Consider the following 72,089-nt stretch of genomic DNA (forward strand, 5'->3'; position numbering starts at 1 on the left):
TTGCATCCTGGCCAATTAACTTCTACTGTTGATCTGGTTCTGCTTCATTGATGTTACAGAGACTGGAAGGTTCAAGTTATAAGGAAATGCTGAATAGGCTGGGAGTTTTTTCCACGAAGCATAGGAGGCTGAGGTGTGAGCTTATGAAGGTTATAAAACCATGAGGGGCACAGATAAGGTGAATAGATAAGGTCTTTTCTCCAGTTTAGTTAAGTCCAAAACTAGAGGGAATAGGTTTAAAGTGATAGGGGTAGGATTCAAAAGGAAGCTGAGGGGGAACTTTTTCCACAGAGTTTAGTGCACATATAGAACGAGCTGCCAAATTAACTGATAGAGGGTACAATTACAATTTAAAAACATTTGTACAGGTATACGGATAGGAAAGATTGAGAGATGTGGACCAAACACACACAAATGAGACTAGTTCAGTTTAACAAACCTGCCTGGCATAGACACGTGGGCCAAAGGGTCCTTTTCCATGTTGTATGACTATGACCACTTTACCAGTCAATGGTCAAACTGTTGCTCTGTAATCCATCCACTCAACTCATGGTTTCATAGCCTAAGGACAGCGATGAATGAAGCAGAAAAACACTGAGTCTCAGTGAACTCAATGTCTATTATTTCCAAAACAATACAAAACAAAGTTAACAACCAAAAACAGAAATTGCCGAAACTGTTTTCTCACCACTGATGCAGCCAGACCTACTAAGTTTCTCCATCAATTTCTGCATTTGATTCAGATCTCCAGTTCTTTGTTCTATTTTAAACCTAAATGGCGAACAACATTATTAAAACAGTTCAATATAACTCTAGAGAAAGCCATGGTCAAGCTTTGCAGTGCCATGGGCAGAGCACAGCCAATTCTGTCACTGGATCCAGACAATCAAAAAGGTTGATCCCTGATATCAGGGGTCTCAAGATATCAAGAGAGCAACAGATTCCTATATTTCAGCTCAGAAAGAAGTAACCTGTAAAAGGTGATCACAGAGCTATACTAAACAGCAAAACAAAAAGGCAAAGGTATACCTAGAATGTTTAAACTGTGGAAGACAGACAAATTAACATGTTCAACCTAGTAAAAGGTAGCTTTTTCAAACACCTGGAGGTTCTTCCTTATGCAGAGTGATCAATGTATGGAATGGACTCAGTGGAGTTGAAACATCTTAGATACTCTGAAAACAATTGGATATAAACAGGGTACTGTTGGATTTTTGCTACATACATAAACAAATAAGCCAAATCCATTTCCTCCAGTTGTCCCCAGCCTTACAGATACCAGTCTTCAGCCAATTTCCATGTGATATCAGGAGACCGTTGCTGACGCTAGACACTGAAAAGGCTAAGGGCTCTGACAATATTCCAACAATAGTACTGAAGATTGCATTCCAAAACTTGCCACTTGCCTAGCCAAATTGTTCCAATCACAACTCTGGCATCTACCAACAATGTGAACGATTGCCCAAGAATGTCCTGTACATAAAAAGTGGGGCAAATCCAACCTGGCCTGTTACTTCCCCATCAGTCTTCTCTTATCAAAGCAATGGCAGGTGTCATCAACAATCCTATCAAGCAGCACCTGCTCAGCAACGCCCAGTTTGGGTTCCACCAGGGCCACTCAGCTCCTGACCGCATTACAGACTTGATTCAAACATGGACAAAAAGAGCTGTAGTCCAAAGGTGTGGTGAGAGTGACTGTCCCTGACATCAAAGCTGCATTCAACCGAGTGCGGCAAAGAGCCCTGGTAACACTGAAATCAATGGGAATCTGGGGGCAAACTGTCCAGTGGTTAGTCATACCTGGCACATAGGAAAATGATTGAGGTTGTTGAAGGTCACTCATCTCAGCTCCAAGACATCTCTACAAGAGTTCCTCAGGGTAGTGTCTGGGCCCAACCATTTTTAGCTGCTTCAATGTCCTTCCCTCCATCATAAAGTCAGAAGTGGAGATGCTGGCCAATGATTGCACAATGTTCAGTACCTTTCACAACTCCTCGGATACTGAAGCAGTCCATGTCCAAATGCAACAAGATTGGGATAATATCTGGGCTTGGGTTGAAAAGTGGCAAGTAACATTCATGCCACAAAAAATGCCAGGCAATGACCATCTCCAATAACAGACCAATCTAACCAGTGCCCTTTGACATTCAACGGGGTTACCATCACTGAATCCCCCACTGTCGCCATCGTATGTGTTATCATTGAACAGAAGCTCAACTGGACTCGCCACATAAACATAGTAGCTACAACAGCAGGTCAGGGGCCAGGAATACTGCAGCAAGTAACACCTCCTGACTCCCCAGAACCTGTCTAGCAGGTACAAGGCTCAAGTCAGGAGTGTAACAGAATATTTCTCACTTGCCTGGATGAGTGCAGCCCCAACAACACAAGAAGCTTGACACCATCCAGGACAAAGCAGCCCACTTGATTGGCACTACATCCACAAGCATCCATTCCCTCCACCACCGACACTCAGTAGCAGCAGTGTGTACCATCTACAAAATGCACTGCAGAAATTCACCAAAGATCCTTGGACAGTACCTTCCAAATCCATGACCACTTCCATCCAGAAGAATAAAGGCAGTAGATATACATGAACACCATCTTCAAGTTTCCCTCCAAGCCACTCACCATCCTGACTTGGAAGTACATCATTGTTTCTTCACTGTCGCTGGGTCAAAATTCCAGAATTTCCTTCCTAATGGCATTGCGGGTCAACCCACAGCAGGTGAACTGCAGCAGTTCAAGAAGGCCACTCACCACCACCTTCTCAAGGGCAACAAATCCTGGCCAGCCAGCGATGCCCACATCCCACAAATGAATTTTAAAAATTGATAATTATGATCATGAGCTTGTGAAAAGTCATTTGACAACTGCTTCCTGGCCTTCACTGGAAGCCAAGTTATGAAAGCAAGTAGATAGTTACCTGATAGACATATCCACCACAACCCCCCACCCCACCAGGACAGAGAAAATTTATTAACATAATTCCAGTTTTAAGAATAGGGATTCTGCACATGGAAAACAGGTCCTTGCTGAAGGCTTATAACCAGCTTTTGGATTAAGAGCATAACTGCTTTTTGATAGAAAGGCAAAATGATCTGTTCTTCTTTAAAAAGGCAATTAATGTTGCCCAAAAAGCCCAATCCTCACCAATTCACTACAAACATCTGCACCTCATGCATCCTTTACTTGAGTACATAGACACAAGTGTGTGCTAGTGTTTCAGCTGAAAGAGTTATTCAGAATTCCTCACTTGCTCCGTTCTGAACCAGCATTAGATTCAATTATGTGCAAGTCTCTAGATTTGTACTTACATGTGTTAGTTTTTGACTCCACCTCAACTTGCACCATGTGCTACTTTTTAAAAAAAATGTCTGAGAATTATCATTCATCGTCCTTCTCTTGTTTATTCAGTTCTAGGAATCTCTGGGTCAAACCCAAGAACAATGTGAGAAACGTTAATCTATCTTCCTCACCGAAGCTACTGTGTAATGCCAGCAGCTCTGATCTTATTTAAGATTTCCAAAATGTTTTGCTTTTATTATTCAAACTACTTGAAACCGATCAAAAATCAAATATTGCAAGTTTTTAACAACATTGAGCCCATCCATATAAACAATGGTATAGATAACATCTAATTATAGATATTAGCTTCTTTTAAACAATGAAGGATAATGCAAACATATTGAACAACAGAATACTGAGCTACGGCATTTAGGGTTAGTGATGAAATGGACGATAAGATTCTTGATTTTTCTTATAAACAGATCTATTACATGAACAAATCACAAGTGTCAAACTGCAAGGAGGCCAGGCATAGCACTATTACATGAGGTTTTCCTCTTATTAATGCAGTGCTTGAGGATACATTACTTGGTTTACAAGGAATTCAGGATCCCAAACTGAAAGATAATACATTTCAATGTTGAGAGAGATAAGCTACAATATCACTTGAGCTTTTGAATTTCACAAACAGTTCATTTATACAACCGGCAATATTCTTAACGAAAAGGGCTGCTTCAATACATTTAATGGTGAATTAAAGCTGAGAGCATAGTTTACAGCAAAGCTACTGAATGTTAAAAAAAAGGAATGGATACAAATGGGAAAATTTGGCAAAGAAGAATTGAATTATGTGAATAAACGTAAGTTTGGCAGTAGGATGAAAGCCACATTCATCCAACCAACATACAGCTGGCAATTAAAATAGTGAGTGAATTTTGAAACAAGCCTGTTAATTAGTTGCATGCTTCTGGAACATTTCAACAATAGTCTGTTGTTTTTTACTGTTTCTCAGTTCCTCGACAGGAATCAATGCTGCAGAGTTGGCATCCATACAACTAAGTGGCCCTTGACGGAGGGATCTTTGATTTTTAACTTGGTGTACTGTCCAGCTTTTACTTTTCTGACTGCTTATAGTGAAAGATCCCGAGCACTCTCTTTGCTTGTTGCCTAGTGCCGAGTAGCTAGACTGTGATGTCTGCAACTTTCCAGAAGGTCGTTCCTTCTTTCGTATCCTTTTCTCACAATTTAAAGATGATTTGCTGGTCCGAAGCAGATACTCATCAGGTGATCCTCTCTTTCTGTTAACAATGAGCATCTCCCGGTCAAGTTTCCTCTGTATGCGGATTGCCAGCAATCTGTCCTGCTCTTCCATTCTAAGTTTTTCAGCTTGACTTTTCTCCCAGTCTGAGAGTAGTTCTTCATGGATGATTCCTTGGGAGGGTTCAATGCTTTCACAGGTTTCATTAGGACAGACCTTTCTCTTTTTAACAGTAGAGCAAGTTTCTCCTTCTACTTCAGAGGAATTCCATGTCTTTCTTTTCACAACTGCTTTTAATTTAATGGGAGCTTGACTCTCAACCTGGCACTTTGTCCCGTGATTTGGACTTGAATTTGGTTTTAATTCAAGATTGTCATCATAGCACATTGTTTCACAGTCTGTATTACCTAAATCATAACAGCTTGCACTAGTGCGTGCATGATCAAGTTTGTTACCTAAATTTGGCAGAGCTGCAAAATCTAACTGATCACTTTCACCATTGCTATTGATAGAATTAATCTTCAATTCTGCAAGTAGTACATTTTCCTTGTAGCTTTCTCTGCCCTTCCATTCACCACTGCAAACTCCCACCAACTCACTTTCATCACCCTCTGGACTGTGCTCACCATTACACTCATCTTCCTGCTGATAATCTCTAACGGCTGCAGTGAGAACTTTTCCAATACATCGGGCAAATGCTGGTTGGGCTGAACTGCAGATTGGCTCCTGCTCCTCTTCATAATGAAGTACAGAAATACTTGAAATTGAGTCACTATTTGAAATTCTGTCATCTGTATCCGTAGATTCGCTCTCCTGAATAAAAACATACAAAAACTTCAAAGGTTTGCAGAGAATTCAAAAGTGTTAGAGTATACAGAGTACATCACCTGAATGCAATCATACAAAAGAGACTTTGTTACTTAAATGAATTCACTCACAGATTTTGTTTCTATATTTAATCTGAAGATTATCACAAATCATAACTTTGTTAAAGAAATCATAGTCAAGTTACCACTGGGATACAGAGTTGAAGGCAACCAAGTACTGGCATATGACTTTGTTCCCTCTAATTTTTTTTGTTCTTCTGCATTTACCCATGTGACACACTGTCATCCAAAACCCGAAGCCAACAGTTACACACTAATTGCTGTACAGTCACACAGATTAGAGACAACACTGGTTGCCATTGTTTACACACACCTACATTTCTCTTTCTGGTTTGAATTTGGGAATTCAACCTTCTCTGTTGTGCAAACAACTCTGCTATCCTCTAATGGGCCGTTGCCTAACCATGTACAAACAAAGCTGCATTATCTTAAAGTTTTTAATTTTGTTTCAATGTTTCACTTGCATTTCTAGAAATGGGACTCCTCAAATGCACTCCAGACCCATAAATTACTTTTGACTAAAAGCTGAACCGGACAAGCCTGTAAATACTGCAGTTTCTAAGAGGCTGGGAATTCAGAGATACATAATTCACCTTCTTAATGCTTGTCCATCATCTATAACGTACCTGTCAGAAGTATGAAGGAATATTCTCCACTTCCCTGGATAAAAATAACTCCAACAATTGCCAAATCTCAACACCCTTTAAGAAAACAGCCCATTTGATTAGTCTCTATCCACTGTCTTCAACATACTTTTAGGGAGATACAGGATTTTGACCCCACAATTTTGACGAGAGTGTGATATAATCCCAAGCCAGGTTGGTGTACGGCTTGGAGGGAAACTTGTTGGTTATATTCCCACGCATCTGCTGCCCTCATTTGCCCAGTGGCAAGTGTTGTTGAAGGAGGCTTGGTGAACTTGAGTCTTGTATATGGTTGACTCTACTGTGACTGTGTGTTGATAGAGGAGGAAGGGAACATTTAAGATAGATGAGATGCCAATCAACCAGTCTGTGTCCTGGATACTGTCAAGTTCTTTGAATGTTGTTGAAGAAACATTGATCCAGAGAAGTGTCATCATACAGTATGTCATTACACTCCTTCCTGACTTGCGTCAAGATGAAGGACAAACTTTGGGCAATCAAGACTACTGCAACTCAGCACAGAATTCCCAGCTTCTGATTTGCTGTTGTAGCTACAGCATTTACATGGCAAAAAGATGCTAATTTCTGGGCAATGATTAACTCCCAGGATGTTGAAAGAGAGAGATTCAACAACAGTAAAGTCATTGAATGTCACAGGGAGATGGTCAAGATTTTTCGTTGTTGGAGATGGCTTTGCTTGTTCCTTGTGTGGCGCAAACATTTCTCGTCCAAACCAGGATGTTGTCCAAGTCTTGCCACATATGGAAATAGACAGTTCAAGTCTCGGAGGAGTAATGAACAGGGTTGAAAATTGTGTAGCCATCAGCAAACATCCCCAGTTCTGGCCTTATGATGAAGGATATGTCATCGATAAAGCAGCTGAGGACAGTTGAGCCTAGGATATTACCCCGAGTAGCAGCTATGGTGATGTCCTTGGGCTGAGACGATTGACCTCCACCAGACACTAGTTTACAATTCTAGATTTTAATCTACCATGGTGAAATTTGAATCCATGCCCACAGAACAGTCGTGTGGCCCTCTAGATTACTAATCCAGCTGCATTACCACCTCCCCCTCCATTGTTAGGTAGATGCCAGTGTTGTCGTTGTACTGAAACAGCTTGCCAGGGCACTGCTAGTTCTGGAGCACAAGTCTTCCAGGCTACTGCTGGGATGTTATCAGGATATGCAGACTTTGTTGTATCCATTCTCAGAAACCAAAAAAGGCAATAGCGTCAGACTTGAATTTTTGATAGAAAACTACTGCAATTTTAAATTCTGCATTCAACATGGGAGTTTGTTCTTTTAAATTGCTATGTAATTTTTGCATGCAAGATAAATGTTAAATTTCTGCAGAAACACTTACTATAACAGAGGCATCACTTCTCGATCTAGTGCTTTCAGCTTTTCGATACTTCTCAGAAGTTGGAGATAAGTACCTAAAAGAAAAATAAATGAAATAATATTTCTACTAACTCCAGCTGACACTGTAAAACTACTAGCTATTAAAATGGCAGCTATGTATACATAGAGCAGAATCAAAATCAATGTAAACATTCCGTCTGACTGCAGAAAGTATTGTTATCAAAACAAGATCCCTTGCAACAAAATTAAAGGCCTTGGAGAGAGTGCATTCAAGACTTTCTGGAACTGTACTACAGATGATGGGGAAAACAGAAAATGCTGGAAATTCTCAGCTGGTCAGGCAGTATGTGGAAAGAGAAACAGTTAACATTTCAAGATGATGGCCTTGCATCTGATAATAGGTCATCAAGAAATGGTTACTGTATTTCCCTCCATATAGATGCAGCCTACTCTTTTGGGTTTTTTTTTTATTTTTCAATTTTAGATTTACAGCATCCAAAATATTTTTCTATTATACTAGGGTTAAGGGCAGAAAGGAAAGTTCTGCATTTATACAGAGCCTTCCACAACCACAGTATGGCCCAAAGTCAGTCACAGCCAGGGGAGTTGTTGAATTGTCATCACTGGTATGTACAAATTGGCTATTTTTATAACAAGCTCCTGCAAACAGCAAGCAGATTACAACTAGATAATTTGCTTTTTGATGCTGTTTGTGGGGACAATCAACAACCAGGACACCATGGATAATTCCTCCTTCTGGTCACGGAAAGAGTACTTCCAGAACTTTTACATGCACCTGAAGGGATACACAGAGTTTTTCCAGCTTAACATTATGTTTGAAAGATAGCATCTCTGAATAATCGAGTACACGGAACTGGACTTGAACCCAAACCATCCAACTCACAATGAAAGGGTGCCACCAAGTGGAGAGACAGGCTGCAGTTGTTCTCCTTTATTACAAATGGTGTAATGAGTCCAACTGAGTGTAAACGAGGATAAACTGTCTCCAGGAGGCTAAAAGGATAGCTACAGGGTGCAAATTTAAGGTGAATGACAAAGGAACCAGAGGTGACATACAAACAGTTGTAAAATCAAAGCAAGTTATGATGATCAGGAATGCACTGTCCATAAGAATGACAGGAAAAGATAAAATAACACCTTTCAAAAGGGAATAGAATAAATTATTGCAGTAAAATAAGTTATAGATTTATGGGGAAAAAACAGGGCTGTGGAACTGAAAGTCCTACCAAGGAGTGGGACAAAGATGCCAGAGAAGTAGGCCATTCAGCCCATCAAGTCTGCTTTGCCATTCAATGAGATCACAGGTCATCTGATAACCCTGAACGCCACTTTCCTGCCTTTTTATACTAACCCTGAATTTCATTAACCATTAAGAATCTCTCAGCCTTCAATATACTAATGACTCAGTTCTGTAATAAAGAATTCTACAGATTTGCTAACCTCAGAAGAAATTCTTCCTCACCTCTCTCTTAATTGAGCAGCACTTAATCTTGAGATTATATCCTCTTGTGCTAGACTCTCCCACAAGCGGAAACCAAAGTCAACTTTCTGTTCTATATCATATGATCTTGCATTTATACAGCACCTTGAAGACAAGCCAACATCCAAGGCATTACAGAGAAGCGAAATCTCAAAAAAAGACAAGTCAAAGGAAATATTAGAAGGATCAAATTGGAGGGTCTAATGAAAGAGATGGAAGTGAGGAGGCAAAGGGATTAAGAAAGGATTTCACAGCCGAGCCTAAAAAGCACAGCTGCCAATGGTAGATCAAAGTGTGTGGTCGATGTCCAGCAACTTTCATTTTGCAGGACCTTTTAACACAGTAAACCATCCCAAAGTGTGCACAGGAACATCATATGACATTTGACATCAAGTCGTACAAGAAAGTATAAGGGCAGATGACCAAACTCAGTTAAAACAGTAGGTTTTAAAAGACATCTTATAGGGGGAAGCTGGTAGACTGGCAGGAAGGTTTAGGAAAGGAATTCCAGAGTTTCGGATTTATTTTTAAGCCATTCAAGTCAAAGCAACCAATAGTGGAACAATTAAAACTCAATTTGAAAGTGCACAAAGATCTGAGGCTTGCAGGACTTTTGGAGATTAGAGATTGGAAGAGATGACACTATGAAGGAATTTGAACATAGAGTCATGACTTATTCAGATATACAGCACGGCAACAGACCCTTCGGTCCAAATCGTCCATGCCGACCAGATATCCTTTATAAATCTAGTCCCATTTGCTAGCATTTGGCCATATCCCTCTAAACCCTTCCTATTCATATACCCATCCAGGTGCGCTTTAAATGTTCTAACGGTACCAACCTCCACCACTTCCTCTGGCAGATCATTCCACACAGAGGGTGGTGTGTGCATGAAAAAGTTACCCCTTAGGTCCAGAAGTACTTGATATCAAATAGCAGAGGCAGTAGCTGTGAAGGTTCACTCCTGGGTCAGATAGCAGTGTAGGTTTCTTTCTCTGTTGATTCATGTCCCACCATGTGGTCATTGCCTTTACCTCCTTTCCTCCTTTTTTTAAAGTGCTGTTGTTTTAACTCCCCCCGCCCCCAAAAGTTCCAAAACAATGCAACAGTTTATAGAAGAGTAATTACAGCTCTTTTCATCAGAACTGGTTCTATTAACCCCATCAAGAACATCTGGTCTTGCTTCTTCCTGTTTCTCTCACCCAACCCCCTACCCAAAACTTTGTTCACTTCAGTCACTTCTGAGACACTTCTCAACGCAACCAGAACAGGTGTAAAATCTATGTGGGACCTTTCACAGCACTGTCAGGAGCCCATCAAACACAATATCAGACTGAGGCTGCACATCCCCTCCTCCAATCCAATTTTTCACTACTTCAACTATTGATATGTTTATGAATGATACTTTTCCTGTTTCTATTTCATGAGAATCTTGACTTTTTTTTTTTAAAAAGTACAAAAAAAGTGGAGATCACGAAGAAACAAAGAACCAAACTGAAAAGTCAGCAGGAAAGAACACTTACAGCTTCACTCAAGATATTAATAGCTCCTGCAATTCCTGGTATTATTCACAACTGTGTTCTTATTTAGCTTTGCTTAAAAAAGAAACAAGAGCTATCAAGACAAAAAGATTATACATAACAATCATCACAAAGGGGCAGTCATCTTAAAAAATACAAGTGCTTACCAAACTTTAGAAGACACTAAACGAGTAACTTTGGATTTACAGACGACAGAAACAAACTAAGTAAATTATGGAAGCATAAATCAAAGTTTTAGAACAATACAGCTCAAATTTCTAGGCTACAACATCTTTTCTAATGCAAACTAAAAGAGCTGCGGATGCTGTAAATCAGGAACAAAAACAAGTTGCTGGAAAAACCCAGCAGGTCCGGCAGCATCTGCGAAGGAGAAAAAAAAGAGTCAACGCCCCATGTGGATAAGCATTTTAAAGTGGATATCCAGGCGATGACTGCAGTGTAGGTAAGCATCGGGATTACTGGGGACTTGATGGAAATCTCAGTTCTGGGTCCTACAGAACACTATTATGACAGGCCTACTTCAATAACTGTCAGAGGCTGATGGTATCAGTGGTGCAGGTGTGAAGTTTGTGGTGGGGATGGGTGGTATTGGCCTTGCCACAGTTGAACTGGAAATTGACATTATCTAGGATCAAATATTCGACAAGCAGTCTGTCAATCCAGAGTTTTCTCATTCACAATCAAGCCTACTCTTGCTTTAAGGCACAGGAATGAATAAACAATGATCACTTTAATGATCCACAAGTAGCTGGGTTAGTAATGCCCTTTGTAATTGCACTTACTGCTGTATATTTCCCGTAGGGCTGGAACTATGTGGAATCAATTTGTTTCCCCTGGTGACAGATGAAGAATTACTTTTTAAGGAAGTGCGTCTTGTATGACTAGTCAAGCTTTCTGGATGAGTCTTGTATGTTGAATTCTGCAGAGAAAACAGACATCTATAAAATGAAATACATTACAAAAATACTTGCACATTGCATTTTATTGTCCAAGTGTGGGAATAAATACCCTAATTATTTAAAGTTCACTATACTTGCATCCATTTAAAGTCATTAACCTATTGCAGAGTTAGACTTTCAGCTGGCCACATTTTTAGAATATAAAACACATGTCTGTTTCCATGTTGCTTGGGTTTACGTATTCAGAACCAAGGCAAACACTTCTGCAGTTCGCTAATGAAATTTACAACTAGTTCTTAGTTTATCATTTGAGACAATTATATACTCATAAAATAAGACCATCTCAAAGTCAACCCTGCAAGAGATATAGCTGCACCTCTTTGAAGGAACTTTGAATCCAAAACTGAATACAATAATTGATACTAGAATTCAAGAATCGTCTATTTTCACCACTAAGAGAGAGAGCATTTACTGGGAGTTAAATAAAAGACAGACTAGTGCCTGGAATCAAACAACTAAATGCAAACCCTGCAGCAACTAATGTTAAGACAATGTGGCCTGACTAAAGCACATCAGCAACCTGGGGGAATTACTTTGATTGAAAACTGCTACCAATCTTTTGAAAAGCGAGAAGTCATTGGCCAGAGTCCAAGATATGACAATTTGAGGTCACAGGCACCATCTTGGAATGTGATATTGGCAGGCTATAACCAGCATCAGTTTTCAGTGAGAAATCAGGAAGAGATCTTTACAGCCAATAGTCAGCTGTCAACATTGAGTCAAGTCAGATTAGCTGAGGGATTTCTTTTTTGCTTGTCGTTATGGCAAATAAACCAGTTCAGATGTCATAATCAATAGAGGAAGCAAGTTGCGCCTTTACTATGTGTTGAAAGACAATGAAAAGACCATATTTTTCATGGTTTTCATTTTTATTAAAATATCTTATGTAATTAAAACCAGTTACCCATAACTTGCATCAATTTTGTAGCGAATAACACTTTCCAGATGGAGGAGGAGAAGGAGGATTTCACCCACAAGATCTCAATTTACAAGTGTGGACACAGCTTGCTGTGAGTGGAAATTAGTCATCTTCAGTTGTGTCAGCAGTGGCTTAACCAAGTTAGGGGGTTGAGTTCAAGGTCCACTCCAGAAATTCAAGTACAAGAAGAATGATACTAAAAAAACTGTTTTGCAAATGAAAACCAGCAGCTTGATCTGCTTTCCCAGTGGGACAGAAAATCTTATTGCATTCTCTCAATGGCAGGGAAGTTAGATCCAGTTTCCGAGTCAATGTTTATTCCTCAACCTAACTGACCAAATCATAACATGTCCATTAGCACATTTCTATTTCCAAACACTGTACGCAAATTGGTCACCATATCAGCTATTTGCACAGAATATCTTCATTAGCTCTTAGACTCTTTGTAAAATTCTGTGGATGTGAATTACGCACAACGTAAATCAACATTCTTCCTCTACTTTCAACTGCCTTTTAAAAATTCCTGTGAAACCTACTCCCACTATCTCAAGTCACATGTTTGAGAGCAAAGACTTCTGAGAGTAAAGAATAAAATACCAAGTCATTGTTTTGTCAATTATTTTAAATCTATGACCTCTGATTACCACACAGTTGTCAGAGGAAACCAATTTTGCCCTATTTACTCTTAAAGGGATTAGAAAGTAATCAATATATCATGAGGAATACAAAGGGATAGAAGTAATGCAACCATACAAAGCCCTGATTAGTATTAGCAGTGCTGGGCATCAAACATTAGGAATTATACATTGGTCTTGGGATGAGTGCAGTTTATACTTAGGACAGTTATACCCGGACTCCAAAAATTAAACATAAGAACCTAAGAACCAGGAGGAACAGTAGGCAATTCACTCTCTTGAGCCTGCTCTGCCATCATAGTTGATCTTATCTTGGCCTCAACTCCACTTCCTGTCTGTTCCCAAAAATCCTTCAATACCTTACTAGTTAAAAAAAAATCTGTCTATCGCCTCCTTAAGTTTATTCAGCGTTCTGGTGTCCACTGCACTATGGTGTAGCGAATCCTACAGATTCACTACACTAAGTAGCAATTCCTCCTCGTCTCTTTTAAATCTGTCACAGTTTAGCCTAAAACTATGATCTGTCAGCCTAGATTTACCCATAAGGGGAAACATCTGCAATGTCTACTTTGTCGATTCCCTTTAGTAACTTGTATACTTCAGTTAGATCTCTCCTTCTAAACTCTAGCAAGTATAGGCCTAAACTACTCAAACTCTCCACATAAGAGAAGCCTTTCATCTTTGGAATTGATCTAGTGAACCTTTCTGACCTGCCTCCAATGCAATTACATACTTTCTCAAGTAAGGGGATCAAAACTGTATGAAATACTCCAGATGCAGCCTCAGCAATAACACTTCCCTGCTTTTCTACTCTACTCCTTCAGCAATAAATACCAAAATTCCATTCCTCCTCCTATTACAGTGGTTCAGTGGTTAGCACTGCTGCCTCACAGTGCCAGGGACCCAAGTTTGAGTCCACCCTCGTGCATCTATCTGTGTGAATTTGCACATTCTCCCCATGTCTGCGTGCTGTTTCCTCCCACAGTCCAAAGACTTGCAAGTTAGGTGGATTTGCCATGCTAAATTATCCATAGTGTTCTGCAATGTGTAGGTTAGGTGTGCAGCCATGGGAAATGTAGGGTTATAGGGAAAGGGTAGGGGGATGGATCTGGGTGGGATGCTCTTCTGGAGGGTCAGTGTGGACTTGTTGGGCCAAATGGCCTGTTTCCACACTGTAGGGATTCTATGGATTCTGTTCTCTGGATTCGATACTTGCTGTACCTGCACACTAGCTCTCTGCAATTCATGGATAAGGACACCCAGATCCCTCTGCAAAGCATTTTTAAGTTTCTCACCATTTGGACAGATAAGATGAATTTTTATTCTTCAGACCAAAATGGATAACCTCTCACTTATCCACATTAAACTCTATCTGCCAAATTTTGGCCCAATCACCTAACCTATCCATTTACATTTGTAAATTTGGTATTTCTTTATTGCATCTTCTTTCCCCACATTTTAGTGCCAACTGCAAATCTAGCTATAGGCCATTTACAAAACTAGGATTCTACTCCTTTGATCAAATCACTCTTAACTAAAATTCAGCGTTTTCAAGATATTCAGGAGATAGATTGGGAGAAGCTTGTTTCATTGTGACAATCTAGTACTAGGGAACATTCTCCAAGAATTAGTGCCAGACCTTTAAGGAGTGAAGTCCAAAACAACTTCTTGAGGCAAAGAGTGAAAAAAATTTTGAAACCCTTTTCTACAAATGGTAATCAATGCAAGCCCAAAGGTTTATTTTAAATTTGAAATTGCTAGATTTTTGTTTGCCAAATTTTAAGGAATATGATGCAAATGCAGGTACATGGAGGTAGGTCACAGATCAGTCTTTGTCGTACTGATTGGCAGAACAGACACAAGAGTCTAACTGGCCTACTCCTCCTCTGGTGTTCCTTCATGGAATCCCCTTAATTTTGAATATGCTTATTAGTTCTCCCTTTAACCATTCCTGCTCTGGCAATAATCTCAACTTCTCAATCTCCCAACATTATCGAAGTTCCTCATCATTGGCATCATGTCAATTTCCTCAGCACACTTTCCAAGACCTCTGTAACCTTCTGAAAGTAGTCTCCAGAATGTTGCTTACTCATTCAGTTGAGACCTAAAAAATGATTTACACATGTTTGTAATATTTGCTCACGGAATGCTGATATCACTGGCAAAGTTAGTGTTTATAGTCCTCCATAATTGTTCTCAAGTAGGTGGTGATAAGCCACTTTCTTGATTCACTGGTCCATGTGGCATAGGTATAGAAGGGATGTTAGGTAGGCAATTTAAGGATGTTGGCACAGTAAAACTGAAGCAATCTCAAAGTTGTTTGTCATTAAAAGCAGTTGAGGTCAAAACATTGAATGTTTTCAAGAAGTGATACATATAGTTCTCAGGCCAAAGGAATCAATGGGTATGGTGAAAGGAACCAGGAATAGGATACTAAGTTGGATGATCAGCAATGATCATATTGAATGGTGTAGCAGGCTCCAACAGCCAAATGGTCTATTCCTGCTTTTTTCTATGCTCAAAATGGAAAGAGATTTGGTAATGGTAGCAGTGGTAATTATATGCTGATGCCCTTCTTCACGTAGTAGAGATGCAAGTTTAGGAGGCATTGTTGAAGCTGCGTTGGTGAGGTGTCAGACATCCTGCATATGACAGAAATGACAGCTATGGTGCGACTCTGTTGAGGTACTGAACATTTAATGTGTGAATAAGGAATCAATTAAGTGTAATTGGGACTACCTATGTTTTAAATTTGATCACCTTACACACAGAGCTAAGTACTCCTTATGCTTTAAACACCTTAACTTATGCTTCCAACTTCAAAAAGGTCTGTAATCATGCATTAAAGACCACTCTGCTCTTGCATTCCCCTCAAAATTTAAGATTAAACAAGGTTTTATTTCCTCTGTGTTGTTTCTCCCAAAGTATAGTGTAAAATTTGTCCACTTAACCATCTATGTCCCTGATAAGTTTCCTTCTATCCTGCACATCAGATATATTGCCAAGTTTTGTACCACCCACAAACTTCACAATCATGCACACCCACTCCCTCACACCCAAGTCCAGGTCATTTAGATATGTCAAGATTTTCTGTAATGATGTACTCCAGGTTACAGTATGTGAAGTCCATCATTAGCAAACATATAGCTAAGAAAATAGTTGATGTAGTAACCTAGAGCTCAGGTAGTGGTTACCCCTTCCCCAGAACACATGTTTTTGTAAGATATTTTAGAAATATTCTTAATCAGTGATTTTTACGTAAATGGACTGAAACCAAGCCTGCAACTCAAAAAAATTGAAAACTCCATTGCTTAATGTGAAACAGATGGTGCAAGACAATCCAAGTTGTATTTATGCACCATCAAAAAAATGTAAGAAAATACCACCATTAACGCAGGAAATATTCAACAATGCATCAAATTTCAGGAAAGGAACAGACACCACAGTGCAGTAAAAGATATTAGGATAAGTGAGCAACAGTTTGATTGAAGAGGCAGATTTTGATGGCAAGGAGGGAAGTGGAGTAGCAGAGTTATTTTTAAAAAGGATCCTCTACAGTACAAGGTCTAGGCAGCTAAAGACAAAGCTGGCCCAGAAGATTATACGAAAGAGCTGAGAGGGAAAAGGGGAATTCAGAAAGGGGTTGGAAAGCCTCAGAGATTTTAGGGACAGAGAGGACACAGAGTGATTTAACCATGAAGATGAGTAATGACAACTGAAGCTTTTTGTGGTCAGAACTGCAGATGGGTAACACAGTTTGACAAACTAAAGAATGGTTACATTTTGGAAGCAGTCCTTTTGATGCAAAGAATATGCAAGTAGAAACTCAGTTTGGTGTTAATACAACTACGAATAATGCAATTTCACCTGAAATTGTGATCAGAAAATATTGGAACCACCAGGCACATATGGGTTTGTGGCTGGGCCTGAAGATCTTGGTTTTGGTGTTTGCAGAGTTTAGTCATCCAAAACTGTCTTTCAAGACATTTTTAATAAAAAAAAAATTCATTCATGGTACATGGGCATGATTGGCAAGGCAAGCATTTATTTAATGGTAAGATACTGACAGTAATAATGTTACTAGACTAGTAAACCAAAGGTCCAGGGAAAAACTCTGGGGACATGGGTTCAAATCCCACCACAGAAGCTGGTGAATTTAAATTCAATTAATAACTCTGGAATAGAAAGCTAGTCTGATTGATGGCAACCATGAAACAGTGATTGTCACAAAAATTTATCCAATTCACTAATATCCATAAGTGAAGAAGGAAATCTGCAACCCTTCTTCAGTGTGGCATACATGTGATGCCAGACCCACAGTCACATGACCAATCTTATACTGAGGCGGCGATGGCAGAGTGGTATTATGGCCAGACTGTTATTTCAGAGACCCCAGATAATGTTCTGGGCACCTGGATTCAAATCCCACCATGGCAGATGGTGGAATTTGAATTCAATAGAAATCTGGAATTAAAAGTCTAATGATGACCATGAATGCATTGTCGATTGTCACAAAAAAATCCCATCTAGTTCATTAATGTCCTTAGGGAGGGAAACTGCCATCCTTTCCTGGTCTGGCCTACAAGTGACTCCAGACCCACAGCAATTTGGTTGATGCTTAACTGCCCTCTGGAATATTAGGTATGGGCAATAAATGCTGACCCAGCCCGTGATGCCCTCATCCCATGAACGATTAAGGAAAAAAACAACCCTCTGCAACCACCTCATAAGCTACTCAGTTACAGGCTTTGCCAGTAATGCCCACATCCTATGAAAGAACAAAATCTATTGCCCATTCCAAGTTGTCTTGAGAAGGTTTTTGTTGGCTGCCTCCTTGACTGACTGGTGTTGTAGCAATTTAGTACATTTGAGTAATTTGCTAGGAAACTTCACAGTCATGTTGCAGTGTACGGACTGGAATCACACAGACTTTTTCAGGATGGCAGTTTCCTCTGCTAAAGATATAGTGAATTAGTTACGTCTTTAAAAATCTGTCAGCTTCTTGGTTTTTACTACTGCTACCCAGCCTTTTAGTTTTTTTTTTAAATAAACTGAATTCAAATTGTCATGCTCTGAGTTACTACTCTAGGCCTTTTGAGGCCAGGAAATAACCACTAAATCACCAAATCCAAATACACTGATAGTAGAGACCACTGGGACCAGAGAAAAAGAGGGAAAGCCAAATGTCAGCGTGCATGGAAGCTGACCTTACATTTGTGGTTACCGATGCCAACCTAAAGTATGAAAAGAACAGGAAAGGTCCAAGAATGAATGTTGGGGAAATCCCAAGGTGGTAGCAGAGGGACAAGGGACAACATAGGAAGAGATTTTCCATTCCACGTTGGACAATCGTGGAGCTTACTATGTTCAGCAACACATTACAGAGCAGGTTTTATGTTTTTCATTAGAGCCTTTTTCAGTGCTATGGGAGGAGGGGAAAATATCTAATAATTTGGGATAACAAATAAGGAGTTATGAGATATTTAGTTGTCAAATACTTAAAGTACAGAGGATTAGGAGTAAAATATTCAGATATTCAAAAACAAACTGACATGGAAAAGTGAAAAATGTTAGCATCTGAAGCGATACAGATAACAGGAATTCAAATCACAGAAACCACATTTTATGGTCTTAGAAGTTGAAACTGGAATTCTGCCAAAAGTCAAATTTTTAATCAAAATCAATGTGTCAGGACAGGCGTCACATTCAGGTTTTCCATTTTTAACAAATGTACTTATTTCCCACAAATGGTTGTATGCTAGAAAATGGCCCATACATTCACAGTGCAACTAAGCATCATGAATCATAGCATGTCTTAGTAATCAACAGTCACAGTTTTTCCTGGGACATGCAAAAATTTTCATTTTTTTTTAATATATTCAAATTAAAAAGGAAAATGTGTGTTCTGGAAAACCCCATTCCTGAAAGCAATCAGACTCATCTTTTCAATGTCACAATACTAACCGTAACTACAAGTCTGTACAACTTCCTTTTGAATGCCTGATGGAAACCTTTCCGAGTTGAAATTTATTACAAAGGTTGATGGTTCCCTGCAAAAGCTCTGAAGAGAAACCCAAAAACACATACAAGGTATTTATGAATCAATCCCTTTTCTTAAGCAACTTAATGGTCCAAAAAGCAAAAGAAATTTAGAAGACCCAATTCAAAAGAATTCAGGGTTAACTTTGATAATTACTTACCACTTCCTTACTCAGCATTTGAGCCAGCTCTTCATCTCTTTTTAATTGTTCATCCATTTCCTTCCTCTGCTTTTCCTCATGCATTAGCCACTCCTTCTCTTCTGCCAATATTTTCTGAATTAAGTCTTCACTGGCTCGCTGTTCCTCCTCATCACGAGCATGGCGCTCTGCCCTTAGCTGTGAAGTAATTCAGTCTCATTAGCTATGGCTGAAAAGTTCTAGATTCTACAATCTAATCCACACTATTTCCTGCAATCGGTTTTAAGAAGAGGTCATTTCATAAGCACTCTCAATAGTGCTGTTAACCAAGCAAGTCAATAACCTTACAATTGTTCACCTTTATTAATTTTCACCCAATTTATTCACCTGCCTAATTCTAAAACAGACCTAGTGGCACACATAACCAGAGATGGTCCAATAGAAGCTCTTCCAGCACTTAGACATTTCTATTTTAACTCACAAAACACTATTCCCACAGGTAAGGAGGAGATCAACATTTACTTTGGCTGTGGGACAATGATCAAACAATACTGAAGAAATCAGATGCTTAATATCACAGCAATTAGAAGATCATCTGGCTTAGTGATGTGAATCAGTTCATTTTCAACATTTAAATACTGCATCAAATCATGAAGGGTCAAAGAATTTTAGAAATTGGACTTCCGTAATCTGGCAGCCTCAGGACAGGGCTGCTGCCAGTCCACAGCAAATCACATGTCAAAGTCAGCACGGCAGTTCTTAAATTGGCTCCTAAGGCATTCATTCATGAGAGACTGAAGCATTTAATTTTTTTATGTTTCTCACAAACAGGTGCGAGTAACAAAATAAACTGCTTTACTGGACTGTCCAACAAGTACAATCTTAATTGCCCCAGATTTAAAAAAACTTCATGAAAATAAATGCAAGAGCAGGCAGGACATATGGACAACTTGATCACGTGGCGTAAACTTTACATGGACCAAAACCAGAACTATATTGCGAGTGTAGACTACTGAGGTCACCAGATGAGAGCGAGCTAGTTATGCAGGCACTGCATTCACTTTCAATTTAACAATATGTTGCTACAATGAAACAATTAGCTATTGAAATAATTTTTTTGGAAACAATGCACTTTGACACAATTTGGTTGTTAAAGTATAGCTATATGAAGCTTTATAGTGGCCTAAATATTACAGGTGAATCATAAAAATTACAATGCAGTATTGCACTTGCAATATTTCTCGGGAAGGATCTCACATACAGCTGAGAGGCAGATTCAACAATGCAGCAGAAGCAAAGGTCGGAATAATTCAGTGTAATTCATGCAATATGGTTGACTTAGCTGCTTTCAAGGACATTTAAGAGATGGACAAGTGAAGGCCTTGCCATTGATACCCACATCCCATGAATGAATAAAACAATTCTTCCAGTGGTCTTTAAATTAACTTGTTATTCACACAATAAAGCATTCTGGACTGTCAATAAGCAGTGCAACAGCTTGAATTCCTTTTGCACTGCTCAAACTGCAGCTGACATCTTTACTTGCAGTCTGTCCAAATTCCAGCGTATCTTTCCAGTGGAATACTGTACCCATGTTATTCTGTTCTCATATAAAGTTGAAAGCTACGCAGAAGGGTGGCCTTTTCTCTCTCCTACTGATAATATTGACTCCTTAATGAGATACAAATTTCAGATAAGTGGCCACTCATCAAAAACCATTTTCTGTGAGAGGCTCAAAATAAAAAACCTGAATATAACCCTACCCTTTATCAGGGGAAAATGATTCATTACCTGAATTTAGTCATTGGTTACACTGAAAAATTTAATTAATATAAAACAACCGTTAATGAAAAATGAACTCAAGCATGCTAGCACAGATAACAAAGTGATTTTTTATTGCAAAAATTTGCTTTATTCATAAAAAAAAGCAACATTAAGAGGTGCTACAGCAGTTCTTACAATCTCTGGGTATCAAGAAAAACAAACATTGGAATTTGATCTTCCCTACTGTTGCAAACACCAAAAGGCATTTCTTCCTCATGCAGGACACTATTTACATACATCTAGGCAGCAAGAGGGTTTGATAACCTGATACCATCATTATACTTCGGCTGAAAAACCTTAGACAGTGGTCTTTCCCCACTGTACCCTGGCGACAGCTGTCCCAAGCTTTAGTGTGTCCCTAGCATGTCGTCCTGGACCTTGGAACGTGCCAATTTGCAAAAATTGGTTGAGGTCAACTCTTTACACTGAAGGACCAACAGGTTTCAGGCAGATCAGAGCATCTTTCACAGAGATGATGGTCCTCCAGGCACAGTTGATGTTTGTCCCAGTGCGTGTCCAGGGGTGCAGCCCATAGTGAACAGGGTCCTGCATCACGAAGTGTTAGGGACAAACCTTGACAAAAAAATTCACTGCGTCTCACTCCAGACTTTCCTAGCAAAAGCACATTCTAGAAAGAGATGCATGACAGTCTCTTCACCAGCATAGGTGGGAAGTACTCTCATTGCTACATGTGGCACCAGTCTGGTCCATTTCCCAAACCAGCGCTGTGCAGTCACCGAGTCATCTCCCATTTTGTCTCAAGGTCAAAGATGGATAGCAAAATGTTCCTATCCGTACATGGCTGCTCCTCCCAAACAATGCTGAATAATGATTAACAGCAGCAGTTTTTTTTTTCCTGAAACTCCCTTACTATGAGCATGGCAAATTAAGTAACAAAGCACAGATTGGGAGAGAAACCCAAGAGCTATGAAATCTAAATAGCTCAATGACAAACTGCCGGAACCCAGCTCAATGGAGATTGATTTTGCTGATGTGAACTGTATTGGCAGTTATTTGTTAGAAAAACCATTCAGAAAGTGTAGTACCCATGCCTTCTGAATGCAGAAAATCAATAAAAATATAATATTTCTCAATCATGTTATCAGCCAATATGGTGAACTGACAAGGCTCATGCAATACAAATAATGCAGAAATTTCACCTGTTATGGTTCTTTGAGATCTGACAACATGCAACAGTTTGCCTGATTTACTCTGAAAGGAAGTAAATACATTCCACAAAGATATGCCAAACCAGAAATGATACCATTAAAAGGAGCTTGCTCATTTCTCAAATAGGGCTTTGAGTATGAAACCCACCAACATTTTCCAAGATCAAGCTTTAAAGGAAAGGCAAACTCTACTGAACTTTTTTTTTAAACTGTTGATTATTTAACATTTGGCAATAGAGTTTCAATAAATTAGGAAGTGGTTTCTTTAAACATATACACACGAGAAAGACAGAGATTGGCAAGTAGACAGATTTATATATCGGCCTACAGAGGATTCACTGGATAGGGAAATCAGAGGGATAGTCCTTCACTTTCAACAAACAACACAAATCGCTATCATGCACAGCCAACAATACAGTTGTGGGGAAGAAGTCTGGCCTAGTAATGGGAGCCTTGTTCATCTCAAACCTACAGAGCTATCCTGCTACCAGATTTTTTAAAATGAAAAACACTGTATATTTCCACCTGAAGGAGGTGGAAAACAATTTATGAAGCATGAAAAGTATTTGTGAACTGGAAAAGTATTCCTCAATTTTATAGGATATCATGGATGGTTTGTTCATCTGACAACAGTGGATCTGGGCTTTTAAGTTTGTGAAGGTAGGTTGTTTGTAAAGGTCAAAAACTTACTTTGTTACAAGCAGGGGTCAAATCAGCATTGGTATCTGGTGAGATAATTGCTGAAGTGATTACTAAAGTTAAGTTTTACGCTACTGATAGAGAAGGCAGAAACAGGTGCAGATCAGAGGAAAAGATCCATATCAGATGTGTTGTTTAACAGCCTCAAAGTAGTCAAAGTGAGTTATCCTGTCTGTGTATCTTGGGGAAGAGATGGTGAAAACCCCGTTGAATGTGCAGTCACCATAAGGAAATGCTTGTGACCTCACCAGTTAAGTAAGACAATAGAGTAAAAATAGGAGTGATACTTCACTGAGATCAGCTTTCTGTAAAAGGTATTGCTGGGGATAAAAGGGATGAATCTGTTTATTTATAATATCTTTCCAACTGGTCTTTTTGTTTCCTTTGTGTTCTTTACTCAAAGTACATGAAAAGCCTTATACACGTATGCAAGAGTGACTGGCCAGTAAATTGCAAAAATAAAACTTTGGTTTATCATGCCAGGTTTCACTTAGGAATCCAACTTATCCAGTATGAGTGCCAGTTGGGATCGTTGTGCACAGAACAGAAACCTAGAATCTCTCTCACCTTACTAATCTGCTCTTCATACTCCTTCCGAACCTCACCAGGTTTGCACAGTTGAGGCCGTGAACACAATCTGTCAACTTATAAAAGAATGAATAGGTCAATTTCTAGTACGTTACACATTCCCAAACATTTTCACCAACTTAACGGGCTTGGGGGGTGGGGCGCGGGGGGTTGGTGGGAGCGGGGAAAGGGGGCGAAGGGCGACTGCGGGGGGCGATGGGGAGGTCTTGGCCTCAGCAGTCCCAGAGTTGCTAACGTGCGGAACACGTTCTCCAGCACTTGCCGTTTCGTCTCCCTCACCTTCTTGGTGATTGGTTTCCTCGGCCTGGAGTTGCGGGTATTGCTGTTGGATCCGCTCCTGCAGCTCCGTGTTCACCAGGCTGCCTTCTCGGACCTTACCCCGGGCCCAGTTGGACAGGCGGCGGCGGCAGAGCGGGCAGTTGAGGTTACTGATTTCCACCGTCTGCTGGAAGCAGCCTAGGCACAGTGAGTGTCCACACGGCGGTGTCACCGGCTCGGCCAGCAGCTCCTGACAGACCGGGCACAAACACTCGGCCAAAGTGAGGGCCGGAGCGGGGACAGGGGCCGGAGACACGGCCTCAGAGCAGCCGCTCCTTCTCTTACGGCCCATTGTGGCCGTTCGGACCAACTGAGGAGTGCTCGCCCGTTTCCCTTCCTCTCAGAGTGGGCAAGGGGCTAAGTCTGAGGGACCGCCAATGGCGGCTTTTCTTCAAAATACCACCATCTCCCGCTCTCGACAGTAAAACCCGCAGTGCGGCTGCGCCAAGTCCTCCCGGCAACGGCTCCCTCCGCACTGCGACTGCGCCAAGTCCTCCTAGCAACTGCTCACTCCGCACTGCGGCTGCGCCAAGTCCTCCATCAACCGCTCCCTCCGCACTGCGGCTGCGCTGGGTCCACCAAGCGACGGTTGCTTCCGCACTGCGGCTGCGCCAAGTCGTCCAATCGATGACTGATGGCTCCCTCCGCACTTCAGGTCCCTCAAGCGACGGCTCCCTCCGCACTGCGGCTGCGCCAGTTCCGCCAAGCGACGGCTCCCTCTGCGGCTGCGCGCGATCGCCCACTTAACCGTCTTGTCGACTACGGCAGCGCGTATTAAGCGTGTTGGGAATCGTGCTCAGTGTAGTTCTGCTTGTGGGATGTTCACGTTAAAGGTAGTGGGTGTTGGTGAAATAGAAACATTAAATGCTGCAAGTTCGTTGATTACGTCTGGCAGCATAGTGGAGAAGGGCGGAGTTGGTATGTTCCGTTGATGACTTTTCGCTAGAGGCCGCCTGGAACAGTCCATCTGCCCAAAGTAGTCCCAGTTGCCAACTGTTCAGCTTTTCACTCGATTGTCAGATCAGCTGTTTGTGCTGTCATGCCTCAAGTCATCTCCCTTTGCTGAACTTGGCCCATAAAATACTGGGAGTGACTTCTCTCCCCTGGGAAGTTGATCATCCCAGCATGGACCTCATTGGAGGCTGTGGTGAACCTGATGCAGTCCTAGTCGTGAAGATGCATCCACCTTGCTGATAAGGAGAACGTTTCAGACCCAGCAACAGTTAGCAGATATTTCCAAGCCAGGACAATGCGTGACTCGAATGTGGGGTCTTTCCAGGTGCAGTTATCCTATTTCTTCGGTGTATTGGAAGGTCACGCATTTGGAGCATGCTGTCAAAGAAACCCTAGTGATTGCTTGCAGGGCACTCTGCAGCCAGCTCATGCCGCAGACACTATGCTCTGGTGGTGGAGGGAGTGAATGTCTAAGCTACTTCATTTGTATGTAAGCAGGCAGTGAGTAATAAAGCCTTAGAGCTGTACAGCATGGAAACAGACCCTTTGGTCCAACTTGTCCATGCCAAGCAGATATCCTAAATAAATATAGTTCCATTTGCTAGCATTTGGCCCATATCCCTCTAAATCCTTCCTATTCACGTACCCATCCAGATGCCTTTTAAATGTTGTAATTGTACCCACCACCACCACCTCTAGCAGCTCATTCCATACCCATACATGCACCATCTTCTGCATGAAAAAGTTGCCTTTTAGGTCCCTTTTAAATCTTTCCCCTCTCATCTTAAACCTATGCCCTCTAGTTTTGGACTCCCTCACCCCTTGGTGGAAAAGTCCTTGTCTATTCCCCCATTTCCATGCCCCTAATGATTTTATAAACCTCTATAAGGTCACCCCTCAGCCTCTGACGCTCCATGAAAATTAGCCCCAGCCTATTCAGCCTCTCCCTATAGCTCAAACCCTCCAAACCTGGCAACATCCTTGTAAATCTTTTCTGAACCCTTTCAAATTTCACAACATCCTTCCTATAGTAGGGAGACCAGAATTGAATGCAGTATTCCAAAAGTGGCCTAACCAACATCCTTTCTGCAGTTTTGTAGGAGGATTTAGCTAGAAGCCAGATATACTGTTTTAGGAGTTGATTGCAAAGAAGGTATGACAGGCAAGTGAGTTGCTAGCACAATGTGCATTGAAACAAACTGGCCTGGCAGTTTAATTTCTGCTGCACAGTGTAATGAGGGCATATGTGAGGCTGCAGACAGACCCTTGCACTGAAGCAAAATTGGTAATTTTCTTGATTGAAGTAATTGGCATGATGTTCACAGGAGCAATTTATTGTGTATTGAATTTGCATTCAAAAATCTTAGGATATTACAAGAATTTTAAAAATAAATGAGTTTAACAGCAAGCTATTCATGACTTGTTAGGCAAACAAGGTAAGATGAATAAAGGAAAGGATTGTAGCAAAGTTTATTCTTTCCACCATTGCTGTCAGCACCTTCACGAGCACTAGACTTTTAAGTTATTTTGCAGAATGTGAATGTCACTAGTAATGCCAGTATTTATTGCCCATCCCTAATTATCTCCAAGAAGATGGTGGTGAGCTGCTGTAATCCATGCTGTGTAGGTACAGCTACAATGTAGTTGGAAGTAAGTTCCAGGATATTGACTCAGTGACAGTCAAAGATTGGTTGATTATACTTCCAATGTGTAGCTTGGTTGAGAACCTGCAAGTAATACTGTGCATCTGCTACCCTTGTCCTCTCAGACAAGGACTATGTCACTTCTGAGTTATATTGGTCCTAAATTCTGGATGAACACTTGAATATTTTGTTCTTCATGAGGAAGCTTTCAGATGAGTTCAACTGACTGTAATAATTCAATTTAGTGGCTTGGGTGCCTTTTGTTGCATGACTGCCCACAACTTCTTACCTCTTTCTCTCCCTAACTTAGACTGCTGGGTAATTAAAGTTGCAGGCAAAGTTGTACGTCAAAACACAAGAAATGAATGTATGTCTCTGGGGTCATAGCTCCCAAATGCATCATGTGGGACATCTTTGGTAGTTTGACCTGATTGCTAGTAAGCATCATGCTAATTGGTTATTCCAATCCATTTACATGTGGTTGAACTGGCCAGGGAAGAGGCAACATTGATCTTAGTATACTTCTTAGAGGCGTACTAATTCTCTGATATACCATTCTGAAAGCATTTCAATGTGGCTCTTTACTGGTGTCAGCAGTGGATTAATGGTAATACTGTTGTGTCTGAATCAGAAAGTTGCTGGCTTGAGTCCAGGATGGATATTCCAGTACTGCACTGAGGGAGTGCTGCACAGGTCAGTGGTGCAATCTTTTAGATTAGACATGAAACTAGTATATTGATGCAAAAGATAGCATGTACTATTACAACCCTGTTAACCAGCACCTATTGTCATGTGCTGAGCATTTATTTTGTTGCTATGTGATATAATCTGCTGTTGAAGCTTGTATTTTTTGAAGTAGACCCAAATTTAAAAGTGAAATTGAAAATGAAACCGACAAAGGAAAGTGCCACTTCCAGTTTCTCAGAGACCTAAGACTGAAACTGAGATTGGAAGCCAAAACATTTGGAGAGACTGGACCTGTATAAAAGCTGTAAAAGTACGCAGAGCCAGCAGGCGCCTAGAGAAGTTGATTAGTCTAGTGGTATAGTATAGGCTGGCTGAGGAAGTCATTGGCTAAATCCAGAAGCTAAGAATAAACCTACACCTCCATAACTCTGCACTAACCCATATGACAAAAAATTATTTAACCCAGTCCTCAATATATTCAATAACATACTCTCTACTCGTATGGGGTGGAATGCTTAAAATTAACAATCCACTAAGAGAAGAAATTTCTCCTGTTCTTGAATGGAGGACCCCTTAATTTGAAACTGTGCTTTTTAGTTCTAAATAACTCCATGAGGGGAAAGATCCCCACTATCAAGGACACCCAGATCTCCCTGTACTGCAGCATTCTTCAGCCCCTCTCCATTTGAATAACATTCTGCTTTTATAGAGTCATAGTCATACAGCACGGAAACAGACCCTTCGGTCCAACCAGTCCATGCCAAACATAGTCCAAAACTAAACGAGTCCCACCTACCTGCTCCTGGCCCATATCCCTCCAAACCTTTCCTACTCACATATCCATCTAAATATCTTTTAAATGTTGTAATACCTGCATCCACCACTTCATCAGGAAGTTCATTCCACACGCAAACCACCCTCTGTGTAAAAAATTTACCTCTTGTGCCTTTTTTGAATCTCTGTCCACTCACCTTAAAAATGTGCTTCCCTAGTCTTGAAATTCACCATCTTAGGGAAAAAACAACTACCATCAACTCTGTCTATACCTCTCATTATTTTATAAACTTCTATCAGGTCATCTCTGAACCTCCTACGCTCTAGTGAAAGAATTCCCTGCCTTTCCTAATAACTCAAACCTTCCATACCTGGCAACATCCTGGTAAATCTCTTCTGAGCCCTCTCCAGCTTAATGATATCCTTCCTATAACAAAGCAAGCAGAACTGGACACAGTACTCCAGTCCTGTACAACCTCAACATGACTTCCCAACAAGCAGAACAGATTAGTAAGCAAGTGGAGTAGGGTGAGGAGAGAGAAACAGTCTGGAGGATCCCACTGCAATGCTGAACTGGCAGCTTGCTAAATTGGCATTCAGTACTTAAGGCAACAACACTTAGGTGATCCATCAGTAAAACTAATGCAAAGTAAGCAGTTGTCAGAAAAGGGGGAGTGAAACATTGCAGTAATAGAGGATTTCATTGTCAGGGGATTTAATGTTATTGAAACAAAATAGTGCTGAAGCTAGAAGTCTGAAATGAAGAAAAAATGCTAGAAATACTCGACAGACTAGGCAACAATTTGGAGAAAGAAACAGATTAACATTATCAGTCAATGATCTTCTGTCAGAACAACTCGTTACTTTGTTTGATTTGTATTATAGAGTAACTTAAAATGACACTAAGGAGCCAATGCCATGGACTAATGAATCCCAAATTGAACTCAAATGAAGCATTAAAACTCTAGAATTTATTCTGTCTCAGGTGGGCTGAGGAGTGGCAGATGGAGTTTAATTTAGATAAAAGTGAGGTGTTGCATTTTGGTAAGACAAACTAGGACAGGATATATACACTTAATGGTAGGGTGCTGGGGAGTTTTGCCGAACAAAGAGGCTTAGCAGGTGCAGGTGCATAGTTCCTTGAAAGTGGAATTGCAGGTAGACAGGGTGGTGAAGAAGGCGTTTGGCATGCTTGCCTTCATTGGTGAGTGCATTGAGTAAAGGAGTTAGGTTGTCATGTTGTGGTCGTACAGAATATTGGTGAGGCCACTTTTAGAGTACTGTGTACAGTTCTGTGTTGCCCTGCTATAGGAAGGATGTTGTTAAACTTGAGAGGGAACAAAAAGACTTGCAAGGATGTTGCTGCAACTGGAGAGTTTGAGCTACAGGGAGAAGTTGAATAGGCCGGGGCTTTATTCACGAGTGTTGGAAATGAGGGTGACCTTATAGAGGTTTATAAAATTGTGTTTTAATTTTATTTACTATTGTCATATGTACCTAGGTACAGAGAAAAGTTTTGTTTAACATGCAGTACAGGTAGATCATACTATACAAAGTGCATTAGTGTAATAGAACAGAGAAAAGAATACAGTTGTCTGGCTGCAGAGAAGGTACACAAAATGCAAGATTGTCATTGCTTAAAATTTGAGAGATCCATTCATAAGTCTAATAACAGCAGGGAAGAAGCTGTTCTTGAATCTGTTGGGCATGGAAAGGGTAAATAGCCAAGGTCACTTTCCTAGGGTCAGGGAGTCCAAAACTAGAGGACATTAGGTTTAAGGTGAAAGGGGAAAGATTTAAAAAGGACCTGAGGGGCAACTTTTTCATGCAGAGGGTGGTGCCTGTATAGAACTAGCTGCCAGAGGAAGTGTTGGAGGCAGGTACAATTACAACACTTAAAAGGCATCTGGACGTGTATATGAAAAGAAAGGGTTTAGAGGGGTATGGGCCAAATGCTGGAAAATGGAACTAGATCATATTAAGATATATAACTCTTCAACACTGAAGAGTTGAACCAAAGGATCTGTTTCATGCTGTATGACTCTGATGTCAGGTCTCTACATTGTGGAACTTTCCCCTTTTTCTAACCTTTAATTAGATACAGGTATCAATTGTAATATAAATTAAACTATTGATTAAAAGCACAAAGCAAGCTGTTTAATCACAGGTAACCAACATTGAAATCCACATCAGACAAACCACACCTGGGATAGTTTTAAATGTTTGCATGTTCTGAGCAGGCTGAACTTTAATCACAAAAAATGCTGACAATGCAAAAATTTAAAGCAGACACTGGAAAGACTCAATTGTCAGTTGACAGAGTACACAACGTTTCAGTTACAGAACACTTCCTCACAATTGGAATATATCCTATATTGACATTTAGGAGTTGGTTGGAAGTTTCCAAAGGGCCTGTCCACTGCCTGACTGAAATCTTCTATCATTACAGAGTTCTGAACTTCATACCCCAATTTTTGGAAATCCTTCATTCTGCAGTGTTGTGATTTTGATGTTTGATTTTTGTTATGTCACAGGTGCAAACATTGAATGGCTGTTTGTCAATTCAACATTCAATATGAGATGCAAGGGGAATTTTACTGCCCAATATCAATATACCACCTTGGCGTGCCTATTTTGCAAAAAGTCAGTGACGTGATTTTATTAACTCAAAGCAAAGGATATTACATTGTGGAAGGATGAGGTCAATCTCCAGACCTGGAGGTTTGCGTTCTGTCTATATCCTGCTCTTCACTTGGGTCTTGGTCTCCTTCGTGTGCTTGCTTTATTGACTTGGTGTTGCTCAGTTGTCATCATACTACTTTCTTTCTCTGCTAACTGCACAAGATGGAGCAGACAGTGATGTAGAATGCGGCTGGGCACAGCTCTGTCTAAAACTTCTTTGATATTTAGGCTGTACCTTTTTCTTTCCTTTAATGGGTAATACTCAGCGTCTTTACAGTGGGTCACAAAGAATGCACATAGAGCCTTTGTATCAGATTCATTCAGACCAAATTCTGGGAGCACACTTGTCCATGTAGCCTCAAGATCCATATCCCAAATTTTCCTCCTCAAGATAGAAGACAGAGTGGGCAGAAAGCTTGCAAAACCTGGCTGTTTCTCCAACACACGAAGATGCAAAGACTGAAGAATGTCAACAACATAACTGAAGAATATGTTGACTTCCACATGTGTGAACCTATTAGGTAGAAATGAAAGCACAGTAAGACGTGGTACTGGTAGATAGAAAAATGTTTGGACCATCAACACAATTTTAAAAATTCAGACCATAAAAAATGCTTTGAAAATATCCACCTTGATCTCTAGATACTTAGCATCAAATTCAGCTTGTGGAATATCAAACATGGGCTTAGCAATTTGATCACACAGCGCCTGTGGTTTTTTGACACTAAATGCCCTCCTAAGCCTACAATATGCAGGTGAAAACTACACTTACTTTACAAGCTGAAAGTGCATTATCTACGTGATTGCTATAGGCTGCACTGTTGGCGTCAGCAAATCCTATTGAAAATTAGTTAGGATGTTTTTAAATTCAAAGTTATTTGAAGGTTAGTAATTGATTGGTCACTCCAGGCTCTGGTGAACTTCTGGCTGTGTCTCTGTCTAAAGATAGTAAAGTTTTGCTGATGTTGTACTCTCTGCCTGATAGTTTGGCTGCTGTCCTGGTAGTTTCAAATTTCTTTGGGGCCAGTAGGCAAGGGAGAGCAGCAGGAGAGAGGATAGCACAGAGCATAAGTAGCTGCTACAAAAAAGGAGCAGAAGAAGGGCACTACGTGATGGCTATATCTACAGTGACTCTTCAGGGACCATTCCTCCTGCCTGACCTTCTTTAAGGAGCAATATCTGAATGTCTTCGCTCTACAAAGGAGCCATGAGAAAGTTATGTCACCATCTTCAACTGAAGCTCAAGTTTCACATAAAGGTTCAGCCTTCTTGATAGAACACTCTGGCCCTTAACTATAATGTCACAGGATCTTTCAGGCTGTACATTGCTGCATCAGATGTTCAAGATGTGCCGATATGTCTGCCAGTTCGTATGGCAGAATGCTGACAGTTACTCCAATGCTCATAATGCTGTGAATAAAGATTCTGCATATGCAGCTGGAGGGTCCTTCCACATTTCCCACCATATTGGAAATAGCTGCATAAGACATTCGTGCTCGAAAAGCAGCTGTTAAAAGCCCCAAAAATCTGGACCACTTGAGTCAATAGCTATGCAGCCTAGCCGAGGAGATTTACCAGAATTGTACTATAAAGGAATTTCCTTTATGCGAGTTATGTGACTTGCTTCACTTGGACTCAAGTGGTCATGATTGTTTTCCTTGGAGCAGCAAAAGTTGAGGCATAACTTTAAAAAGACGTTAAAAATAATAGTATTTTGATAGAGTAAACAAAGAGAAACTGTTTAAACTTGTCAGATTATTTCTATTTATTTCATTATTTTCCTTTCTTTTCCCTAAGAATTTGTACTTAAGAATCTATACCTAGATACCTTTGTACCTGAGATGAGGCCGTAAGTGGCAACTTGTAAACTTTTCACTGTATTCATGTGAGTACATGTGACAATAAAGTTAATTCTAATTCTAATTTTCAAAAGGTCAGTAAACTAAAGGTCACAGGATATAAAATAAAAATGACAACCAAGTTAAAGGCAACTGGTACAGATCAAATTAAATGCACCATTGGCTAATACTACCTATTGATAATCGGGATGCATTACTTAGATGGAACGCATCACATAATTTTGACAGTAAATGGGTTAAAATATTGTCCTGCACAGAGAAACTTTAGCCTGATGAAAAAGGACTTAAAATTAGGGGCTTGAGTGGAAAGCAGGATGCAACAACCTTGAACTGGAATAACTGCCATTTATAAGGACTGGCCCTCAAGAAATTAACAGTTTCACACCAAAAAAACTGTCATGTAACGTACAGCAGGGTCTGGGCAGGAAGGGCATGTTATATTCAGACAAAAGAATAACATCCCAAAAATAGGACTGCCATTTTAAAAGCATAAATATAGATTACAGTGATTACGTTGGGGATACTTATGACTAAGATTTGATATGGATTGGTCAAATGATCCAAATGCTATCTTAATTTACAATATAATGGGTACATTTGCTTGCTTGTAGTTATGTATGTGCTCCTAAATCTTAATTTATGTGTCGAGAGCCTGTGATTTTCTTAGGAATGGACTGGAATTCATATGTGGTGCCAAACAGTGACAATAATTCTAAAAATTGGGAAAGTAAACAGCTTTTTTAAATCTTATAGCATCCTACAGCCAATGAATTTTTCTGACAATCACACGTTAATGAAGAATTGACATACTGAATTGGTACACATAGATTCAGAAACTTTCCACTGGTGAAATAATTGATCGCTTACTTCCCATACACCATGCTCTAATTCTTATTGCATTTCCTTAAAGTTGGGATCATGAGTATTACCTATTTACACAGTGATTTGTATTCTAACATGATCTGAACACTTTTCTAAGGTGCAATGACGTTTTGCTGTTCTAACTAAAGTAACTGAGGGTCAAACTTCCCAATTTTATTTATATATCTTATATGTGTTCATTATATATACAGTGCAACATTTAGGATGAGAGAATTTCCATGAAATCAATTATTTCAGCCTAGTTTAGGACTGGTGCCTCAGAAAGCCTCAAGTCAATTTGTGCACTAGCATCAGTCCTGTTCAGACTTTAAGAATACAAAGAAGGAATCCAAAAACTCCCAAACAAATACAAATGTTACATCAAAGAATCAGTTGAAACTAAGCAGAATCCCATAATCCAATCTCAATTTAAGTGAAATTGGGACCTGTATCTTCTAATTCAGAATTTGTGACCTTAGTTATATATATATATATACACACACAATATATATCATATACACTATGAATAGATAGGTGGTATCCTGATAATGTATGTACTACAACATACAACTATAGGGTTTACATTGTGACCTACACAGCCTACTGAGGAACAAAGTGTTTAGGCCTGAAACCTCTGACCTTGTTCAGCCTGGATATGGAGGACCATGAACCAGAGATTCTGGTCCACATCCTTGGTTGAGGTTTCTACCTGATCCGAATCCTTTAATAAAAAATGGCATTGGTTATTAATCTTCAAAAGAGATTACACCAGATCTCAGTGTTTGTTCTGCTGATGCTTTCACTGGCGCAAAGGGAAGAACTTTCTACGAACCTTGAAAATTTTTCCCCAGTCTGGCTCCTTACCATAGTGTCATAGAATCATTCAGCACGGAAACAGACCTATCCGTCTTTCTCATCTGCACCAACCAGACGTCCCAATCTGACCTAGTACGATTTGCTAGCAATCAGTCCATATCCCTCTAAACCCTTCCTATTCGTATACCCAGCCTTTTAAATATTGTAATTGTAGCCACCTCCACCACTTCTCCTGGCAGCTCATTCCATACGTGCACCACCCTCTCTGTGAAAAATTTACCCCTCAGGTCCTTTTTAAAACTTTTCCCCTCTCACCTTAAACCTATGCCCTCTAGTTTTGGACTATCCCTAATCAGTCCTTGCCTTTCCAAATGCGTGTAAATTCTGCCCCTCAGAATCCCCTCCAACAATTTACCCACCACTGATCTAAGGCTCACCTGTCTATAGTTCCCTGGCTTTTTCTTACAGCCTTTCTTAAACAATGCCACCACACCAGCCACCCTTCGGTCTTCTGGTATGTCACCTGTGGCTATCGATGATACAAATATCTCAGCAAGGGGCCCAGCAATCTCTTCCCTAACTTCCCATGTAGTTCTGGGAACACCTGATCCAGTCCTGGGGATTTATCAACCTTTATATGTTTTAAGTCTGCCAGCACGTCCTTTTCTGTGATATGAACTCTTTTCAACACATCATTATTTATTTCCGCAAGTTCTCTAGCTTCCATGTCCTTCTCCACAGTAAATACTGATGTGAAATATTCATTTAGTATTGCACTCATTCTCTCCCTAGTTACTGTTTTGTCCTTCATTTACTTATAAGAATCTCTTTAGATTCTAATTAACTCTGCCAAAGCTATCTCATGTCCCCTTTCATGCCGTCCTGCTTTCCCTCTTAAGTACACTCCTGCTGCCCTTATACTCCTGTAAGGATTCACTCAATCCCAGCTGTCTGTACCTGATATATAGCTCCTTTTTCTTCACCAGAGCCTCAATTTCTCTAGTTATCCAGCATTCCCTACACTTACCAGCCTTTCCCTTCACACTAACAGGAACATACTGTTTCTGAACTCTCGTTAGCTCATTTTTAAAGGTCTCCCACTTCCCAACTGTCCCTTTACCTGCAAATTGCCTCCCCAGTCAACTTTTGAATGTTCTGTCTAATATTGTCAAAATTGGCCTTTCTCCAATTTATAACTTTAGCTTTTTTTTTATCAGTTCTATCATGTTCCATAACAATTTTAAAACTAATTGAATTATCATCACATGCCCCAAAATGCTACTCCACTGACACCTCCGTAACTTGCCCTGCCTTAGTTCCCAACAGAATATCAAATATTGGTCCTTCTTTAGTAGGTACATCCACATATTGAATAAGAAAGCTTTCTTGTTCACACTTAACACAGTCCTCCTCTTCCAAGCCCTTAACACTATGACATCCCAGTCTGCATTTGGAAAGTTAAAATCCCCCATCATTACAACCCAATTATTCTTACAGATATCTGAGATCCCCTTAGATATTTGCCTCACAATTTCTCGCTGACTGTTGGGAGGGTTGGGGGTGGAGGTGGTGGGGAGAGGGGCTATAATACAATCCCAACAAGGAGTTCATCCCTTTTTTTTTATTTTTCAGTTCTACCCATATAACTTTACTGGATGATCTCCCAGGAATATCCTCCCATGTACAGTCGTAATGTTATTCCTAACAAAAATGCCACTCTGCCTCCTCTCTTGCCTCCCTTTCTATCCTTCCTATAGCATCTATATCCCAGAACATTAAGCTGCCAGTCCTGTCCATCCATGAGCCACGTTTCTGTAATAGCTATGATATCCCAGTCCCACGTTCCCAACATGCCCCAAGTTCATTTGACTTACCTGTCAGGCCTCTTGCATTGAACTAAATGCAGTTTAATTTATGTCTTACCTCATTCTCTGCCAAGCTCTTGTTTGCCTTGACTATTTGTATTGCTCCCCTTACTTATTGTACCAGTCTCATCCTTTTCTTTTTTCTCATTATTTCTTTGGTTCCCACCCTCTCTTACTAGTTTCAAGCCTCCCAAGTAACACTAGCAAATTTCTCCACAAGGATATTAGTCCCCTTCCAATTCAAGTGGAACCTGTCCCTCGTATACAGATCATTTCTTTCCCTCAAGAGAGGCCAATGGTCCAAAAATGTGCATCCTTCTCCCCTGCACTAGTTCCTCAGCCACACATTCATCCATTCTATCCTCCCATTCTGACTCTCACTAGCACGTGGCACTGGAGTAGTCCAGATGTTACTACTCTTGAGGAGCTACCTTTAACATCCTGCCCAGTTTCCTACATCTGTTTGCCGAAACTCATCCCTTTCTTTATCCGAGTCGTTGGTTCCAATGTGTACAACGACCTCCTGCTGGTTTCTCTCTCGCCTTTGAGAATATTCTGCACCCTCTCTGAGACATCCTTGACTCTGGCACCAGGGAGGCAACATACCATCCTGATGTCTCGCTGACGGCCACAGACATGGCTGTCTGTGCCCCAGACTAGAGTTTCCCCTATTACAATTGATTGCTGGGAACCTGATGTACCCCTCATTACAGTTGAGCCAGTCAAGGTACCGGAAACATGGCTGTCAGTGCTATTATCCCCTACGGTATCCAAAATGGCATACCTGTTTGAGATGTGGATAACCACAGGAGACTCCCGCAGTACTTGGCTACTTCTCCTACCATTCCTAGCAGTCTACCTGACTGAATCTGCAGCTTTTCTACCTTCCTAAAACTGCCATATCACAGCACCTTGCTCTTGCAAACTCATTACCTGTAACTGCCACTCCAACTGATCAATGCAGTCTGATAGAATTCACAACCAAACACACTTCCCACACACATAGTCTCCAGTAACATTCAAATTCTGCCCAATCTCCCACATCTGACAGAGCACATCACCCTACTAAAAGACATTTCTGCCCCTTTAACAATCTACAGACCCAGAAATTAACTAAAAACCAACACACAGTTCAAAAACGCAGCATTAGCAGTGTCATACTGATCAAAAACACTGCACTGTGATGATGTAATTCGAATCCTTAATATTAAAAACCAATCAAGAGAGAGATCACAGTATAAACATAAGGAAAAAAAATGTCCTCACCTTACTTGCTATTATAGATTTACAAAAAAAAATAAGATTTAGCAGTTTTATAAGTATTAAAATCAAACACTTAGCTGATCAGGCTCAAAGACCAAAGGCCATCGTCTTCTTCTTTAGTTTCAGGCTGTGATTTTGTTCTAAATCACTGATACCTGTACAGCTGCATCTGAAGATATTAGACCTTCCATGTCAATTAAGAAATTTCACTGCTTTTTATTTCATTGGAATCCAATATCCAGAACCCTTGGACAATTTCTCAGCCTGACAGCAGTGAAACTACGCTTTGTTAGCTGCTTTTTAAAATGTCAGTCTCTGAGCCCTATGCAATTCCTAGTGGATGGATACAATTCCCATCTACAAACTCCCCATCCTCCCAAGCTGAATTTCAAATTCAGTCCAAATGGAGCAGAATTTAAGGTGTGGATTCTACCTTAAATGCCCCTGCATACTGTCCTTGCATAGTTTCTTCTATCTGCACATCACCTGTCTTCCAAGAGTGATGACCAGAGCTCATCTTCATCGGCTTCCTTTGCAATGCTTTCGCAGTCTGGTTCAAATGATTGAATGAGTTCTTTTGCATTCTGATCGAGTTTCTGATATTCAGCTTTCAATTCCTCTATCCTCTTCTCCAATCTGAAAAGTTGAATCAAAAATATCTGCAGACTTCAAAGTGCACAAAATTCTCTGTCATACATTCTGAACAAAAATCTATGCTTAAGAATTGATGCTTATCCATCCAGAATGGCAAAGGGTCACCAGAAGCCAGATTACAAGGACCAGCCCATTCCATATTGTCAAATTGGTAGGTGTGGGGAACACACCTTTTTTGCTATCACCAGTAGTAAGGGAAATTTAAAGGTTCAAGAACAATTTAAGAAATAGAAGTTTAGAGTACAGCACAGAGGGAAGGTATTTAGCTCGTCAAGTCCATACTGGTTTGCTGTTGAGCAATCTATTAGTACCATTTCCTGACCTGATCCTGTAACCTTCCTAGATCATTTATCTCCAGTGCCCAATCAGTTTTCTTTTGAAATTATTCATTAGATCGACTTCTACCATCTCTGCAGGTAGCAAAGAAACCAGGTTGTTCTATTTTACTGTGTAAAAATGTTCATTCTCACATGTCCCCAAGCATCTCTGGCTAAAACCTTAAATATGTATCCCTCAGTCCTTGTACATTCAGCAAATAAAAAAGATTTTCTTTCTCTAGCTTATTGAAAATCATCGTAATCCTGTACACCTCTACTGAGTATTCTCTCAATGTTTTTGAGCCAAGTAGAACAATCCCATCTTCCCAAACCTAACGTTTTAACTAAAATCCTTCCATCCGTACAACAGAGATTCTAGTAAATCTCTGTATCCTCTTAATGATGACCTCATCCCTCCTCAAGTATGGTAAGCAGAACTGGATGCAATACTCAAATATGGTCTAACCAGCATTTTATAAAGGACAAATATAAATTCCCTGTGTTTGTCCTCAAAATATATATTTATGAAACCCTAAATCCCATTTAGATTGCTAACTAGTTTCTCAATAAATCCTGCCATTTTCAGGGATCTGTGCACATGGACCTTGAGATCTTTCTGTCCCTGTAGTCTTTAGGACTCTGCTATTAAATCTGTATTGCCACTCCTAAGCCCTTCTGTCAGGATGCCTCCTTTCACACTTCTGTACAAAATTCTGTGCTCTACTAGGCTGTCTATGTCCTGTTGCAGTCAATTTGTATTATTTTATATAATTATCCCAATAATCATAATAAGAACCAAGTAGATCCAGCTGACTACTGCAACAGTCCAGTACATTACGATAAATGTTATCACAGTAGATTTGTTGGTTAGATATTTCTATCCTGTTGGTAGGAATCTTAACTGTGTTATAATTCATATTATTATCATCACCTGTTGTAAGAGTCTTGAATCTTCTCTTTGCACAACTTGATCTCAGAGTCAACAGTGTTAAAACAATCATCGGAACTTTCTGAAAGTTCATGCATGCTCTGATTGGTCAGAAAAGAAGTGGCCTATAGCTGGAAATGCACCCATCTCATTTAGTGATTACATCACTTCATGATTGTGACACCTCCTCAGCAACTTGGCACAATTTGCCAACTAGGTTTAACTGTGATTGGAAATGTAAATAGTGACTGGGTCTCATTTTAGTCTAGAAATAATATCCACATTAGAATAGGGGAGTGGCTGTTAAGAGTCTGCACCGGTTAATAGAGACTAAGACACAAATTTTCTTTGTTGAGAAAGTTTATTAATTTGCTCAGTCCTACAGCTCTCGCCTAACATCCAGTATCCCAGGTGACTCTTTCATACGTACTCAAAGACCTGAGTATGGGGAGGTGATGGCCTAGTGGTATTATCATTGGATTGTTAATCCAGAAACCCAGGTAATGTCCTGGGGACCCAGGTTCAAATCCCACCATGGCAGATGGTGGAATTTGAATTCAATAAAATATCTGGAATGAACAATCTAATGATGACCATGAATCCATTGTCGATTGTTGGGAAAAACCCACCTGGTTCACTAATGTCCTTTAGGGAAGGAAACTGCCATCTTTACCTGGTCTGGCCTACATGTGACTCCAGACTCACAGCAATGTGGTTGACTCTGAACTGCCCTCTGGGCAATAAATGCTGCCTAGCCAGTGATGCCCTCATCCCATGAATGAATAAAGGACCTGGTTATCTCAACTTTAACAATTACATCAACAAACATTAATAATGTGATTGACAGACATGGAAGATTAACCTTTTCTTTAAATTTGCACTTGATAAATGTCCCAAAATTAGTCAAAAGGAAATAGATTCATTTTTATCCTTGTCTGATATTAAAATACAATCAACCATTAACAGACCCTTTATTGCCCTATCTTTAAACGACTACGTGTATAAATAATTATAAACCCATTAAAGAAGCATTTGTTATCCATATTCTTAGTACACAATATTCCATGGTCTTATCATTACAGTAGACATCCCTTTCCAAGGACATCTAATAACTTCTTCGGGCAAACATTCCTCTTTGGAAAACTGTCTGACAGTTGGTGACAAATAAACCCGTTTTTAAAAAATCTCTTTTCTTTCCAGCTTCACACCAGCAGGGTCAATTCTCATCCTTTTCTATGCAACACCGTTTGTTGAATGGAATAGAGAATGATTATCCACATAACATTCAATGGGCAGTTTTTGTCAAATTGCCCCTTTAATAGCATTTCCTTCGGTATATCAAACAATATATCCTTTATCCACTGCTTCTTCTATAGCCAATGTTCAGTGGGTAAGAAGCTTTTAAACACCTCTTTTATTGTTTTCCTTGTTTCCCAGGCCAATAAGCAACATGTTTTATTCTTTCCCAGCAAGAATATGTTGCACTGGAACATCTATCTGGAAGGTTGTCTTGTGAAAAATGGCTAACTGCCTAGCTTTAGGATCATTTGAGATTGACAATATGACTGTACATTTCCCTGGATTTAATTCCTTTCATGCTTTATTTGCTGTTGGAACCTCTTTAACCATATCCTTATTTATTTGGATGCATTTTATGTGTTCTAAATAAGATTGTTGATGCAAGTTAACTCCCAACTTATTCTGCACAACATCTTTGTATGTAAAGGGTGGGATGGAGGTGGGCGTTGGTTAGTTCAGTTGAGTAGAGTGTGATGCAGAACAAACCCATCAGCATGGATACATCCCCTGTACAGCTCTGGTAGTTCATGGAGGCCCTGAGTCCTCCTTGCCACACCTATACTTGTGGATTGATTACCCTCAAGCTATGCATAACCAATTGTTCCTCTTTCTAACAGTGCTTTGCGGAATTTTGCTCTGCACCATGTATTTAATGGCCCCCAAAGCCTGACTACCAATCTGAAATTCCTTTCTTATTGTATTTATCATGCATCATTTAAATTCTGCAGAATCTCCTCACTGAAAATCCTCAAAGTGCATTATAAAGATGCCTGCTAGTTCCTCTTTGTGAAACCAGTGAAACATCATTAGGTTTACTTTAACTGAATGCTATCCATTATCAGCAGGATGGACCTGAGAAATACTAATCCTTGATGCATTATTCAGCCCATAAATACACTTGTTTAATCTCCACAGTTTCCCTTCTTTACCACTGGATTCTTTAGCTGGTTTCCAAAAGACTTCCTTTTGAAAATAATTCCCTTGCAAAATGTATTTCAATTGATTAGCATTCTCAGGAAGATATTGCTGAAAGAACCAAAAAAATCCATAGGCTGACTTTATCGTTGTTTTTTCATGGAATAAGATGTCACTAACTAGACCAGTACTTATTGCTCATTCCTAATTACACTGGAGAACGTGGTGGTGAACTATCTTCTGCAATCCATGGGGTGTAGCAACATCCATAGTGCTGTTAGGAAGGGAGTTCTAGGAAAGAATGGCGATATTGTTTCAAGTCAGGAAGCTTGTGACTTAGAGGTGAACTTGCAGGTGGTGATATTTCCATGTATCTGTTTCCATTGTTTTTCTAGGTGGTAGAGATCATGTGTTTGGAAGGTGCTATTGGACGAGCCTTGATGAATTACTGCAGTGTATCTTGCAGATGTTACACACTGCTGCCACCGTGCAGTGGTGACAAAGGGAGTAAAAGTTGATGATGGTGTAAGTGGTGTCAGTCAAGTGGACTGCTTTACTCTGGATGCTAAAGTTTCATGAACATTCTTGGAGCTGCAATCATCTAGGAAAATGGACAGTATTCCATCAAACTCCTCTCTTGTGCTATCTAGATAGGGGACAGTCAGAGGGGGAGGGGAGAGGGGGGTTGGGCAGTGATGGTTTAATTGCTGCAGAATTCCTTGTACCTACTCTTGTAAACATTATTTATATAACTGGTCCAATTCAGTTTCTGGTCAATGATAAAACCCTGGATCTTAATAGGGGATTCAGCAATGGTATTTCCATTGAATGTCAAGGGGCAATGGTTAGATTTTCTCTTGTTAGAGACGGTCATTGCCTGACATATATATAGTGTAAATATTACTTGTTGCTTATCAGTCCAAGTCTAAATATTGTCCAGATCTCGCTGTGTTTAGATGTAGACTGTTTCATACCTGAGGAGTGACAAACAGTGCTAAACATTGTGCAATTATCAGCAAACATTACTGCTTCTAATCCTATGATGGAATGAGGTTATTGATGAAGGAGCTGAAGATGGTCAGGTCTAGGATACTAATTTGAAGAACTCCTGCAGCGATGGCCTGGGGCTGAGATGATTAACCTCCAAGAACCACAATGTCAACAACTGGTTCCAGCATGAAGGTCCAATTCATTATGATCCCAAGTAAGGAGAGATGAACTAAGTTCCCTTCTTTATTTAACTCCTCCCTTGGTCGACCATAACAATTAATTTAAAAAGAATCCCTTCCCTCTTGGATATCTGCTTCCAGGTTTTAGGAGGAGCCAATTTATCTAGTCTTTCCTGAGTTAAAGAATGAGTTTATTAGTTCCCAAAACACAAGAAGAAAAAATAATAGATAGCAAGGTGTAGACGTGAATAACACAAATCTATCTCAGGGATAGCAGGAACTGCAGATGCTGGAGAATCTGAGATAACAAGGTGTAGAGCTGGATGAACACAGCAGGCCAAGCAGCATGAGAGAAGCAGGAAAGCTGACGTTTCGGGTTGAGACCCTTCATCAGAAATGGGGGAGGGGAAGGGGGTTCTGAAATAAATAGGGAGAGAGGGGGAGGCGGATAGAAGATGGATAAAGGAGAAGATAGGTGGAGAGGAGACAGACAGGTCAAAGAGACGGGGATGGAGCCAGTAAAGGTGAGTGTAGGTGGGAAGTTAGGGAGGCGATAGGTCAGTCCAGGGAGGACGGACAGGTCAAGGGGCGGGATGAGGTTAGTGGTTAGGAGATGGGGGTGGGGCTTGGGGTGGGAGGAGGGGATAGGTGGGAGGAAGGACAGGTTAGGGAGGCGGGGACAAGCTGGGCTGGTTTTGGGATGTGGTAGGGGCAGGGGAGATTTTGAAGCTTGTGAAGTCCACATTGATACCATTGGGCTGCAGGGTTCCCAAGCGAAATATGAGTTGCTGTTCCTGCAACCTTCGGGTGGCATCGTTGTGGTACTGCAGGAGGCCCAGGGTGGACATGTCTGAGGAATGGAAGGGGGAGTTGAAATGGTTCGTGACTGGGCGGTTCGCACAAAACAACTGCACCTCCCAGTTCCCTCTCATGTTATGCACCACATCTAATAATTCGACACACGTGCAAGATCTTTCTCCCTACCTTTCTTTCACCATGACGGAGGAAATCTAAGACCACTGAAGGGAACAGCCTTGTTGTTCCAGGAGATAGTACAAATAAGTGGAACAGCTGGAGCAGACAGCAAGGATACTGCAAGGTTAGCATTGAGTAGGGTGAGTGCTTGTCCTTTGTTATGCACCACAGGCGACTACAGTTGCATTCATGAGGCTGGATACGAGCCTGGGCGGGCGGGATAGTAGCTGAATTTAGCACATTCTCACTTCTCACAAATAAAAGCAAAGTACTGCAGATGCTGACGATAGGAAATAAAAGACAGAAAGTGTTGGAGAAACTCAGCAGGACTCTTCTTTCAAAAACTGAAGTCCTTACCGGACTATGCTTCTCTCTCCACAGGTGTCGCCGAGTCTGTGCAGCAATTTCCAGTTTTGATTTCACTCCTCGCTCGCCTAGTCAACCCACTGCCTCAGCCTGCCCCTTACCTGACAATCCTGTGCCTGAGAAGCTCCGTGGACACTCTCTGCGAGGAAGCCTTCAACTCTCGCCGCTCGGCTTTGCCCGTTTGCTCCTCCGAGTTGACCCGCCGCCTCTCTGATTTCACGGGCCGCCTGTTCATTTTCAGCCAGCCTTGCAGTGTATTACAGGCTGCGAGGGGGTAGAGAGAGAGAGAGAGAGAGAGCTGGGTTACCAGCGAGGCGACCATGCCATTTATTTTAAACCGTTGCAATAAATGTGAAGGGTATCTTGGGGCACAGAAGGTTGCTACCACGCCACATTCTGTCACCTGGAGGCAGCAGACCAGTGGAGTGATTGAATAGAACATAATTTCATCCAAGTGCCAGTAATCGATCATGGGAACTTCATGCTGCAGGTGGGTGGGAGGGAGAGGGCTGTTATTGCATTAGCTGCTCCCGAAACCTGAGCCTGGTGTTGATCAAATGATTCTAAATTTAAAAGTGATTACATCTAACAAACAGCAATAAGTTTGCAGCAGCCGAGGGGCGGTGCTCAGTGACTGGGGACACTGTCCGTCTGCTCGGGTTCTGACAGCGCAGCCTAAGAAGCAGCGCGATCGATATCGGCGGATTGTCAATATCAGCAAGCAACGGGTCGCCTATTCTGTACCCACAGACCGCCTTTCTCATAAACAGGGCGGGACCGCTAACGAAAACAGTGCTATCAAATCTCTGCTGAACTGAGAACTTCGGCTCTGATGAAGAGTCACCCAGACTCGAAACGTTAGCTTACTCTCTCTCCATGGATGCCACCTGATCCGCTGTGATCTCCAGCATTTGTTGCTTTCAGTACAGATCTACACTGCTGTTTATGACACAGTCTGGAACGCAAGTGCGGTAGATGCAAGACTGACCTCCGGTGTGTTTATACCAGGATACAGTGTCTGGGATCAATTCAGCTCCAGTTTGTCAGTTCTCACACTGTGACTGCTGTCGTTACCAATTTGAATTTTGTGTTGAGATTAATTGCCGCTAAAACAAAAAATGATCTTCAGGAATATTTTTCAGATTTGTAATCGCCCTGACGTGATGGACTGTAGTGTGATTGTAGGTAAAACGCGAGCAGTCCACTGTCTTATTCCAATAAGTCGCAGCACAGGTAATGTCTTTAGCAGCAATACACACTTTGCACAGAATGCTATCTCGACTGACCGTGAATGTGCGTTCGCCAGGAGACGGAACCCAGTCCACTGCGCTATTCAAATGACTGGCAGGCCTGTGATTAACTATAAGAAGTGCCCCATTTATAAGTTGTTTCAGGAAACTTGGAAAATCAACTGCGGTAGATCGACGTATAATCCCTGGAACGCCGTGATTGTAAATTCGTAAGGATAGTGTGCATGCTGAACTGTAAATAACGCAGCAAGCATTTGTAGCTTTCTAAAGTGAGCGGAGAGGCTTTTGGGATCTGCGACCCAGCGTTTATTGTTCCAAACTTGATATTTCTGATGAAGGGTCTAGGCCCGAAACGTCAGCCTCTCTGCTCCTATGATGCTGCTTGGCCTGCTGTGTTCATCCAGCTCTACACCTTGTTGTCTTTGATATTTTAATGTGGCTTTCTTCCGTGACAACAAGGTGCAGGGCTGGATGAACACAGCAGGCCAAGCAGCATCATAGGAGCAGAGAGGCTGACGTTTCGGGCCTAGACCCTTCATCAGAAAAGCGTGTCCGTTTAGTAACGGCAGCCTACGAGCAGGCAATTCAAACGGGTGGGGTATGCTCTGGGAATGAGTTATTTTCGCAAGTTCGGTCATTTTCAGGTCCCGAGTCTACTGGGGTAGGGGGATGGGGCCATCTGCAGGACACTCTTCCCTGAATGTCCTAATGGGTCAAATCCAATGAATGAAATTGATGCAATTGCAATCACACAGCACGGAAACAGGTCCTTCGGCCCAACTCGTCCATGCTGACCAGGTTTCCTAAATAGAACTAGTCCCACTTGCGTGTGTTTGGCTCATATCCCTCTAAATCTTTGGTATCTTTTGTACCTGTCCAAATGTCTTTTAAATGTTGTAATTGTACCGGCCTCCACCAATTCCTCTGGCTGCTTGTTCCATGTACTCCCTCTGTGTGAAAATGTTGCCCCTCAGGTCCCTTTTAAATCTTTTCCCCCCTCACCTTAAACCTATGCCCTCTAGATCTGGACTCCCCTACCCTGCAGAAAAGACCTTGGCCATTCACCGTATCTATGCTGCCCATGATTTTACCACCCGCAATAAGGTCACCCCACAGCCTCCGACGCACCATTCTCAGAAGCATTCTGAAACTAAAGGGGTGCGAAGCTAATAGGGTCCCACTGAGTGGCCAGGGGAACCTCCTCCACAAGATTTCAGACCTGAAGGACTCTCAAAGGGCCAAAGAGCTTCCAGCTTCGGTGGCTACCCATGCAGAGACCACCATCCCAGAGCTGCCAGGCAGTTGCCTCCTCCTCAGCCCCTCTCATGTGTCCCTTCGTTTCTCCCTATTTAGTGAACTATCCAGGTTACCCACTTTCAGCGGGATTGAGGAGTGGGAACTCACTGACTCCATTTCTTTACGTCGTCCCACTTTCAAACCAGCCTTTCCAGGGCTGATTTGATGGCTCCAAGTGAAATTATTACATTTAATCCAAGTGATTTCGTGGAAATAGTTCCAGGAAAATATTCTGGCATGGATACAATGGGCCGAATATCCCCTTTCTATGCTGTGCTATATCATGTATTGTGCTGTGGGTGGAGTGGCTTCCTAAACATGTTGGTTGGCAGAGGAAGCAGACAGGCATTACTCTCTGTAGAAATCGTACAAATACACACTTCAAACTCTTCAAGCTGCCCTTCAGCTCCAGGGAGGTTCACCTTTCTGAGGCCCTTGTGTAGGTTTAGACCAGCATTGCTGCTTGGCTTCTTTCTTGACACAGTTTAAACTCGCTTACTGTTGCTTGTCCCTGCAATCTGTAAGGAGCACACCTCTGGATCCACAAGGTTCTGATGTATGTCCACCGCTATTGTTGGATGGAGCTCCCTCCAAACTGGTCTTTAAATGTTTGATGCCCTGTGTATTCAATTGAAGTGGAGTATCATTTGGGTATGTTGCTGGGAAGCTTGTGAAAGCTGCTGCATTCTGTAAATTCCTGTAACAAGCCAATTCTATTATGAAAGTTACAAATATAGATTTTCCTATCTGCTGGTGCCTCTATCCTGGTCAAATAGAGAAAAACAATTTGACACAGATGAAATCATCCAATCACATATGTGGGATATCTCTTTGGGACATTAGGTAAATAATCCACCTGCCCAAATTCGGTGTGACTATTATAATAGGATGTAAATAACTTCAAACTATATACAGTAATTCTGACCCGATGACACTGGGTACAAGGAACACAGGGTGAGATTTGAAATCTAAATCCTGGAATAAATCTAACGATCAGAAATAATTTCAATGTTACAGAATAACTAATTACACAAGACAACATATGAATAATGAAACATACGTTTTACAAATGTAATCAGTTCCCATACATGCACAAGTGGGGGGCAGGTGTTGATATTGGTGGCAATGGGATGGGGGTTTGGATGGGGAGAATGATGGTGTGGAATGTGAGGAGCCCTAAAGTTCTGTCTCTCCTTCTCCTCCTGAAGACATTGCACTATTGCTCATGCATTGGAATAATTAAGAGCTCCTGCTCCCTCACTTGGGAAGCTGACAGGAGCGGTAGTTTTAATGACATTGGCTGATGCTACAGTGGGATCCATTCCTCTGCTTTCCTTTGAAAAGTTAGATCATTCATATCCCACCTGATAAAGCAGAGGAGGCCACAGTTTGGCATCTCTTTAGTAAGGCAACTTTAATGCACACATTAGGAGCTGATTGACTTGGTAAGTGAGCTCCACTGATAGGAGTGGTCAATGACATTATGTTTAAAGATGACAAGCACTGCAGAAATGTGACATTACCTGGTCAAATTAAAGCTGGGACCACACTGTTTACTCAGCATCATTGCATTAAATCCCTACATTGCATCCTCTAAGACTTATTGTTTATAACAATTATTATTTTGTTACTTATCCAAAAAGATTCAGACTGTTTTAAATGCATGCATTAACTATGTTGTTAACTATGTTTTACATGTGTGCAGAAAACCATGCATTACAATATACCACTGGAATGATTTTCGTGAAGTGTGTTAGCAAAGTCATTAAATGTTAAAGCTGTGTGTGAATTTACACATGTTGAATACAAGGTTCAAAATGCTGGCTGTATTGGTAGATATTATCTGAGTAACATTTTTCAGAGTTTTCCTTCCATCTTAATAAAGGTTTTGTTTAGCACAACAGTGTCTAGCATTCTGTCTGAACTTATAACTGAAGGAGCACAGATTACGTCAAGGTTACAAATATATCATGTAAAATAATCCCAAATTATACTCATGAACGTTGACTCCATTCTGGTAGAGATTTACAGTGAAATGTTTTCTTCAATTCATCACAAGCAGTACTTGTACATCTGTTTATTTGTCTACAATTTTAATCTACATGATTCTAGTGGAAAGGAGAGAGAGAGAGGAAATTATATCTCTGTCACTTTCTTTCTGTAGAACAATCTGATGAAGGGTCACTGGACCCAAAACATTAACTCTGATTTTTCTTCACAGATGCTGCCAGACCTGCTGAGCTTTTCCAGCAAAGTCTGTTTTTGTTCCAGTCCTTTCTCTATGCTTAACTGTATACCATCTTGTCACAGTTTATTTATATCTGTGACTCTGTCTCTACATACCCCTGCTGAAGAACTTGTGACCCTTGTATTGTTGATATCTTCTATTTCATGCCTCTTAATGCCGTTCAAAAACTTGCCTTTGTGCACACTCTGCTGTGGCACACAGCTTGGAAGTGACCATTCTTGCAAAAATGGCATTTCAACTCTGTAGTGGGACAACTTCAGTGCTTTTGTTTTTTTCCTATCACATTGGAAATATTTAGCTTTAGTGATTGATTCACACTTTTCCTGCCTCCCCTGTTTTGTTTACTTACATGTTTGCATTTAAACTTTACATGCACCATTGAGTGAGCCATTTTTGGGATGTGTTTCTACCTGTCAACCCAAAACACTTATTGATGTTGATCCCTGACCTCAACCTGGCCTCTCACTTGAATTGTCTTTGTTAATGTAAAGTCATCCCACAACTGCAACAATGTTCATCCAACATTCCGTCAATATTTCTGTTCCTGACTCATTTTTCTTTTAGGCTGGTGTGCTATAGTTCTCTGAAAGTCTGTACTAATCTTTGAAAAAAAGGTATAAATACATTGTTGGGTGTGCTTGTTAAATTTAGCCCACCCAACAATGGTATGTTTTAGCAGTTTGAAGTGGGCATTGAGTGCTTTTATTTTGTCCCCTTATGTAGCTTTTTCTTTGTAAATCTCTACCTGAGAAGATGTTGTCTGAATTGAATATACTATTGACTGCCTTCCCAGCAAGGCTGGATGCAGTGCATTATCTAGGAAATCTTCTCTGCCAATTTAGCCAAACTTCTGTTTGATTGGGACCTGCTTGAAGACTTCCTTGCTCTGGAGATTACTTGCCATAGACTGAGTGCAGCAAAAGTTAACCAGTCTGACACTGGGGATGGCAGAACTCTTGCATGACGAGAGATTGGTTCAACTGGACTTGTATTCACTAGAGTTTAGATGAACGAGAGGGGAGCTGATTGAAACAAATAAAATTCTAACGGATAGACAGGCCAGATACAGGGAAGATGTTTCTACTACTGTTAAATAATATTTATAGAGTCTTCTAAGGTAAGGAAAACTGTTTAAGAAAAATCTTACTGTGGCTTCGTGTTACTACAAGGCGGCATGAGAAAGCATGATCTTGTGACACTGCATCACTTCCAGTGACAATGTAGACTGTTGTTCATTAGCACATTGCACTGTCAGATATAATACCTTATTCTACAAAAATCATCACTTCGACCAATATTTTGATCATCTTCTCGAACACCATCTAAAGCAGTTCAATGTCCAAGATTATTTTAAAACTCCTGTGAACTGACTTTGAGCATTTTAATATATTAAAGCTGCTCTATAAATATAAGTTGTTAGTGCTACCAGAAATTGAGTTATTTAAACTCGACTTCTGGAATGGTGTCTTTTTTACTTAGGCACTTAGTGTGTTGGAGCTAACACTTTTAATTTAAGTCACTTTAAAGAGCACAAACTATTGTGTTGTTGCATAGATTCTAGACCAGACAGGTAATGTACCTTTAAAACAGTTACATGATATCCTGACATATGACAGTCCAGTACAAAAATACTCTCCCACCATCAGTCAGGGTCTCAATGGAGCCAGTCTAATGTGTTAAATTAGTCATTTATGTATATGTGATGTACATGAAAACCAGTAAGCACAGAACCCAGATATGTGTACATCTGTGATATTTTAGCAATGTAAATAGTTTGTGTCAATAATAAACTACTAAACATCTGTACCAACTAGAATAAGGTGGCATATGTTATCTGAGCTAATGTATAGGACATCACAGAGATCATATCATGACTGGCTGTGTGTCTGACCCAAGAAGTCCACATCACAGATTAGTCAAGTTAGTACTTTCTGGGTTGATGGCAGCTATACGGTGACCTGAAATGCAGAGTCTGTGCATGGCTGTTATATGAGTGTTGAGTTGTACTCAACAGTGGCGCCTTAATGGACAATAAATTGTGGAAGATCAGGCCTAGATTTTTCATTTGTGTGAAGCATCTTTGGTGTTAACTAGATATGTAGCATGGACTCATTAACATACCATGAGTAGATTCCCTGTACTCTGCTTCCCTGAATTTCATTTATTTTAAGAGGGTCGGGTATAGACAGAAGGGCGGAAGGGATAGAGAAGAGAAACTTACAGTTGATCTCACCTTACTACTCCTGCTCAATGGTGCCAAGACCTTCTAAGTTGTTGGTTACCCTTTTTTAAAAAAATGTTATTTCTTCTCTGGCCTGTGCAATAAATGGGCTGATAAATTGATTAGAATCTTTGCTCCACTGTCATGACAACAGCCAATGCCAGTGATCAACATTCCTAAGGCAAATTTGATAGGAGATGGGTTGCAGAACACAGTTCTCTTGCAAATTGTTAAGGGCAGGCATGTTGCAATGATATAGTAGTTGACCCAAAAGAAATTAAGAACATGCAGAAATAGTGTTTTCCCCACCTGTTCACCTCCGAAAGCCTATCAAAAAATTGGTGAGTATTGGGCAGCAAATCCCAGCCTTGAGGTCTGTGCACACAAATGGAAAAACTCCAAGAGCTAGTGTCGCAGGCATATTTTGACATCTTGAGCCATTTCAATCGTCGCAGTGCTGAGCCAATAACCATACCCTATACACTGCCAAAGATGCCTTTGGGCAGGAACTCTAAATCTTTGCAAAATAAAAACCAAAAGAACTGCAGATGCTGTAAATCAGGAACAAAAACAAAGTTGCTGGAAAAGCTCAGCAGGTCTGGCAACTCTGTTCTGAGGAAGGGTCACCAGACCCGAAACGTTAACTCTGATTTTTCCTTCACGGATGCTGCTAGACCTGCTGAGCTTTTCCAGCAACTTTGTTTTTGTTTCTAAATCTTTGCATATTCTTTGTTTCCAGCTGTCACCAGCTGCCACTCTTACTTGGCTCAGTTAGTTGGACAAGATGATTTACCAACGAGCTAGTCAGTGAGCACTGTTTTTAATGAGTGAAAGCTGCATTATCAGCAACAAAGCTGGCAAAGGTACTGTCAGTAACAGTGCAGAATCAATAAGTAGCACTTGGCCCTGTTGTCATTCTGTTGTGGTGCACACAACCTTTTCGTCTTTTGGCAGAAGCAGCATGTAATCATCACACAATTCAAATATGTAGAATGTATATATGGTAACCAAGAGGTTTTTCAGCATAATAAGACAATTGGCATTGTATAGAATGATCTAATATTGAGGTATATTAAAACACACCAGGAACATAAACATTTGTAGCAAACAGACTTTTAGAAGGGGAGTGTGAAAAGGGAATACTAATTGTTAGGTGGTGTCCATTATAAATAAGGCCTTTTACAATGAGGATTGTAAGAGTTATGACATAAAATGTATGCACAACAAAGGTATTTTTTAACTAAATGATAGCAGCAGTGTTAACAGCATAAACACACACACACACACACACACACACACACAGAATGTGATGACAAATGGTATTCAAGTTTGATTTTCATAACGAAACAGAAAATGTTTACAAAGCGATGGACCACTTTGCAAAACTCCAGCTAGTTTCGCTGACACTAACGTAAGTAGCCAAGACCAAAGAATTGCAATATTCTAAAAGAGTCCTTGGCATTTATGATCCTAATTGGTGCCTACATCTCCTACATACTGCATGTAAAAGCTTGTGATTTATTGTCACTTTGACTTATGATAAAGAATTTGAACCAGATGTTTTTAGTGTTTTATATGCCTTAAATGTATATTAAATGATATGTGACACTATCCTACACTAACTCTACATGGAAGTAATAGGGATATGTGACATTATCATATCAACCAAATGTTCATACAGCAGCAGGAGAAGGAGACTGTTGAGCATTTTAAGTTGAATATATTATACTGGACTGATTATTTCTAATTATGTAGACTGTTACATAACAGATTCAGGAAATATGGAAGATCTGAATGAATGTATGGTTGCAATCTCAGCATGATCTGAAGGGGCATCTTTATGTGATCTGTGGGGAAAGATAGATCCTTTGAGTGAAACAGCCCTGATTCTTAAAACAGCACTAATCTGCCTTATCTATATACTCATGAAAGAATTTTAGCAAATTAATCAGGAATGACTTCTCTTTAAAAACCTATGCTGGTTCTCCTTGATTAGTCTATGTCTCTTCAAATGAAAACTTATTTTATCTTGATAATAGCTTCCAATAACCTTCCCACCATCAATGTTAAATTGATTGTCCTGCAATTACTTGATTTATCCTCATTGCTGCCATGAATTGACAGGAGCAACCCTCCAGTCCTCTGGCACCTCGCCCATATCCAATGAGGATTGAAAAACTGTGGTCAGTGCCTTTGTTATTTTCAATTTCTGCACCTTTCAGAAATCTAGCATGCATTCCATCTGCACCAGGTGACTTACCAACTTTCAGTAATTCTGATCTTTACAGGACATCTGGGTGTTTAAATGTATGTTGCTTTCTATAGTTTCATTCCACATCTGGCTCCAGCACTTTCTTTTTCACAGAATGAAAATAGGTTGATTCTCTGTGGTTCCTGTCATTGACATTACAAATAATGTAAGCATTACAACCACTGCATTTTGGCTATGCTGTCCAAATTTTGTTAATTTGCTGTTGGTTCCAAACCAAATATAAGCAATTGAAGTTAAGTAATCTGGGTTTACAGACAAAATGATAAATCAAATTATTAAATTATGTAAACTGATCACGTTGAGAAACTGGTTATGTCATTTATGTGAACAATCTCTGGTTCACGACATGGGGCTATCATGTAACAATTGGCACTTATGAGTTCATGACCCATAATTGGGAATCAACAATTTAAGCTTTATCAAGTATGATTATTGAGTGTGCATAAGATAACTGGAATTGTCATGACATGTATTGGAAAATGTGACTATATTAGATATTATTATGACCAGGTAGAAAGAATAGAATTGTTTTGCTGTTTTATCCTTTCTTTCTTTGATTGTCTCACATATGTTTAACAATTTGAAAGATGAACTTGTTATTCCAGTGTGCTTACCCAAAAGTTTATGTGCTAATTGTAAAGAATTAGCCAGACAGTTTTTAATTGAGATTTTAAATAAACTGAGAGAACAGTTTATTGTTCTGAAATCAGTGTGGGTACAAACATTAAATGGCTAATCTATGTTCTGAAATACAACAGAAGATTCAAACTCCACACATACAATTATAAATTAAAAGTAGAGGTAAGTACATGTGACCAAGTACTAAGTCAAAGAGTCAGTTCGTAGTTTATGGCTGGTATCCTTGTCTGGCTGTAATTCACAGGCTTTTGGTTCCCAACAGAGATAATATTTCAACATGTAGCTGAAGTGTCCTTTTTCTGCTGAAGTAGGGCAGCACGGTGGCTCAGTGGTTAGTACTGCTGCCTCACAGTGCCAGGGACCCTGGTTTGATTCCACCCTTAAGCAACTATCTGTGTAGAATTTGCAGATTCTCTCCATGTCTGCGTGGGTTTCTTCCAGGTGCTCCACTTTCCTCCCACAGTCCAAAGATGTTCAGCTTAGGTGGATTGTCCATGGGCAATGCAGTGTTACAGGGATAGAGTAGGGAACGGGTCTGGGTGAGATGCTCTTCGAAGGGTCAATGCAGACTCAACAGGCTGAATGGCCTGCTTCCACACTGTAAAGATTTTATGATTCTGGAGTTGGTCTTGCAGAAACTCATTGGATGTTCCTGTACAATTCATTGTTGGAAGGGAGGTAGACACAGTTCACAAGGGGCTCAAGGCTTAGCTGTTAGGCTGATGGTACCTTCCAGTGAGAGAGCTGCTTCGCTTGCCTTTCCTACGCTTGGCAGTAAAGATGGCTGCTTTCAGCTGACTGGCTTTCAAACTGCAATGTCATGGTTACAAATACTTCAGCATGGTAGTTCCATCATGCAGTTGGGTTCTCCCCTCACCTGGGTCAAAATCCTTTGTTCCTTAACAAAGAAGATTCACAATCTCATGAAGAGATATTAAGAACTGCCAGTGCTGGAGTCAGAGATAATACAGTGTGGAGCAGGAGGAGCACAGCAGGCCAGGCAGCAGGAAAGTTGACATTTTGGGTCGGGAACTTCTTCAGAAAAAGGGTCCCGACCTGAAATGTCAACTTTCCTGCTCCTCTGATGCTGCCTGACCTGCTGTGTTTCTCCAGTTCCACACACTGTGTTATTACAATCACATGAAGTTTGTTTTCCACCGTGTCTGGCAAACATTGAGTCGCTATCAGAAAAGCGTTCTAATTATTCTTGGAGTAACCCTTGAGATCAGCAATGGTGAAAGTTCCTGGTTACTTTTGAGTATGTTCTCTTATAATCCACTTTGGCCTGCCACTGGCTTGACAAGGCAAAGTTGCAGAAAGATCTGCAATTTGTAAAGACCATATGTGTTTATTTTTCTGTAGTTTTGATTGTGGACTGAAATGGATAAAGGACTTTTTAAAACCAATGTTTGTGGAAGCAGGTTACTGACATTTATTAATAGTGCTGTTTGCACTGCTATTTGTTCAAGCAGTGGGGGTCTTTACAGCAGATAAGCTGAAGCCACGGGGTGCGTAGGGAGGGAAATTCAGTCAACAACCAGTAGTTGATTGAATTGTGGGATCATCATCATCATTGGCGGTCCCTCGCAAACGAGGATGACTCTCTTCCACTCTAAGGATGAGTCTATAGATGGCTTCTGCAGGCTCTATTACACCTGGGGCAGAAGGTGGTCACAGGAAAGAGTGGGTGGGGTGTTGGTGTGGCAGCATGCCCCTTTTGCTGTTTCCACCTGGCTTTCACTTTTTCCCAACAGCAAGTCTCGAAGTGCTCAATACCTTCCTAGATGGTCCTCCTCGACTTTGGACAGTCTTGTGCTAGTGATTCCTAGGTGTCTGTGGGAATACCACACTTCGCCAGTGAGGCCTTGAGGGTATCACTGAAGCAGTTCCTCTGTCTGCAGTTGTCAATGACAAAGGTCTTCTGCCTGCTAATGACTGTGTGTTTGGCTCCAAGGTAACTGAACAGCTTGCTTGGGGAGGGGTGTGGGGGTTTGTGGAGGAGATAGGTAGAAATTGTCAGACTTCAGGAAAGGGAGATTCTGCTTGTTCTCTGCAGTAAAAAAAACTATTAAAACCTGAAGAAAGCCAATTTATTTTCTCTCACCGGTTGCAGTAAGCTGTGTCAGAGACTTTTATAACAAAAACAGAAATTGCTGGAGAAACTCAGCAGTTCCGAAGAAGGGTCACCGGACCCGAAATGTTAACTCTGCTTTCTCTCCACAGATGTTGCTAGAATCTGCTGAGTTTCTCCAGCAATTTCAGTTTTGGTTTCAGATTTCCAGCATTTGCAGTTTTTTTTTCATTTCAGAGATTTATAAGTTGTGAACTGGTCGCTCCGTGCCTCTTGCAAGCATGTGAAAGTACCTGGAGGAGAGAGATTGAGGAGCAGCATGTCCTAGCAGTCCAAAAGGATCATCTCAGTGGACCCTATGGAAGGCTGAACTTTCAGCCCAGATTCTCCCTCTATCCATAAAACCATTATTTTGTGTGTCTGTCTGTATACGTGTATAAAGAGTTTTATAAGGGGGATTAGGGTATTAACCAGTAGGGTTGTATGTCAGCAGTTCATAGTTATTTACCTGTAGCTACAGTCTGCAGTGAACAATGAGATCTGTGCTGTCATCTTCTGAAAGGACATGTCAACACACTTGCAATAACATGTACAATTGCAGCATTACATAATGAACTTGAATTTAAGATTATTTCTACCCTGTCAAACTTTTTTATTCACAATTTGGCCTTCAGGCTGACGGGATAAGATTATGGGAAATATTTGTCATTCAATGCTCTGAGGAAATACTCACACCAAGCGCAATTTGGGAAGAGATTGAGATGAGCTACATGAGAAAATGTGGGGACACAAAGTAAAAAAATGTATAAGCTGTTAAAGAGTTTGCTTCCAGGAATAAATAAACAGATCATGGATGTCATATCAGGACAATGAGGGTTTTAGTAAAAAAATGTGCAAGGAGAGTAAGAACTGAGCAGGGGAAAAAGTTTTGACAGCAATCATTCACAATAACAAAGACCTACAATGAACAACTGATCCCAAAACCAGCCCAGCTCATCCCTGCCCTCTTGACTTGTCCGTCTTTTCTCCCATCTATCCACTCCTCCCACCTCACTGACCAACCCCCACCTCCTACCTACCAGCCTCATCCCTGCCTCCTTGACCTGTCCGTCTTCCCATGACTGACCAACCCCCATCCTAACTCCCTACCTACACTCACCTTTACTGGCTCCATCCCCGCCTCCTTGACCTGTCTGTCTCCTCTCCACCTATCTGCTCCTTTATCCACCTTCCATCCACCTCCCCCGTCTCTGTATTTATTTCAGAATCCCCTTCTCCTCCCCCATTTCTGAAGAAGGGTCCAGACCCGAAACATCAGCTTTCCTGCTCCTCTGATGCTGCCTGGCCTGCTGTGTTCATCCAGTTCTACACCTTGTTATCTCTTGTCCTGGAGAGTTGTTTTACTGAGAATATTGCCAGCACGTAGTTTCAACATGGCTGAAGAATATCACAACCAGACCATTCAAATTGCTTGAGGGAATTCTAAGAGAACAAACACCGTTTATTCAGACAAAGGAAGGTATTCTGTTACAAATGATGGGAGGTGCTAGACACAGAGACGCCATGGGGTCAATTTAATTGCCAAGGTGAAATGGGTTTGAGTAGTTAGTGGGTTAAAAGTGCTGAAATTAACTTTTGTATTTAACTGCAGCACATCAACTGCATACACTGTACGTGAAAGAGTAAGTTGCCAATTTACTTATGATAATTATCCCTTTGATTTACATAGATAAATAAGAACACATGTAACGTGAATTTTCAGGATGTGGAGGTGCCTGAGTGGACAAAGTCAGAAATCACACGACACCAGGTTATAGTCCAACAGATTTATTTGAAATCACAAGTTTTCGGAGTCTCACTCCTCCTTCAGGTGTTAGTGAGTGAGTTAGTATCAGTCACAGAATTTATAAGTAAAAGATCAAAGGGTCACACCACTAATGAGCACGTACTAAACACACCTAAGATGCTGTTAAATCTTTAATCAGTTAGAAGGTTTTAATTGATTAATATGTATATGTAAATCACTGAATTCCTTTCAAGTCACTGTCCTGAGAGAACTAAAGGTTTTATCAGTGTAAAGAAGAGGTGACATTTTAGGTCAGACAAATGCATGTTAGGTGTGAAGCTTTGTTTAGAATCTGTTTGTGTTTTGGTTTCAAGTCAGGATGGTTTTATTTCTAAAGTAGGAATTTATAAAACACCATATTGACTGACTGTCTATAAACTATGTGCTTTTTGAACAAAATAAAATATATCTGCAAATACAAATTCACCCCATTGATTCACGTGTGTGTGTGTGTGTGTGTGTGTGTGTGTGTGGCGGGGGTGTGGGGGTGGGTGGTGTGGGAGAGAGAGAGTGTGTGTGTGAGGAGGGGTTGGGGAGAGAGAGTGTGTGTGTTGGGGAGGGTTGTTGGGGGAGAGAAAGAGAGAGATGTGTGTGTGTTTGGGGGGAAGAGAGAGAGTGTGTGTGTGTGTGGTGGGGGTGGAGAGACAGTGCGTACGTGCGTGTGATGGGGGAGAGAGAGTGTGTATGTGAGTATGTATGTGGGGGGGAGAGAGAGTGTGTGAGTGTATGTGTGTGGGAGAGAGAATGATAATGTGCGTGTGTGAGAGAGAGAGAGAGAGAGTGTGTGTGTGTCTGTGTGGGAGAGAGAGAGAGTATCTCTGTGTGTGTGGGAGAGAGAGAGAGAGTGTGTGTGTGTGTGTCTGTGTGGGAGAGAGAGAGAGACAGAGAGAGTGTGTGTGTGTGTGTCTGTGTGAGAGTGTATAGTGTGGCGGGGTCACCTGTCGTGCAATATGAACTCCAGATCCCGGTTGAGGCCATCCCCCTGGGTACGGAACTTGGCTATCAGCCTCTGCTCAGCGACTTTGCGTTGTTGTGCATCCCAAAGTCCACACACACACACACACACACTCTCTCTCCCACCCACCCACACACACACACACACACCCACACACTCTCTCTCTCCCACACACACACATACTCTCTCTCCCACCCACACACACACACATCCACACACTCTCTCCCACACACACACACACACACGCACACACACACTCTCTCTCCCACCCCCACACATCCACACACTCTCTCTCTCCCACACACACACACACTCTCTCTCCCACCCACACACACACACACACACACACACATCCACACACTCTCTCTCTCCCACCCACACACACACTCTCTCTCTCTCTCACACACACACTCCTTCTCTCCCATACCATCTAACATAGGGGTCAGGAAGAGAAATTGGAGATCAGTGGAAAGAAGTTCAAGGGAGCAGAAGATGGGTTTCGTGGACAAGATGAGCTTAGTGAGGACATGAGGGGAGTTGGGAGAGAACTAAAAGAAGTTGTGATTTCAGATCTAGAACATGTCAAGAAGTTTGATCTTTAGAAAGCTAGTGAAACGTTATAGAGGTGACTGATCAGGTGGTCTCGATCTTAAGTTATAAGTCCATAAGAACTTCGTAATTCTGGCTGGAGGTGATGATGGAGAAGATAGAAGAAAGGGGCTTAAAAAGATGGTTCACAGACAACAAAAGATACCAGGCGTTATTTTTGCATTCCAGTAGAACAATGAGCAGTATCAGCAGAAGGGAAAAGGACTCAATAGTGTTGAACGTAGTCCAGCCAGATCTGACATCAAATGGCTCAACCAGTTATCTGCCATACCTATTTAGCTCTGCAACCCTTAGCCTAAGGGAGTGAAGATGAGGGCCATACCATGGGATTAGCTTGGTTGAGAAAGAGAAATGATTTCATTGAGGACTAGGACACCAAAGGTGTGGTTGAGCAGATCAGTGCAGACATGTTGTGGTAAATGGGGGCCAGACAGTGGGGGTTTAGCAGAACAATTGTAAGTGAATCAGGGAATTATGTTGTACTAGCATGAGCAGCAGGAGCATTCCTCACAGACATGCTGCTCCACAGGCCAGAGGCAATGAGCAGAGAGATGCAGCGTGGAGGTGGTGATACCCCAAATGCAGCATTTATGGGCACAGAACACAGAAGGCACCTGCCAGACAACCCCAGAGTGCCTGTGAATTGTAAACCCTTCCACTCCATCATTGTTTAGCAAGCCTGCAACTGCAAATGTTTATGCAGGTGTGCACAAGATTCAAGGGGAGCTACCCTGATAAGTGTAGCTTTAAGTGTAACCGAACAACTGAGGCAAAATGCTGGAAAACCATGGGCTTTTAACCACCCTGGCTTAGTACCTGTTTCTCCCCCCGTTGTTGTCTCTATGTGCTTCTGGGCTGACAGACCCCTGAACTCCCAGCCACCCCCAGAATGAAGACTGTACTATTTGAGGCACTTCCTATTGAGGCAATCTGGGGAATTTCCCAACTCAAGCTATTGACCTCAGTAACAAAGTTCTGGTCGTGGAACCCAAAAGCATAGAGAATATGGCGCAACATTGGGCACAGTTCTGGAGACCACACCGATGTGAAGGCTTTGGAGAGGACACAGAAAAGATTTAGAAAATGGTTCCAGGGATGCGAGACCCCAGTCAGATGAACAGGTTAGTGAAGTTGCAGCTGTCCTCCTTAGAGGAAGTAGAGGTTGAGAGGAGATGTGATCGAGTTGCTTAAAACTTGGAGTGTCTGGACAGAGTAGACAGGGAGAAACTGCTCCTAATGGCAGAAAACAGGTTTCGGACTATCTTTCAGAAAGCCAACATGGACAAAGCGTACGGAATGCCCTCCTTCCAGGATGTAATCACAGGAGCTAGGAGATGAGAAGGCAAATAAATCAGAAACAAACCATTATCCTCAGGTCTCAGTGATATCTCAGACCTTGACACCTGTCCAGGCACCAGTGACTCAGCTAACCCCATAATGCTGAACATCATTATCTCCTTAGAGCTCAGCAAATGAAGATATTCTCATCACTAGCTGGTTCTACTCTGCTTCCTTCCGTTGGGTATCACCTTGTACTCTAAGAGACGAAGGAGAAAGTGAGAGATCACGTTTCACATTGCCTGCCATTGTTGAATAGCTGGAGGAACGCGTAGGCTGAAAGGGGTGGTTGTGAAGTTAGCAGCATTGACAGGGGCGTGCGGGTGAGCTGGAGAGGCTGGACATAAGGCACGAGCCCTGAGTGCCAATGAACGCTGCTAGGGGTGTGGTAAATTGAGCAGTCTGAGAGCTTTATGGAGTGTGGTGGGGTTGAGATGTCATGTGAAGGTGCATTGGCTGGCCTTGACTACCTGTGTGTGGTCACTTCTTGTAGCTCAGCTGCCAGATCTTTAGGATTTAGATGCTAGGAATTAACCTAACACTTCTCAGGATGATCCTTTAGGCCTCCTGGTCCCATTAAGAACCTGGTTGTCTATTCTCCTGCCCAGCTCTATCACTAATAGCGTCAACTATGCATCCCTCATTCTGAAATATCCTCTCCAATCTTTGTTCTATTTTCTAACAGTTAAGTTCTGCCCATCTTAAGTGCAGCTACCTTGAGGATAGACAGCCTGTCTTTAAGAAGAGAAATCTAGCTTCACCATATGGTATGTGTACACTATTGTTCGGCACCTTATTGGCTACAAAGGCAGCTGACTGTAGTAGTCTAGTCCTTTTAGGTTTCTAGTTCACATTGTAGATTCGGGCTTGATCTTAAAGGCTTTGCTGGTTATTTCTCTGCAGCTAGGGATTCACAAACAAGTGGAAAAGGAAATATTCAAGGATATCTCTGCTTTACCAGAGTTTTTAAAGCCCCTTACTATTACACCACTCATAGTTGATATCCCCTAACCAACAATGATTCAAATACATACAACGATGTCCCAGACCATTCAGTAATATATTGTGGGTATTGATCAAAGTGATAATGTCCTTTCCTGCATTATTTACTACCACATGCCATAATGTCTAATATGACACTGCTGTCCCTTCTCAAATATGCTGATGTATATTTCAGTATTGTCCTATAACACCAAGATTTCTCCCACACTGATGAAGCTTTTCTTCCCCTAATCAACTTGTTCAGTGATGTAATGACAGACCTCTAGAGCATTTGAACCTGGTGCTCCTGGCACAGATGTAGGGACACTACCACTGCACCACAAGAGGGCCTCACCACTCAGTGTTAAATTATTTTTCTAATCAACCTGTTCAGAGATGTTATTACACACCACTGGAGCAGGTGGGACGTGAAGCCAGCTCTCCCAGCCCAGGGGTGGGGACACTATCACTGGTCCACAAGACAGCCTCACCACTCTGTTAAAAGAGCCTCCCCTTCCTGTAATCCATCTGTCTAGAGCACAGCTGCTCTGATACAGAAGTCAATCAAATTCTCCTGTCTATGAACGTCAGAACACTGATACCTCTCTCACAAACATGCTGGTATAGAATCATAGAATCCATCAACGTGGAAGACTGCCATTTGGCCCATCGAGTTCTCACCAACCCTCCGAAGAGCATGCCACTTCTGCAACCTGTCCCTGTAATCCTGCATGTCCCATGGCTAACCCACCTAATCTACACATCCCTGGACACTGCGGGCAATTTCCCATGGCCAATCCACCTAATCTGCACATCTTTGGACTGTGGGAGGAAACCGGAGCACCCAGAGGAAGCCCACACGGACACGGGGAGAATGTGTGAACTCCACACAGTCACCTGAGGGTGCAATCAAAGCCAGGTCCCTGGTGCTGTGAGGCAGCAGTGCTAACCACTGAGCCACTGTACCACCCTAATATATCTTTAACATTATCCAGCAGTGCCTACACTCCTTGTCTTAATACTTTGATTGCTCAGCATTCCTCATCAAGACACTGTTAGAATCAAGAGTAGGCTATTTGTCCTTAGCAGCCTGATTAACCATTCAATATGAATCTTCCATCTTCCTACACCATTCCCACATCCCTTAATTCCCTTTGTAGCCAAAAATCTATTGACTTGCATTTCTCGATGACTGATCATCCATAACTTTCTGGTGCAGAGAACAACAAAGAGTTTCAACCCTGGAGTGTTTGCTACGAACACCAAGATGGACACCAGAGAAGGAGGCTGCCTGTATATGCACTGATAGCACCATGATTCTTGAGTTCACAACTTCCAGTCAGACTGGGAATCACCAATAGCATGGTGATGGGTTGTAGCAATTGCAAGGGATGCTTCTGGCTACAATAAACAGCGAGCACAGGTTGATAGCAGGGTCAGACAAGACAATGGAGAATTGGAGAAGACAACGGACAGGACACCTCCAGTTTCAAAATCACAAAGAAAACCCAAGGGATAATTGGAAAGAAAATCCATGAAAGGACCAGAGATCAGACAGAAGAAAATATTGACTGTAAAGGGGTCACTCTTCTTGTTCTAAAGAGGAGTTGTACTGGACTCGAAATGTTAACTCTGTTTCTCTCTCCACAGATGCTACCAGACCTGCTGAGTTTCTCCAGCACTTTGTTTTTATTTCCAAGCTTCTCTGTTTGTTTCAGATTTTCAGCGTCTGCAATATTTTGCATTTAATGAGCAGTTTTAGTCACTTGGTTGGAGGCAGTCAAAAAGCATAAAGTTGCTACATAAGAATATATGGGTTAGGAAGAGGAGTAAAACACTTGGCCCTTCTGGGCCATTAAATAAGATCATGGCTGTTCTGATTACTCCAATTATTTTTAAGTAAATTCATGGGATGAGGGCATTGCTGGATGGGCCAGCATTTATTACCCATCCCTAATCGCTGAGAGGGTAGTTGAGAATCAATCACATTGCTGCGGGTCTGTAGGCCAGACCAGGTAAGATTGGTAGTTTCCCATCTGATGGTTTGTTCCAAACTGTGCTGGTAGCTACATCTTCCTCTGTCTTTGAAAGTACCTGGGATATCGATTTTTTTTTTTCTGAACTTAAACATAGCACAGCGCTGATCATAGCACAAATTTGGCTGTCTTGTCAAAAGTCACAACATTTAGAGAAAATGAAGTGCCAAGATGATTAAGTTACAATGTAGGATTCTATGCATGCTAAACCATGGAAACTGTATGCTACAGAAGAGCTAAACAATCTCAACAAATAGATCAGATCGAAGCTGTGGAGTAATGGTACATCTACTTGTGAATAGTGGTGGACAATTAAACAACAAATTGGGGTTGGAGGCTCCCGGAATACTCGCAGAGATCGAGGAACCCAGCATGTCAGTTCAAGAAAACAAGGCAAGAAACACTGTGATCATCTTCAGCCAGAATGGAATGAACAGATCATCCAATTTGGCCATCTTCCTCAGGTCTCCAGCATCATAAGTACCAGTCTTCAGACATGATATGAAGATCTGACTGAAGGCGCAGGATTCTGTGAAGAGTAATGGCCCTGACAACATCTTGGCAGCAGTACTGAAGACTTGTGCTCCTGAACAAACTTGTTCCTGGCTACAACACTGGCATCAACCTGGCATTGTGGAAACTTGCCCAAGTATGTTCTGTCTACAAATAACAGGGCAAGATGTTGTCAACAGTGGTATCAAGTAGTGGCATATACCTGCTCACTGATGCTCTCAGTTTGGGGTCCACCAAGATCAGTGATTCCAGATTTTAATGCAACCTTGGGCTAAAACTAGGCCCAAACATCTTCAGCTGCATTATCATTGACTTTTCATCCATCCTGAGCTCAGTGGTGGGAACGCCCACTGATGGTTGTGTAATGTTCCACACCATTTGCAACATCTCAGATAGTGAGGCCATTCAAGCCCATATGTAGCAAGAGCCAATGTTCAGGCTTGGGCTGCTAAGTTGCAAACAGCATTCACATCACACATGTGCTAGACAATGCCTATCTCTAACAAGAGAGAAATGAACCACTTCCCCTTATTATTTAATGATAACACTATTGAATATCAATACAATACAATATTGCAGCATCTGGGTGAGCAAAGGCTGAAATTGATGGTCTTTTCCTAACAGGCACGTTAAAGTGACCATACTAAAAAAAACAGTATGTAGCCAGAGTAGACCTATAGTAAAAGTAGATCACAAATAAAATTGTAGTTCTTTCATGGCATTCTTAAACAAGTAAGCATTACACTAGAAACCAAGAAAGGGTGACAAAGATGATGATTGGGCAAACAGCGACAGGATGTTCTGTGGCTGATCACACTCCCATATCTCTGATATTTTCTGTGATGGTTGATTTGTAAAGCCAAAAAGCTCAGAACCACTTTTTTCACTGGTTTGAAATGACTCCAGCAAATGTTTCAAAGGCAAGTTGGTAGCTTCATCTCCCTCTGTAAAGCACCTTTCCTTTGCAGTCTCTATGTTTGTGCAGAAAAGAAAATGTAACACTGCCACCGGGAGTTTCACCAGGCACAAGATCTCTGTGTGGAGTTTCTCAAACTTTGAGTAGATTTAAATAGTTGGGAAGCTGTTTACATCCACTAGGATAGTAACCCATTGTAATTAAATCATGATAAATTCATACAAATCCACTGAATCTCCTACCAATAAAAATCCCGAGGATTATCATTGACCAGAAATTGAATTGAACCAGCCATATAAATACTGTAACTACAAGTGTAGGCGAGGTACTAGGAATTCTGCAGTGACTAATTCACTTCCTGGTTCTGTAAAAGCTGTCCACCATTTGCAAGCCACAAGTCCTTTGTTTATGATTCGTGAATGCTTTTGGAATAATTAAAATGGGAAGTTTAAAGCTGCAAATTGAAAAGAGGCAATTCAGTTCCAAACAGAAAACGACTTGTAAGCATAAATGGAAAATTGTACATGCCAAAATAGGTCCACTCTGGGATTCTCAACTGGTTTAAGGTTTTTGCAAAGACTTTTAGCTCGGGTTGTGGGTGAGGTTGTTGACTTGCTCGCCGAGCTGGCTTGTTCTCGTTCAGACATTTCGTCACCATGCTAGGTGACATAATCAGTGAGGTCTCTGATGAAGCGATGTTGTTCTACTCTGCTTGGAACTTATACTATTTGGTCCGTTATGGTGAGTCGTGTCATTTCCGATTTAGATCTGTATGGATTTGTATATGGGGTCCAATTCTGTATGTTTGTTGATTGCATTATGGGTTGAGAACCATGACTATAGGAATTCCTGTGCGTGTCTAAGTTTGGCTTGGGCTACTCTGGTTATGTTGTCCCAGTTAAACGGATGGCCTTCATTGTCAGAATGTACTTATATTAAGGAAAGTTCATCATGCCATTTGCTGCTAGCTGATGTTTGTGTGATGGCTATTTTCCTACCTGTCTGTCCAATGTAATGTTTGCGGCAGTAGTTGCATGGTATTTTGTAAATTGTGTTGGACAAACTTATAGAATTGGACCCCATATACAAACCCATACACAACAAAACCGGAAATGACAGTATTCACCATAACAGACCAAACAGTATAAATTCCAAGTGGAGTAGAACAACATCGCTTCATCGGAGGCCTCGCTGATGATGTTACCTAGCATGGTGACGAAACAAAAACAAGCCAGCTCGGCGAGCAAATCAACAACCTCATTTTCAACTGGTACTGTCAACATTATGGGCAATGTTTCATTCCCTTTCTATTGGTGACCTGTATATAACCAATCTCAGAAAATAATAAACACCTTTTACGTGTTGATTTCAATCTGTGTATGAGGTTCATGTCTCTGACATGGAGTTCAGTTTCTGAGCATGGAGGTGCCTATCTCTTAGGGGGAGTTCAATCTGTATGATTGAAGTGTCTGTATCCTAAATTGTATCAAAAAGTCACATCTTAATGTCATTGCTGACTCAAGTCCCTGATTTGGGATATCTATAAGGGTCCACTTTGACATCAGAATCACAACAACAGTCACAGACCCTTCCCTAGGTCCTCAAGGAGTCTGTGAGCCTCCCCAACCTTACCCCTACCTTCCTGTTTGAAGCACGACAGAGGATTTAAATATGAGAGCAAAGTTAGAGCTTAAATTATAAAAAGTAGCATCATGGATAGGAAACAGAGAGTAATGGTTACTGGATGTTTATTTGGGCTGGAGGAAGTTTGTAGTTGAGGTCCCCAGGGGTCAGTTTTGGGACCCTTGACTTTCCTGACATATATTCATGAGCTAGACCTTTGTGTACTGGGGACAGTTCCAAAGCTTGCAGATGATACAAAACTTGAATGTATTGTGAACTGTGAGAGCACAGCATGGAACTCCAAAAGGAGATAGCTGGGTTGGTGGAATGGGCAGACACATAGTGAATTAAATTCAATGTGGAGAAGTGTGAGAAGAATATATTTTGTTGGACAAAATTGGAGAAGTAATATAAAATAAAGGGGACAAATCTAAAGGGGTCCAGGGAGCAGAAGAACCTGGGTGTGCATATGAGTTAATCATTAAAGGTTACAGGGCAGGTAGACAGGGCATTAAGTAAAACATACAGTACCTTTGACTTTGTTGATGGGGGCATGGTGTACAAGAGATAGGAAGTTTAGAATCATCATAGAATCCCTCAGTGTGGAAGCAGGCCATTCTGCCCATTGAGTCCACAACAACCTTCTGAAGAGCATCCCACCCAGACCCCAAGTTATATTGAACTTGCATGTGGAGGTGATGGCCCAGTGGTATTGTAACCAGACTGTTCATCCAAAGACCCAGGTAATGTTTTGGGGCTCACGTCAGATGTTGGAATTTGAATTCAATTAAAACAATATCTGGAATTAAGAGTCTAATGATGATCATGAATCCATTGACGATTGTCAGGAAAAACCCATCTGGTTCACTAATCTTACTTGGTCTGGCCCACATGTGACCCCAGACCCACAGCAATGTGGTTGACTCTTAACTGTCCTCTGGATGAGTAGGGATGGGCAACAAATGCTGCCTGGCCAGTGACACCCTTATCCCGTGAATGTATAAGAAAAAAAAACAAGACATTAGTTCATCCATGACTGGAGTATTGCGTTCAATAAAGAAGGGTGTGAAGGCACTGGAGAGAGTGCAGCAAAGATTTGTGGGAATGAGTCAAGGGATGACAAACTTTAGTTGGGAAGATAGATTGGAGAAGGTTTCCTTAGAGAAGGCCAAGAGGAGATCTGATTCAAGTCCTGAAAATCAGAAAGGATCTTGACAGAGTAAAAAAGGATGAACTGCTTACCCCCAGTAGTGAAAGGATCATGAATGAGAGGGCACAGATTTAAAGTAATTGGCAAAGGGGGCAAAAGAGATAGGAAGATAAAAGCTTTTTATACGTGAGTAGTTAGGATCTGGAATGCACTCACTGCCTGACAGTTTGTCAGTAGTAGGTTCAATCAAGATGTACAAAAAGCAGAAAGATTGTTACCTGAAAAGGAAGAATGTGCAGGACTACAGGAAGAAGGCAGGAAGATTGGCCTAAGTGAATTGCTCATTAGGAGAGCCGATGCAGACATGATGGGCCGAATGGCCTCCTTCTGCACTCTAATAGTTCCATGAAGGTTTGAATCTGGCCCACAGATCACCAAAGACTAAATTACTTTCCATAAAAAGTGAGCTTTCCCTAGTCTATCTTATTCCATCAATGTAGAAAGACTTTATGAAGATGCAGGCCGTTCAGCCTACAAGAGTAAGCTACAGACATAAACCAACCCCGCATCCCTTTAAAAGCAGTCTCGTAAATAATGTCAACAAAAAATCATTCTGAAATGCTTTTATTCTTAACTGAAACGTCTGTTTTGGCAGTGATGTGCACCAACTGCAATGGTTATTGTCAGTGATGTGAGACAATCAGAGTAACACCAGTGGGAGAAATTGAGACATAGCTACCAGCACATTACACCATATAACTCCTTCCAGTTACTCTTCTCTAACATGCAAACAGGGTCTAAAGGAGTTGACTTAAATATCATTATGTTGTACACAAGGTGAGACACTCAGCACACACTGAAATAAGCTGCAGTGGGGACTTTTAAACACACGCCACTCCCTTAAAATTCTGATGACGGAATCATAGAATCTTATAGCAAAGGAAAAGGTCATTCAGCTCCTTGTGCTGGAATTTCGAATGAATTATCCAACTGGCCCCATACCTGACTTTTTTCCCAACTGCATGTAATTTTTATCGGCATATATGACCAATTTCCTTTGGAAAATTAATAACTGACACAGTTTCACCATCTTTCCGGGCAGTGCGTTACTCCACTAAATAAAACACATGGTTTGCACACAGACTTCTCATATCAAACCTCAGGTCTCACGTGTTTTCCTGATCCAGAGGTTCATCTTTGAGCTCCTCTTCCAAGAGCCTCCTTTCCTTGACTGCTGACCAACTTGTTCTCTTCCTGATCTCGTGCTGAATTTCCTTTGGGAATTTTGTACCTTGTCCGTTGCGTGTAGAGGAGATTTTTGCAGAAAAGCCGAGGGATGTTTCCATTGAACAAAAAGATGGCCAAAATTGTTGCTGTAATAGAGAAGACTGGGTAGAGTCAGATCGATTAGAGTATGAGTGAACCACAGCATCATGAGTGCATTTGGGAGTTGTCAGCCTTATAAATCATTACAAGAACCTGTCAAGCAGATCACTTGTCTATGATGACTTGATCTATCCATTATCCACTGGAAGTGTAACAATTTAACCTGTTATCGAAAAGTTGCTCTTCCTTGTGAACAAGGATCTCCCACTAATCAGTTTGTGTTCCCCATCTAACCCACAAGAATCACTTGGAATCTAAGTAAATTTTTCTTCTTTTCTGCTACTATTTTCCCCACTCCTGATGGTGCTGGGCAGTTCCAGTACATAACCTAAGGCCACCCCTCTGATCCAGCTGTTCACCCATACAGAAACGTGGTGTTACTGGATGGTGATCAGAAGTGTGAACCCAGACTAATCTTCCGTTCCTAGCCAATGTCACTGAGCCCACATGTAATTCCCATTATTCTAACTGGGATCAGTAAATACAGCTCATGGCAAAGATCAACTTGGTAAGTGTGGCTCAGTCTAATGTAACCAGCAGTAAGGCTAAGAGCTACATTTCTAAAGGTGCCTCTGCAGGGATTATTACTCAGTTGGAACTTACTTTTTGTGAAGGTTCAGAAACAGGTTTGTTCAGTGGCTCTCTTTTCCACTTTATCCATCAGTTATTGACTACTTTTTGGATTTTGCTCCTTATTGTTTCTCTAGTATTGCAAATAACGTGACTAAAGCACATATTATAAGACGACATATGGTAATAGTCTGAAGTGTTGGCTATATAGCAGTAATTCAGTTACAGAAACATTAATAGGACAGGTGCATAATCTCAGAGATAGAACAATGCAGCTACTGTTGCACCTATGTCTGAAACACCATCAATGCAAAGCAGGCATGTGAATGATGCATAATATTAAATTGTCATTGCACAAATCAACAGTCTAGTTGGATTAGCCATTAAGAGAATAGCACTGATGCACAGAGCACTAAAATTTGGGCTCTTAGCCTTCATGAATGAGGAAGGGGATTGCTGTTACTCACCAATGAATGGACTGAGCCAGTAGACCAGCATGTATTCTGACAGTGTATTTCCAGAACAGTGGAACGTGGCTGAGAATGCAAGTGCTGGGTTAAACAGAGCTGTTGTGTATGGGCCAGCTGCAGGGGAAAATCAAAGTAACAGATCACAAAGCAATAAATCCAACTCCCTCTCAGAGTCTGTCATAGGGCATGGCTAACATCGCCAACCATGATGTGGAGGTGCCGGTGTTGGACTGGGGTGAACAAGGTCAGAAATCACACGACACCAGGTTATAGTCCAACAGGTTTATTTGAAAACACAAGCTTTCGGAGTCTCACTTCTTCTTCAGGTGTTAGTGAGAGAGGTAGAATCAGACACAGGATTTATAGTAAAAGATCAAAGGGTCACACCACTGATGAGGATGTACTAAACAAACCTAAGATGCTGTTAAATCTTTAATCAGTTAGAAGGTTTTAATTGATTAATATGTATATGTAAATCACTGAATTCCTTTCAAGTCACTGTCCTGAGAGAACTAAAGGTTTTATCAGTGTAAAAAAGAGGTGACATTTTCGGTCAGACAATGCATATTAGGTGTGAGATCTTGTTTAGAAACTGTGTCTTAGTTTGGAGTCAGACTGGTTTTATTTCTGAAGTGGGAATTTATAAAACTCCACATTGACTGTCTATAAATGGTGTGCTTTTTGAATAAAATAAAATGTATCTGCAAATACAAATTCACCCAATAGATTCACGTGTGTGTGTGTGGGCGGGGAGAAAGAGAGTGGGTGTGTGTATGTGAGGGGGGATGAGAGTGTGTGTGTGTGTGTGTGTGTGTGTGTAGTGGGGTGCATGTGAGCGGGGGAGAGTGTGTGTGTGAGGGAGAGAGAGAAAGTGTGTGTGTGAGGGAGAGATAGTGTGTGTGAGTGAGAGTGTGTGTGTGTGTGTGTCTGTTTGTGTGTGTGTGTGTGTTTGTGTGTGCGCGCACGTGAGTGTGAGGGGGGAGAGAGAGAGTGTGTGTTTGTGTGTGTATGTGGGGTGTGTGTGAGAGCAGGGGGAGAATGTGTGTGTGCGAGGGAGAGTGTATGTGTGTGTGTGTTTGTGTATGCGCGCATGCGTGTGTGAGGGGGAGAGTGTGTGTGTGTGTGTGTATGTGGTGGGGTGCATGTGAGCAGGGGGAGAGTGTGTGTGTGAGGGAGAGAGAGAAAGTGTGTGTGTGAGGGAGAGAGAGAGTGTGTGTATGTGTGTGTGTGTGTTTGTGTGTGTGTGTGTTTGTGTGTGCGCGCACGCAGGTGTGAGGGGGGAGAGAGAGAGTGTGTGTTTGTGTGTGTGTATGTGGGGTGTGTGTGTGAGCAGGGGGAGAGTGTGTGTGTGTGTGTGTGTGAGGGAGAGTGTGTGTGTGTGTGTGTGTGTGAGAGCAGGGGGAGAGTGTGTGTGTGTGTGAGGGAGAGTGTATGTGTGTGTGTGTTTGTGTATGCACGCATGCGTGTGTGAGGGGGAAGAGTGTGTATGTGCGCGTGTGCGTGCACGCGCTTGCAAGGGGGAGAGAGTGTGTGTGATGTGTGTGCGTGTGAGTGAGCGAGAGTGTGTGAGGTGTGTGTGCGTGTGTAAGCGTGAAAGTATATAGTGTGGTGGGGTCACCTGTAGTGTGACATGAACCCAAGATCCCAGTTGATGCCATCCTCATGGGTACGGATCTTGGCTATTAGCCTCTGCTCGGCAACCCTGTATTGCATTTGTCTGATCTAAAATGTCACTTCTTCTTTACACTGACAAAATCTTTAGTTCTCTCAGGACCGTGACTTGAAAGGAATTTGCGATTTACATATACATATTAATCAATTAAAACCTTTTAACTGATTAAAGATTTAACAGCATCTTAGGTTTGTTTAGTACATCCTCATCAGTGGTGTGACCCTTT

The 72,089-nt window shown here is 41.3% G+C and overlaps 3 protein-coding genes across 3 annotated transcripts in view; all 3 read right to left on the reverse strand.

Annotated features, from left to right (window-relative positions):
* Positions 1-3,390: 3,390 nt before the first annotated feature.
* On the reverse strand, positions 3,391-24,256 carry rnf168 (ring finger protein 168). The gene is made up of 6 exons (XM_020511125.2): positions 23,736-24,256; positions 23,436-23,512; positions 19,198-19,374; positions 11,267-11,403; positions 7,443-7,515; positions 3,391-5,359 (listed from the first exon to the last, which is right to left on the reverse strand). Exons 1-6 carry the CDS (start codon positions 24,064-24,066, stop codon positions 4,238-4,240), a joined length of 1,917 nt encoding a protein of 638 aa, XP_020366714.2. The 5' UTR covers positions 24,067-24,256; the 3' UTR covers positions 3,391-4,237.
* A 5,817-nt stretch (positions 24,257-30,073) lies between these two features.
* On the reverse strand, positions 30,074-44,123 carry LOC109911744 (single-pass membrane and coiled-coil domain-containing protein 1). The gene is made up of 3 exons (XM_048604592.1): positions 43,903-44,123; positions 37,665-37,814; positions 30,074-31,028 (listed from the first exon to the last, which is right to left on the reverse strand). The coding sequence occupies exons 1-3, from the start codon at positions 44,121-44,123 to the stop codon at positions 30,581-30,583; spliced, it is 819 nt and encodes a 272-aa protein (XP_048460549.1). The 3' UTR covers positions 30,074-30,580.
* Positions 44,124-68,373: 24,250 nt separating this feature from the next.
* Positions 68,374-72,089, reverse strand: part of aqp12 (aquaporin 12) — a 7,013-nt gene continuing 3,297 nt past the window's right edge. The window contains exons 2-3 of the mRNA XM_020511124.2: positions 70,189-70,305; positions 68,374-69,138 (exon numbers count right to left, since the gene is read on the reverse strand). Coding sequence (XP_020366713.1) covers positions 68,957-69,138; positions 70,189-70,305 — 299 coding nt within the window. The 3' untranslated portion in view covers positions 68,374-68,956. The remainder of the gene's footprint in view (positions 69,139-70,188; positions 70,306-72,089) is intronic.

The sequence above is a fragment of the Rhincodon typus genome, chromosome 13, assembly GCF_021869965.1.
Source record: "Rhincodon typus isolate 14 chromosome 13, sRhiTyp1.1, whole genome shotgun sequence".
NCBI lineage: Eukaryota > Metazoa > Chordata > Chondrichthyes > Orectolobiformes > Rhincodontidae > Rhincodon > Rhincodon typus.

Coding starts and splice junctions, on each gene's coding strand:
- rnf168 (XM_020511125.2), bottom strand. CDS start 24,066: ATGGGCCGTAAGAGAAGGAGCGGCTGCTCTGAGGCCGTGTCTCCGGCC. Junction 23,513..23,735: donor GGAAACCAATCACCAAGAAG/GTGAGGGAGACG, acceptor TTCTTTTATAAG/TTGACAGATTGTGTTCACGG. Junction 11,404..19,197: donor AAATGCTGAGTAAGGAAGTG/GTAAGTAATTAT, acceptor TTTTCTCTGCAG/AATTCAACATACAAGACTCA.
- LOC109911744 (XM_048604592.1), bottom strand. CDS start 44,123: ATGGTCGCCTCGCTGGTAACCCAGCTCTCTCTCTCTCTCTCTCTCTAC. Junction 37,815..43,902: donor CTCAGGCACAGGATTGTCAG/GTAAGGGGCAGG, acceptor TCAACTTTTCAG/ATTGGAGAAGAGGATAGAGG. Junction 31,029..37,664: donor TCATCACTCTTGGAAGACAG/GTGATGTGCAGA, acceptor TCTACCTAATAG/GTTCACACATGTGGAAGTCA.